General features: G+C 42.5%; 1 protein-coding gene and 1 long non-coding RNA gene across 3 annotated transcripts in view; one reads left to right on the top strand and one right to left on the bottom strand.

Annotated features, from left to right (window-relative positions):
• The window catches only part of LOC145396248 (uncharacterized), an 83,631-nt gene extending 69,431 nt beyond the window's left edge, over positions 1-14,200 (top strand). Inside the window, exons 8-11 of the mRNA XM_080269686.1 lie at positions 2,754-2,901; positions 7,911-8,183; positions 8,826-8,915; positions 11,681-14,200. Of these exons, the coding sequence (XP_080125812.1) occupies positions 2,754-2,901; positions 7,911-8,183; positions 8,826-8,915; positions 11,681-11,851 (682 nt within the window). The 3' untranslated portion in view covers positions 11,852-14,200. The remainder of the gene's footprint in view (positions 1-2,753; positions 2,902-7,910; positions 8,184-8,825; positions 8,916-11,680) is intronic.
• A 30,006-nt stretch (positions 14,201-44,206) lies between these two features.
• On the bottom strand, positions 44,207-70,755 carry LOC145396200 (uncharacterized). Of its 2 annotated transcripts, XR_013896740.1 has the most exons (5): positions 70,726-70,755; positions 66,354-66,493; positions 62,373-62,465; positions 57,180-57,300; positions 44,207-44,662 (listed from the first exon to the last, which is right to left on the bottom strand). It is a non-coding gene; the product is annotated as an uncharacterized LOC145396200 (long non-coding RNA). The 2 variants fall into 2 exon arrangements; XR_013896739.1 differs by lacking the exon at positions 44,207-44,662 and having other exon boundaries at positions 54,945-57,300.
• Positions 70,756-72,089: the final 1,334 nt, after the last annotated feature.

The raw sequence follows: 72,089 nt of genomic DNA, 5'->3' as shown, positions 1-72,089 counted from the left end.
ATTTTCTCATCAGGAAGTGTTATGAGTAAAAATGACCCTGATTATGATTATGACCAGAAAGTGCGCAGCATGGAGAGAGATGGTGGAGGAAGCGAAGGCAGAGGAGGAGGAGAATAGTGAGAGGGTAGAGGCAGAGGAGGAGGAGAACAGTGAGAGGGTAGAGGCAGAGGAGGAGGAGAACAGTGAGAGGGTAGAGGCAGAGGAGGAGGAGAATAGTGAGAGGGTAGAGGCAGAGGAGGAGGAAACACCACGTGATACGATGATGGACATCATTTATTGGACTGATGGTACATATTTGAACCAAATGTGCCAGATTTTGATGAAAATATAGCTTTGTTTACAGATGCCTTTACTCTTGCTGATAATGCTAATGAGTTAGATTATTTCCACCTGTTTTTTAATGATGTTATGGTACAGTTTGTGTGTGATCATTCCCTGGATTATTATGATTTGTCGTAGAATTCACTCATCCTCCTCCTGTGGCAAAGATGTGATGCTAGACCACCCCTGTTGTTAGTGAGATCTATGTCTTCATAGTATCATTGATGCTGATGTCACATGTGAAAAAACATGTACTGCATGAATACTAGGTACTGGACAGCATCACTGCTACTCATCTGTTTGGAAAGTACAGTACATGGCTAGAGATCGTTTGCTTGCTTTGTTACGATCTCTACACTTTGCAAACAATAATAACCATGTAGAAAATGACAGACTGTGGAAAATCCATGAGTTTTTTACTGTGCTGAAAAACAGTTTCCTAAATTACTTCAGTCCATTCCAAAATGTTGTGATAGATGAGTCTCTGGTGTTTTTCCGTGGCTGTATTGTGTTCTGGCAGTACATTCCATCAGAGCGACATCATTCTGGCATCAAATTTTTTGTGTTGTGTGAATGTAAAACTGGATATGTACTTGATATGATTATGTATACAGCTAATGATGTTGGCATCCTGAAAAATTCACCCTCATGATGAAGAATTCATCACCATGCTGTGGTGAAAAAACTCGTGGATCGTTACCTCAGTGCTAATCATGTGTTGTGTACAGACAGTTATTATACTTCTCCAGCACTTTCACTTCATGATACAGGATCATGATGCACGGTGGTTGCAAATAGAAAAAACTGGCTGAAGTTTCAGGCGTGGTGACGTGCATTTGAAAAAACCACAAAACACGGCCATCAATTGGCATGATAAACAGGATATGAATATGCTTACAACAGTGCACAAGGGAGAAATGAGAGACAGTGGCAAGACAGACAGAGCTACTGGACAAGCTATCATGAAGCCTGACTTGGTGGTGGACTACACACACAACGTGCAACTTGTCGACAAGAGTACACGCAGATTGGGTCTGTTGAGTGTGTGCATAGGTGTGTCCGGTGGTACAAGTAGATGTATTTACCCTTGATTGACATCTGTGAACTTAGTGCTTACAGTCTGTACCTGGCAAAGACGCGTAACTGGATGTCACTTGGATTATTCAGCAAGAGAATAATCGAGCAGATTTTCTCTACATGCAGCTGTGTGATGTCAGCTACACCTGGGTGTCATCTTACAGCTGGCATGCCAGATCACCTCCTGGCATATCCTTGAAGATATACTAGGTGTTGGTGCTAGGGCAAAAGGATGAAGAGCATGCTTTGCATGCAAACACGCAACCAAAAAAGCACCCAAATGCAAGGATGTGACCACATGGTGCAAGGAGTGTGGCATTGCATTGTGCATACCATACTTTAGGAACTTCCACAATTTGAAAAACTTCCTGAAGAAGTTACATGGTGTTTACATTGTGTATAAATGTTTAGAAAATAAGTGTGATAGAAGACAAGTGTACATGGAGGCTTAGTGTAAATGCAATACAGTATAAGATACAACGGCAGCAGAGAGTAACTATACATATTTTTTTGTGTATCATTTGTGATTGATTTGTTAAAATATATATATATATATATATATAAAATGGAAAATCCAAATTACAAAAATAAGCCTGGTTGTGGGAAGGGGATAGGGTGTAGGGAGCCCGGCCGCTGGGGGTTAAGTAATGATATAATGCACTGTATACATATTTTTTATTTGGATAATTTAGGCTGAACTTTTACAGCTACCTCACAAATCCAGTGTCCACCCAGATGAAGGTAGTACTTTTTATGAACTTTGACAGCTACCCCACAAATCCAATGTCCACCCTGATGAAGGTAGTCTTTGTTATGATACAGAGATGTGATTCAGGTTATCCAAATTTTTCCCATGCATCTGGGATTGTCAGTTGAGGGAAACTGGCACATCACATTTATAGTAACAGGCAATGTTTCTGTAATTTCTTGAGGTTTGAGTAGCAGTAAAGAATGTCAGGGGTAATGTATGAGGATTGACAACTGTAAAATAAGTAGGTGATAATATTTTTCTCCCTACGTGTCAAGTGGGGTTGGTGGAGGATTAGTGCCCCTCCCTGTAAAACAATTAACTCTAAGCCCTTGGCCACCCCGTATGGGATACATGGCGTCTGGCAATGAATGAATGAATGATAATATTTTCTTTGGTGTTAACAAAAAGTCACTGTGTACTGGTTATCCATACAGAGTTATGTAAGAGCTGGGCATAAGGGAAATTGTTAAAATTTTCTGTGGGGGAACATAATCATATCTTTGTATGAAGGAACATAGTCATTTAATTATTATGTGGAGGGAAGAGCACTGTACAGCAAAGGGTTTGACAATTCCCTCCTGAAAACTAAACGTTAATACAACAGGTCGTGTGAGAAGGCGCCTTTGCCGTCCGACTCTGCCTACTTCACCACCTCTGAGAGTAAGGCAAAGATGCTGACTCGGCTACGCAGCACCAACGACACCATACACAATGATGACCTCACTGACCACACACAACTCTACAAGAAAAAGGTGAGTGTGGGCATACCAGGGATGAGCAGAGTTACATGGTTTATTAGAACAGTTACAGATTATAGATTTATTGTAATAGAATGGAATACTCTTATGATAATTGGTCATTAGAATCAGTGCTTAGCTGGCCACTAAATTTTGTTTTTCATTTCTCTCAGCTAAGATAAATAGAGTTCTTAATATTTAATAGTATGACAATATGTTGATAGAAATGTATTTTTATTACTATGCATTTTCTGCTAGTTCTTGAAGAGGGGGGGGGGGAATGTAAGCCTACTACTGTGCTATGCTACAGGACATGACTTTGACCCAGAGTACAGTATATACATTGTAATCTTAAATGAAAGTTTTATTTTGAAGTCTTGGAAATATTTGGAGTGCATGGCATGAATAATTTCCTGTATGGTATTTTTAGTTAGTGATTAGATTTACAAGCATTTGATAGTTATAGATTTGAACAGCGTGATTCTTGTGTCAGTAAGGTATGTATAAGGAATCAGGAGGAAAGAATACACTGCACAAGCTTCCAATATTTGTTGTAAATGGTGATAAAAGGTGTGGTGGTAAGCGCTGAAACTCCTCTTGTACACCTGGTTCAAAAAACAGTTATTCTTTCATTTTCAAATGGACAACAACACTTCGCCAGTAACTTTTCATGTTTGTGTGTGCCTCGTATTTTTAACTATACAACATAATGAAGGAACTTTTTAGAACATACACTACCATTCAGAAATATTTGCCTTTGGAAAAAAACATGACAAACTTCCCCAACACATCAGATGGCTCTTTGGACCTCCAGGCAGCATGCATGGGACACACTGCCTGTTCCAGTCAAGCTGTAGGAGGTGACAGTGGTAGTTAGTCCATGGACCTATACGGCCATGCCCCTTCACCGGGAAAATGCCATTTCTCACCTACTGATTGGTCATGCACGCCTGATGCATTGGCCTCTCCTGGAGGGAAGACCCACTACTTATTGTGAGGACTTTTTAATCCCATTGTCTGTGCAGCACCTCTTGCTTGAGCTCATCATTGATACCAGTCCAGGTTCAGGCTGGTAGATGGGTCTTACCTTCTCTCCTCAGTCCTTGGGGAGAAGTCATGCATGATGGGGGGAGCTACCTTCTTGTTCCTTGAGGAGGCAGGCTTTCTCAATCAACTTTGGTGTCTGTGCATAGTTTTAACTGTTGTTTTAGTTTAGTTTATGGTGTGTCCTTGACATAGTATATGAATTTTAGTTTTTTTTTTTTCTTAATGTACATATGTGCAGTCAAGTCTTGTTTTACAACTGTTCACTGATAAATTACCACAATGATAATTTTGGAATAATGATAAAATATTGGTCACAATTTTGCTAGAATGATAACTGTGATGGCCGCCTCTTAGAATCTTGTGCAAATGCAGTGATGCATGGAAACCAACAGTCAGCTGTCTGACCCAGCATGGCTGCCCATTGCTTACGTGTGCAGAACCTCCATCTTGGGTCTGTGTAGGTGGTGGCCTTCACGCTGGCCCTTTGAAAACTCTGTCGTGCGCACCCACTTTGCGCTGTCCCGCTTGCATAAGACCATCACAACAGTATTGCTGTCAACAAGTACAGTGCAAGTTGCTACGAATAGTTCTGCGTGCGATAGTAAGTCAAGAGAGAACTTGAGTATGTAAAATAAGTCACTCATAACTTGGCAATCATGTCTCATGTTACCCCCAGTGGAAAGTGGGGTGTTGCTGGTGCTGCCCAGGGCAAGGTTAAATGGGCCTTGAAATTAAACATTGTTAGGTGCCATAAGGAGAGGCAGAGACTGAGACTGGGTCTCGATGGTGATGAGGAAATAAAATGCTTTAATTGTGGCATCACATAACATGCCTTCCCTATCTGTTAAATGACTAACCAGATCAAGAGAGCCTGTCCTGGAGGAGATGGAGCATCTCGTAGCTTTGTGGGTTAATGAACTGAACTGAGCAAAGCAGCCTTTTCACTGCACTTTCATCAGCTCTAGAGCTCTCAGTCTGTGGAAGGACCTCAGGGATAAGCAAGGTATGGAGGCCAAGGAGGAGCTCAAGGCCAGGACAGGTTGGTTTGAGAGGTTTAAGGCCAGTGCCGGCCTTAAACATGTGACCATGCAAGGCGAGGCTGCAAGTGAATACCACATGGTGGCTGAGGCCTTCATTGCAAAGCTGAAGGTGATGACAGAGGATGTGAGATACTTTCCAAAACAGGTCATTAGCTTTGATAAGATGGGCCTGTTTTGGAAACAGGCATCCAATAAAACACATCTTCATGAAAAACGGCATTCGCCAGGATTTAAGGCAGCCAAGGATTGCCTCACCCTCCTCCATGGTGTGAATGCAGAGAGGGACCTGAAGTGCAGACTGCTTCTGGGAGAACCCCCAAGCACTGGCAGGGTTCATGAAGGAGACTCTTGGGGTCATTTGGAAGAGTGTAGCCCCAGGGCCTGCCTGACCTTGTCACTGTGCCGACTGAATGTGGCAAGATAGCTGTCTCCCCACATACATGATTTATGCCAGCTGGAACAACCTTGTCATCTGTTTCTACCTGCTGGTTGACAACTCCTTGAGCCATCCTGAGTGCATGGAGGACTGGGTGAATAAGATCAAAGTGGTGCACCTGCCTCTCAACTCAACGTCGTTACTCCAGATGATGGATCAGAGCGTCTTTGTAACCTTCAAGGCCTACTACTTCCATCACCCCATGGAATACATGGCAAGGATCAGTGACTCTGGGATGAGTGACACAGTGCGGTGGTTCTGGAGAAATTACATCCAGCATGCCATTGACAACATAACAAAGGCGGCTTGGAAAGAGGTGCAGCCAAGCATGTTGAATGCCACCTGGCTCAAAGTATGGCTGGAGTGTGAGTACTCCTTCATGGGGTTCCCAGTGGTGAGGAACTCCACCGAGACATCCTCAACCTCTCGCATGAAGTGGGGTTTGAGGAGGTTGATGAGGAAGATGTACAAACAAGAGGTTCTGGGCAGCCACACCAAGCAGCTGTCCACAGAGGAGCTCACAGAACTTTGGGGATGCGTGGTGGAGGTACAGGAATGTGGTGAGGATGGACGCCTCTGTGTTCTCAATATAAAACCTCAAAGGAGTTCCTTATGATAATGGGCAAGGGCATTGCACTTGTCTGAGAAAAGAAATCAAACCTGACAAGGAGTGACATATCAGTGCATGGCATTGAACAACACTTGATGGCATACAGGGAGCCCCTGACAACTAAGAAAAAGGCAGCATGGCCGACCACATCATCTCCCCTGCCAGCAGCACCAAGGAGGAGTCGAGGTCTTCAGCGAGTGGTGTGCAAATGCAACTTCCTGCACCACCTGCCTCCGTCATGTCTGCCTTGTCTTCAATGCCAGCTGGCACACCTGTATACCACACCACCATACCCTCCCTCCCCCTCACTGCTATGCCCTCCATCAGCCCCAGCATATCACGCTGCCTTGGCCCCGCTGTATTGCTATCCCCATCTCTCGTCACCTCCTCCTGAGGATGTGGAGTAATCATCCAGGCCCTCCAGCTGCCCCTCAGCCTTGAGGGGACCCTTGGTGTTGGCAGGGACCAGCCTAGGACATACTTCAAGTGGGTAGTGGAATTTTTTTCGGGGGTGATTTTAGGTTTTGTGGTCAAGGGCATCTTCCCTATCCCCATTGAACTCATATTATATTTACCTCACTATACAGTGAATTGCTGTGCAATGGGTTTTCACTTGAAGCAACCCTGTCATATAGCTAGTTGTGAGTGTATATATTTTCGCCCTCCATGTTCTGCCTTTACTTCTGTTATTTGTTTATGTATGGTGCTTAAATATCATCATTGTCTAGAGAGTGGGTGAAGTGGCCACTGTGTTCTAGCTTTTTTGTGAAACCTGATCTCCACATAGGTAATGAGATCTCTCCATGTTGTGAAGTCCATTTCCACCCGGGAAACTTTACTCCATACAGCATGCCAAAGACGGATATGTGGTGGCACCTGTATAACTGGCTGGCTCCATTGTCATTGTATACAGCATCATTCAGCTCCCTCACTGTCCCCAAAAAGGAGAGCAGTGGATTGCGAGAGAAAGGCACCTGCAGCCTGTAGTCCACCTGTCTAGATGAACCTAAGGCCTCATCCCCAGGATTATGAAGTGCACACCTTCCACAATAATACTAATAATTGATGATTACAACAAGTTTCGCACTTTAGAAAAACTGGGATGGACATGCAGTTTGGGACAAAAGCTCTAATTCTCCCTTAACATTGCTGGCTTGGAGAGGATATTCTATGTGTCTCTGGCCATGTGTGATTCTCAGTGTGCTAGTGCATCAGGGAGGAATGACAGGACATTCCCGACCCTATAAGTCCAAGTAGATGCAGTGTAATACTATACTCATTTTATTTTAACTTGGCCCAGATTTATTTTTTCCTGTTGTAGCTTACATTTCTTTTCCCCCAACAGCCTCCAGCAACTATTAGAAAGTAATTTCTGTAGCTGGTTTTGGCACTTGTGTATCTTAAAAAAAAAAAAAAATGACCAGCTTCAGCAGAGTATGAGAATTCCATAAAAGGAAACATGGCATCATTCAGTTCAGTTTTATTTGTTATGAAAGAAGATCCATACATTTAAAAACAATGCCCTTATGTAAAGCCTGAGGATGATTATACAAATAATACCCGTAAGTTTTCAGGAGTTTGTGGCCCAGCATAGGAAGAGAACCAGAGATATAGTCAGTAATTTACTGCAGTTGTTTCTCCTTAACTTGGCAGAGATTTTTATTTTTTTGCTGGTTAGTTTGCATAGCTGTATTGCAGAATAAGACAATACTATGGCCCTACATTCTTTCCAAAGCTTCATCCCATCCCATATATATGTGTGTGTGTGTGTGTGTGTTAATCTCTTGTAGCTCAGGATTCAAGGTGGATGTGTCACTTTTAGGCCAAGGTGAAATGAAAAGAGCATACCTGTTCACTATGGCTCTACAATTAATACATATAAAATTTTCAGGAGGAGCTTGTGGCCAGCATAGGAAGAAAACTGGAGATCCTACGAGCTGAGCGTGAGGCCATCAAGGAGGAGATGCGTCTGAACCAGGAGCTGGGGGCTGAAGTGACGAGCAAGGTGGAGGCCAGAGCCAGGCTAGCAGAGGCCGAGAAATACAAGCTGCATGTGGAGGAGATTGACAAGATCACCTCCCTGCTCTTGGGGCTCTCTGGGCGGCTGGCCAGGGCGGAGAATGCACTGTTGATGATGGTGGATGATGCGGATCCAGAGGAGAGGGTAGGTGGAATGTCTTATTATGCGTTTTAGTTTATCGTTGCTACTTGCAGGTGATTGTTTTCAGTAGAGGGAAATGTCTTAGTAGTAAAGGAGTAAAAGGTGGCTATATCCAGCCCATAAATAAATTAAAAAAAGAAAAAAGAATAAAATAACCTAGAGGTAACAGTAAATTAAAATGTACTAAGTATGACTAACCTTTATTCTTCCCTCAAAATTTTCCTACATAGGTTGTTGGTGGTAAGTAAACCTAATTCCAGTTTCTCTTAGGTCACTTCAGTAGATGAGCATTCACTTGACAAGCAGATTTCCATAAACGTAACTACTCGTACATAGGAACCTGCCTGTATGATGATGCTAGAAGGATTTAAAGAACACAGACTAAGACAGTAGGGTTTAGCAAGCAAATTAAATTACTTTGGAAGAGTTGTTAGAGACCTTCTGTAACAGAGAAGAATACAGGCCCTAAGCTGAATTGTCAGGAGGATATCAGGATAAAGTAGATATGAAACCATTGTTGTAAAGTAGTTATATTTTGGAAGTGAGAAGTTATGCGAACAAAATAGAGTAAATGTTGCGACATTTTGGTTAAGCAGTAATGTTTTGGAACTGAATATAGTATATTCATTGGAGCTTCTGTTGCAGAGCATCTTAGAAAGAAAACGAGACAAGCTAAGTGAGCAGTTGGAGGAAGCCAAGAGGTTAAAGGAAAACATTGATCGCCGTGCCATACAAGTAAGTGTAATGCTTCTTTTTATCTTTCTCATCTGGTGGTCAAGTTTCATTGCTCACAAATGCCACTTGGTCTTGAAGGATTGGATGATGGCTGGGATGGATTAAGGGCAGTATTTAGTGTTTACTGAAGCACTGCAGTTATGAATTTTGAGTTAAGCAGCAGTGAATTTTGAGTTGTTTTACAGTTATAAATTTTCAGTTGGGATTTTTTTTTGTAACGATACTGTGCATGGTATGTAAATCTGAAACCTGCAGTGTGTGTTATGTGTGTAGGGTTCAAATGCTTTCATCTCACTGGTATAATATGTTTTTAAATTTTTCTCCATATAGAAACACACAGGATACAGTTGGCTGAGGCTGAGAACACCTGTAATACACCTGTAATTTTTAGATGTGATCAGTCTGTATCCTGTATTGCAAATTATAATGAAAGACTGGAGGCCTTGTCACCACCTTGCACATTTTTAGTGTTGGTAGTGCAGGTCAGTCTCACTATATGATTGGATTCATGGAAAACCAATTAGATAATGAATGATTATATATATTGAACATAGAGATCATAGCAATCATGTAAGCAAAATTAGAGATCATTTATAGAAAAAGAGAGCCCCATAGGAGATTGTAGAAGTCATATAAGCAAAAATGGCAGTCATATTGAAAAAAAAAAAAGTGCTAAAATGTGAGAGGTTGATCGTATTTTGAAGACCCTTTTTATTGCTTCGTCGTTGTATTGTAGTGTTTATAAAGGCTCCAACATGCTTTTTTTTATCCTTGTGATTTATTGGTTATAACACCCCAGTTGGAGTGACGGTCATATATGGGCTCAGTCCCAGGAGGTGACTGGGGTTGTTATCATCGTGTAGCCTGCCACTAAGGGGAGGAGGCCTTTTATGTATTGGAATTTGGTAGCCAGGGTCTCTGTACCTTAGAGGGGTAAAACAAGGTTGGCTGTTCTCTCACGGACTAGACATAATTCCTCATGTGGACCCACTTTGAAAGCACTGATAAGAAACAGGGAAGCGAGCATGGAAGTGAAAAAGTTACTACATGACAGTATTGTGATACCAACTCTAACATATGGAAGTGAAGCTTGGACGTTGTTGGAAGGACACAAGTCAAGAGTGAGAGCAGTGGAAATGAGTTATTTAAGAGGAGCCTGTGGAGTCACATGGAGAGACAGGCTGACGAATGAGGATATAAAGAAGCGTTATGGTGTGGATGTGGATGTGATAGGAAGCGCTATGAGGAACACACTGAGGTGGTTTGGCCATGTGGAGAGGATGGAGGGTGAAAGACTGACGAAGAGAGTGTATGTGAGTGAGGTGGAGGGGGGAAGAGGGAAGGGGAGGCCGAGGATGAGATGGAGGGATGGGGTGGAGAGGTATATGAGAGAGGGGGGTGTGAGTTGGGAGCAGGACAGTGAAATGGCGGGGGACAGGGCGATGTGGAGGCGATTTGTTTGTGGCCACCCCAAACGGGATTGAGGCGTCTGGCAATAGATAGATATATAGACAATACCCGTAGATGCGATACCCCAGCTCAACGACGGAGGTTGAAATACCACCATACCCCACCTAACGATGGCCAAACCTAGGTTTATCAATTGGTTTTGATTTTTTTTTTTTTTTATACCGATTATGATTTTAGACTGAAATTGTGTTTGATTAATAAACTGTTTCTAGACTTAAATTAATGTGCTTTAGCCATAGGTGGGATGATCATTGTCATTTTGTGGTAGTTTACTAAGCTTGATTTTTTCCCAGGCATATTTGACTATCTTCAGATATTATTTGTTGGTTTACTGAGTTATTTACAGGTGTCAGGCTTAGATTAGCTTCCTTGACAGCTGGTAGGCCATTAGATTGGCTTTAAACTTGTTTTTGGGCTCATTTGGGTGGGTTTTGTGCTTGGGTTGGGGGGAAACCCAAGGCTGGTAAACAATTCATGATACCCCGCCTAACGATGGGGTTTACCTAACCAGTTACATCATTAGACCGGAGTATGCCTGTAAATCACTCAGGAAGTTATTTGGGATCTTCAACTAATGAGAATACATGGCTAGGCAACCTAGGCCGATGAATGCATGATGGAGCCTTTGTAAACAATACAGTATGAGGCAGCTTAAGTAAATTTCATCATTGTTTTGTAATCTTAGTGTGCTAAATTATATGTACACGACCTCCAAAACACTGCTGTAACTATGTAACAATATCTTTTTTTGTTCAGTAAAGCTAGTGAAGTCCCAGGATAATTAATGTAGTATATTTATATGTTATGAATACAGACTGTCTTTTTTTTCTCTAACTTGGCCCAGATTTTCATCCTTTTGCGGCTTATTTCTGATTGCTCAGTGGTACATCAAGGTAGTTCTAGGCATCTTTATCACCTTCATGACACGCAACATATTCTAGTGTTAATCTGCTGGTACTCAGCAATCAGGGTGGAGAGGGAGAAATTTTAGGCAGAGAGTAAAGAGTATAGGCAGTGTCACAAGCAGGCAATATAGGAATGCATTCTCATGAATGCAGGTTTACTGACGTGGGGTGAAAAGGCTTTATCTGTATCCATCACCTGTGTTGACATTATGTACTTGTGCATTAGCACATTTGTACCAAATGTACATTTACATATGTTAAAACTAAAATGTAGGTAGAATTTAAAAATAAGCATTATTTTGTCCTCTGTCTCCAAGTTCTTGTTAGTTCATGTATAGTAATTCTCTCAGTATATATATTTTTGGCTAATATATATTTTCTCCTCCTCAGGTATCCAAGGTGCTTAATCAGTACTTAACGGAGGACCAGTATGCTGACTATGATCACTTTATCAAGATGAAAGCAAAGTTGATCATGGATGCCCGAGAGATTGACGACAAAATCAAGCTGGGGGAGGAGCAGCAACAGGCACTGAGAGACACCATGTGCAAAAAACCGTGATACATTAGGCATTAATACTGGAGAAAATCAGGGAACGGAAGCAGTACTTAAAATGTGATCATTATATTTCAATAAGCAATGACCGGCAATATGCTTAAAAATTGAATCTTGAAAGGGAAGGAGTCCCCAGGTTTTTAGAAAGTTATAGAGTTTGACCAGATTTTAAAATCTGTCTAGCCACTTTTTCACTGAGTGCAGGCCAATCACTTCTTAATAATATAAGCATTACTCAACTGCCTGTAAAATTAGGGGCTGGCTTTCCCCTTCATAATTTAGGCTTTAAGCATATGGCCACAATTCTTATCTTTGGGACAGATCTGTATGCAATCCATCATATATCGGTGAAAAGCTAACACAGAGGTTCAGATGCAGAGTGGTTAAAGTATGTGATAAATATTCAGAAAATGAAACTGATGCAGCAAAATTTGTTCCGATTACTAATGACACACCAGTACATTGAAACAGATTTGTAGCGAGGCTGTTGAGAGGATGTGTCACATACTCTGGTAAGTGGATTTTCTCGTTTGCTAGTCTTCCTGCTTAACTATTTCAACGCAAGGACATCCATTATTTTATTTTACACAGTACTTGCCATCACTTAACTGTTGTGTACAGTGTGGAGAGACTTCGTGCTCTGAAAGGATTAAAAGATTACCCATCCAGAATGAAAGGAGGGATTACGTAATGTCTTCAGTATGAAAAGTCTCAGGTTAAATACCAATCGGGAAGTAATCAGAACACTAAAACCTGATTAAAAGCATTTAATGGCAGTGTAATATCAAAAGCAGTTGCCAGTGAATAACCACGCATGAGTATGAACACACTATTTTACACTGTCCTTGGGTTGAAAGGGTTAAATCAAATATGGTAACATTTAGCACTCTGTAGATGCCATGTGAAGTTGCCACCCATACCTCTTCTTGCTTTGAAACACCTGGGGAACCATTTCTGCCAAGCCCACTATCTAAACCCCTGCACTATAAGAATGTGGTTTAATCTAGTACCAGACTGTTTTATGTTTGTATTCTCACTGAACCATCACCAAATAATTTTATTTCCTTTTATTCTATTTAACCATCACCAAACAATTTTAAGTGTCAAGTACTTTACACAGTCACCAAAATTTTTACAGTTTGTAGAGGGGATCTTATTACTTTTATTTAATCCCTCCAATAAGGAAATTTCTCCCCTCAATTAAGTAAAATCTTCAGGAGGCAGCAAGAATAAAATAGGGTATCCGAGTCAGCATGTGAGGTTAAGATTGTTGGGGTTTGGTCTTGTGTTAGCTGAAGTAGTATGCCTGAGTTGACCCAACCATTAAAGTTTTAATAATGGGTGATTGGGAAATGTCCATATTGTGAGGCTGTGCATGTTGTTTCTAGTTTTTGATCTGACTGTCGAGTATTTATATGAATGGTGAATAGCAGATTTAGGAAGTCATGCTTGAATTACCAACATACATTGTAGGGGTCTTGTTAAGGTTAAGTTACTGATAAGTCAGTAGTAATTTTAACAAACCCCTATGAAATACTAAATTATTTATCTTATGGGCATAAATTGATATTTATTTTACTATTATTATTACCATTTTTTTTTGTATCTAACAGGATAGCAGTATACTGAAGCTTCAGCTTTTTTCTTTCTTACTACCAGAACACTGCCTGTGTGAAGGAGTAAGGAACTGCATATTAAGCAATTACATGAAATGCAAAGCCAATTTGTTTATATGTACATAGTGATAATCTCATCAAGCACTAAAATCATTTTTAGAGTTTATTATGAGTGTATTTGCTTTGGTATATGTAACAGCAGAGCTCTTTAAATTTATTCTCTGTACTGTATATGAACTGGATGGGTGATTGTATTGCTATGCCTTTTTTCCCCTGTCTATACGCAGTCAAAATGTTAAGGATTCTGTTGTCTGTATTCCTTGATAAATTTATGTTCCTAAGCAGTTGTCTCTGAATTTCCATTAACTCTTGAAGAGTTAGTTATGGTGTGAGGAGTGGAGGTGTGGAGGTCACTATGGCTCTCACATTTTCACATGGCTATTTCTTGGTTGCTGACTATACAGACACCATTCTCAATTAGTATGAACTTATTATAGATGTAAATATCTAGGAAGCATTATCAGTGCCACATTGTACAGTCTGCGGTACTTGAAGATAAATGTATGCCAAAAGACCGTCCTATTCTTTGATACACGTATCAACAACTGTAGTGTAAAGAAGCAATTAGCATTAACCATGTAAGACAAGTTGCAAAGCAACAGATCTTATGTACAGTACTGTAGCTCTTGTTTATATTGTATGCCAAATCCAATGAATCTTCTGCTTAGAAGAAATAAAATTTTGCATCAAGCTTTTTTTCTTTCTCCTTCTACCAGATCACATTTACTGTACATTGTACACAGTAGGTTATGTTGCAGTTTCTTTAACTGTTTATTAATGTATACAAGATCTTAGGGATATTTAATATAATACAGTAATCCCTCGATTACCCGCAAGGTCCATATCTGGCCATGCTCTGTATGTGTTCATTTGGCCTTGGCTTTATTATATCCACATCCGGATTTATTTGTCCAAAATCGGACGTTACGGCTACAGCAAACAGAGTAACACTAAGGATGCTTCCCTGTGGTACTCCATCTTCCAGTGCTCGGGCTTTGGAACGCACTCCTCTCACTGGCACCCGTAAAATTCAGTTAAATAAAAATTGTTGAATAAAAATAGGCAAGTGCCCACGAAGACCAAACTCATGGAGAGAGGGTAAAATGCCATGACGCCAGGCAATGTCATATGCCTTCTCCAGATTGAAGAACATGACCTGGTGTCGGGTAGTGGAGAAAGCCTCACAAACAGAAGATTCCAAGGACAGTAGTGCATCAGTGGTAGATCACATTTTTCGAAAACCATATTGGACAAGGAATAATAAATCACCTCTCTCCCCAAAAACAACACAAGCCTAACACTGACCATCTTTTCCAGAACTTTACATATACAAGACATCAAAGAAATAAGCTGATAATTCGTCGCCTGGTGGTCCTTACCTGGTCTGGGGATGGGGATAACTACTGCAACACCCAAACAAGCCAGAAACTCCCTAGAACACCAGATCTTATTAACCCCTTAACCGCGGGGCGTCACTTTTGTGATTCTGTGTTATTTTGAATTATCCCGGGCTCTCAAGTGGTGGCTTGTATCATCTATCAGTACTGCCAATGTCCAACACTAGTCAGCACTCCAAATCTCATCTATACTCCCATCCATTGTTGACAATTTAGCGATTTTACCCCCTTCGTGACTCCCCTCCCTACTTGCCCTCCATTACCCTGTCCTCTCACCTCCCACGCTGCGCTGCGCTACGCAAATTTCCCCCGGATTTTTCCACAGATTTCATCCATTGAAATAAGCCCTATGCCCTATACTTATACAAAATAATATATACCAAAAAAAAAAAACAGGTAAGTGATAGTGTTATACACCAGAAATTGGCTAATTATCACCTGACAAAACCTGAAGTGCATTCATTCGCTACATTACCACGGTAATTTCCCCTTTGATTTATGCCTTGTAATCGATGTCTGTAATAAAAATATATATCAGAAAGGAAGGGAGAATCCTAATTGACATTTACATTCACCTGGAACTACCTATTTCTTTATGTATTGCCGAGATTTTCTACCTATAAAAAATTAGCCTGTAAGTTAGCAGCAGTCAGCCTAAAGTGTCATTGTCAACCCTTCCCTTCTCAGATAAGCCGCGGCATTTAGTTCCTTGTCCTCCGCTGTAGAGAAACGATGTCGCACTCGCGCCCCGCCATTCCTGCCACTTCTGCGCCCATTGCAAAGGGCCCCGTGACCTCTACTCCTAAGAAAAGTAGTGAGGCAAGCAGGAAAGGCCTTAATTACTCTGCAGTGGCACGTGAACTGGCAGAATTGTCCATGATTATGATGGACAGTGACTATGACGATTCGGGTGAATCGTGTGATGAGCCGGGTGAGGTTATCGTGCCAGAAACAGCAACAACGAGTGCTACAGTGTGTGAATCAGTGTCTAGCTCCAAGGGAAAGGAGCCTTTAGTGCAGCAAGGGCAGGAATTTGGGAAGGGAGTGAAAAGGCGGCGTGTTAGCCCCAGAACAATGCCCCCACGTGACCCAGCCCGCCATGAGTCACGAGTGCATTCACGTCCCCGTTCCCCAAGCCCCACTTCACTCATTTCTTCATCATCGTCGGCTGAGTTATCTCCGGAGTCTTCGTCGTCGGAGTCACCACCAGCATCAACAGTGAAGGCAGGCCGTATAGGCAGAGGTAAATCAAGGAGAGTGAAAAGTAGTGTAGCTAGTAGGGTAAGGGCTGCTAGTGCTGTACGGCAACCTAGGGTCAGTGCGAGTGACCTTGACCGAGATAAACCTCCCTCACAGCCAACCTCCACCACCACCACCACCACCCGCCCTACACCGCCACGACAGGGAATCCTGGACGCCTTCGCGTGGACGGAAGGGTCAGATTTTGTGCCAGAAAATCTAGTTTTTGATGAGAGCTCCTCAGGAGTTCAGCCTGCCTTCACTATGGACGAAAATGCTGAGTGTGTCGACTACCTTTTGGCCTTCCTAGATGACGAAGTCATGCAGCACATATGAGATGAGACCAACAGGTATGAATCACAACGTGCTGCAAGTGGTACAGGTGCAGCCAAGATGCAACAGTGGTCCATGCTGGGAGTGCAGGAGCTGTATGTGTTCTTTGCCCTCATGCTTCTTATGCCACACTCCAAGAAGCATGAGTTGGAAGAATACTGGTCCATGGACCCCTTACTACCCTCACCCACCTTCAATAAGTACATGGGCAGAGATCGCTTCCGGAACATCATGGGAAACCTGCACTTTGCCGACAACGATGTACCTTCCCAAACTGACCCACTCTGGAAGATCCGGGAGATTCTGAGCAGAATGAAGGATAAGTTTATGTCATTCTTCAACCCCTTTCAGAAGGTTGTCATTGATGAATCCTTGGTTTTGTTCAGAGGACGTCTTTGGTTTGTTCAGTACATTCCAAGCAAACGCCATCGCTTTGGAATTAAGTTCTTTGTACTGTGCAACTGTAAGACAGGGTACATCCTTGACTTCGTCATATATTCAGCCAGCACTGTCGATCTGGATAAAACACACCCCCTTGGCTTCTCAGGCTGTGTAGTGAAAGTGCTCCTAGAAAAGTATTTTGGTGGGAATCATGTGCTGTATACAGACAACTGCTATACAGCACCGAAACTTGCCAAATACCTTTCTGAGCACGGCATTGGCTCCTGCGGCACTGTGAAAAGTAATCGTGCCCACTTCCCCAAATTCCCAGAGGCGGGAACCTCGCAGCGAGGAGATGTGCACATGCTCACCACCGTACATAAGGGGGAGATGAGAGACAGTGGGAAGGTCGACCGTAGGACAGGCGAACCTGTGATGAAACCTGATGCTGTGTTGGACTATAATATCAACATGCGGCTGGTGGACAAGTCCGACTTGATGATTGGTGAGATCGACTGCCTCAGGAAAAATACTAGGTGGTACAGGAAAGTTTTTCTGCATCTGATAGATATGACGATGCTGAACGCCTTCATCCTGTACAAGATGAAGGTCAAGCCACCCAAGTCCTTCTCCCTGAGGTTGTTCGCCAGGACTTGTGTCCAGCAGCTGCTGGAAAGATATGGTAGGGTGACAGCAGCAACTCCAAGGCGCCATCCAGTAACACTTCCCGACCGACTTGAGCAGAGGGCGTATATGGATCGGCACAGACTGGAGCTAATGCCTGCCACAGGGAAAAGGAAGGCTGCGATTCGCAGGTGTCAGGTATGTGCGCATACCACCTGCCGCACACCTGAGCATAAACGCACCTCTTGGCAGTGCGCTGAGTGCCAGGTTCCCCTCTGTGTTACCTGCTTCTTCGATTACCACAGCCAGAAGCAGTTCTAACAGTGCAAGTGTGGAAGCAGAATTATTTGGAAATAATGTGTAAATAGCAGGTGAAAGCAATGGATGTTCAGTTCATATGATTGAACAGTGTATTATAGTTTTATCTTACTGAAAGTGACAGTGAATAACATAGTGTAAGTAAAATAGAAGGGTAAATATTGAAAATAGAATAGAAAATGTAAATAGTAATGTAAGTAATTAGTAATATAAGAATATGAGTACAAATAATTTATGTTATGACAGTGAAAGTGAATCCGTGGCTCTCTACGTATTTTACTGAATGGAAAATTGAATGACTTCAGTGACAATAAACTAATACGACTGAAGGAAACTTATGGAGAAAGACTCCAGATATATATAAGTGTGATATAGTAATAGAAGTATAAAGTGTGAGGGGTTTTATGAATAATAAATGACAGAGTACCAAGAGCGAACTAGCGCAAGTGCGACGATCAGACGCGCTCGTAATTTCCATTGCTTTCACAGTGTTTTATTTTTGGAGTATGGATCCCAAACTACTTGAAAATTATAGAATAGTGTTTATAGTGTTTGTATCTGGCTGTGGTAATCATATTACGGGTTGTCGGGAAGTGTAAAGTGGAGACTTCGTTACCCTACTTCAGAGGTCTCCACAAGTCCTACGGTAACCGACGAAGGCTCAACAAACATTCCAGGAGAAAGCTGAAGGTATGTGCCATAAGCGTATGTAATTTTATTACCCTAGGACTAATAACTGATTTTTGGCAAATATTTTTTGAGAGTCTGTCGGAGACCGAATAACCCCGCGTGACGCAAAACATTGGTAAACAAGCCCGCGGTGTAGGGGTTAAAAAGTGAAAGGAAAAACAACAGGGACTCATCAAACAGGTGACATAAAGAGGCACAAGGAATATCATCATAACCAGGAGCGGAATCATGGCACTGCGACAGAGCCGCCTGGAGTTCAGAAATTGAAAATTGAACATTGTAAGGCTCTCCTCCAGCAGAGGCAAAACTGAGACCTCGAGACTCTAGGCGCCGAAGGTGGCAATCTGACGACGTATCTGCATCCTTCTTTGACACACTGACAAAATGATCAGCAAGCAACTCTGCAACAGCAAATGGATCAGCCACAGTTCCACCTGCTACAGATAAACCAGGAAGAGAGGGAACAGTAAATTTTCCTGAAATTTTCCTTACACAGTTCCACACCTGGATGATGGAAGTCCTCAAACTGATGGAGGAAACATAATCCTTCCAGGAGAAGCCTGGCCTCCTTTAAAACCCACCTCATACGAGCTCATGCCCTCTGATACGCCACCAAATAATGAGGATCCCCACGGTGAAGACGAAGTCGAGAGAAGGAGACTCGTTTGGCTCTCACTGCAGAACTGCACTCCGAGTTCCACGAAGGAACCGGACATTTATGAAACTGACCCTTCGTTTTTGGAATAGATAATAGGGCTGCTGAGTGCAACACGGTATTGAAATATGACAGCCTCAGTAAGACAGCCAAACTAGTTGACAGAAAGCGAAATGGAACTTAATTCTCTGAAACGTGGCCAGTCAGCCTTAGAAGCCTGCAAGGAAGACGTGGCTGAGGTCCACCTGCGCTAGCAGTTGAGTAATGGAAAATGGTCGCTGCTATACAGATATGGCAACACATCCCTGTTAAAATCTAAAACAACATCAGCTGAACACAAGGATAAATCAATGGCAGTAAAAGTTCCTGTCTGGCTATGGAAATAAGTCATTATATTGGAGTTTAAAATGCCTAACTCCTCATCTTCCACTACAGAGGCCAGCATAACACCCCGAGGGTTGGCCTCACTGTTTCCCCATAGTGGATGGTGACCATTCATATCTCCCAGTAACAGAAAGGGAGAAGGAAGGCCATGAATAAGGCGTTCCAGATCCGCCCTTTCAACAGTAGCACTAGGTGACAGATGATGAATGCAAACTGTGTACTACCGATGTAAAAGCATCTTGACAGCAACAGCCTGCAAGGGAGTAGAGATGTCCAGATGACTTAATGGAATATCCTGGCGAAGGAAGATAGCAGCACCTCCATGACGACCTTGGCCCGGCACAGGATCAGAATAAAAAGCATGGTAGCCAGGACTGGAAGGAACAGCATCACCTACCATGGTCTCGTGGATGCACATGCACAAAGAAGTAAATTGAGAAACAAGATGACACAGTTCCTCATAGTTGGCACGTAAACCCCGACAGTTCCACTGGATGACAGAACCCATAGTGAAGGGATGATGATTAAGTGCAGACCTGTATACCTGACAAGTGAGCGGGTTTGGACTGATGCTTATGAAGGCCCTTGACAGGAGCCTGCCCAGCACCAGAAACCCACACCCTCTGTCTAACATCCGAAGGCAAACGTGAGGATAGGGAAGTAAGTTTTACAACACTCCTTCTTGGAGTGGGCATACCAGTTTGTTTGGAATGCAGTTTGGGGGCCGCCTTTGGAGATGCATTACGGCCAGTGCTCCCACCAGAAGCCCCAGAAGTGGAAGATGAGTCCACAGGACTTCAATCATTTGAGGATGCCATCCTATGCTTCAGATCTGAACCATCAACGAGCTGTCCAACAACATCCCCAGGTGGGGACGGGACCAGAGGTGAACCATTAGGTTCAGAGGTCACCTGGCTAGATCCCTCAACCTGCTGGACAGAGGGAACAGAAGAGGTGTCAACAGAAGGGTCAACAACAGAGACCTTAGGTGGCCGGTCTCTCAGGGCTACCTGTTAATGGTCATGCATCAGCATTATCCATCTTAGTGGTTGGCCTGTACTCGAGTGAACAGCTGTGGGCAGTTAGAATAACTGCTCATCTCGGTAGTAATCCTGCTTTTGGACACAAAATAACTACAAGTAGCTAATGATCAGCTATCATACCCTGAAATTCTGTCAAAAACATGAAATTTCTTTATGCCACATACATAAGCCAGTCATTTTTTTTCGATTTGTGAATAATTCACTTCAGCTTTGTTCAAAGATCTAAAAGCACATGCAATGGGCCTCTCTGCACCATCCGGCATAAGGTTAGCGAGAGCGGCACCAGCACCTACTTGATGGGCATCACTTAAAAGCATTAACAGGCAATTTTTCTTGAAAATGCACAAGGAAATTAGGTGAGGTTTTCTCCCTTTTTATCACAAATTCATCCTGACATCTGACCAGCGTTCCATCTTGCTTCTTTGTTAAGTGGCTGATAAAGGGGGTGTGCAATGGTGGCTATGTCTTATATGAACCTACCATCAAATGTTACCAGTCCTAACAAAAGACTGGAGCTCTGACATCATCTGGTACCACTGCTTCCAGAACTGCTCTTGTCACTCTTGTGTAGGCTATTCCTTTGCCGTCGATTACAAATCCCAAATATTCCACTGGACAATTGAAACTAACACTTATCCTTGTGTATTTTCATGCAATTTTCTTTCTACAGACATAAGCATTAACTGATGGTCATTGTGGTCTTTATCTGCAACAATGTCACTAATGAAACAAAACACTGCTGGCAGCCTAGTGAATACCTTATCCACTGTCTGTTGCCAAACCGCGCCGCTGCCAGCTACACCAGAGGAAAACTCTAGGGACTGAAAAGTCCTAAATGAGTATTTATTGTACAGAGTCCTCGTGATTTTTCATCCATGGGTAAGTATTTGAAGGTATGTTTCAAGTGTATCTTAGAGAATACTGCACAGCCGCTCAAAGCTGCCGGCATGTCTGTAGGTTTAGGTTAAAGATGCTGAGCTACTTGCAGCTGGGAATTATTTTATACTGCATTCTCCACAATGTCCTAACACCAACTTTTTCAATAGACACCAAAATTTACCCCAATTTGAGTACGTTATCCTTTTCCATGTATTACCTTCTTATTTCTTGTTCTACTAATACCTTGAATGCAAAAGGAATTGGTCTTGGAGAAAACATTTTTTTGGTGTGGCATCTGGTTTGAGAACTAATGCGACCTGAACAGTTTTTAACTACCTAAATCTTCAAATATTTTTTTGGAATTGTGACATAACATTTTCCAGACATTTCATCTCCCTGCTTTGTTACTCTGAAAAGACTGGCACTGGGCCAATCCAAACTTATGCATCTTAACCAGTTTAGACCCAATAGTGTCTGGCCACAACCCTTTACAGCGGTGATAAGCAAATCCATGATAAAGTATGTTTCCCATACTTAACATCTACTTTAGAAGAATTCAAAATTTCAGTCATATGATTATTGTAATCCTTTAATACCTTATCACATGGCTTTACTTACATTCCGGTATTTTGGTATAGTTTTAGCTACTTCCTCTGACATGACAGACACCTGCTGCAGTGTCTAGTTGCATATTAACTGGTTTCTCATTCCGCCTGACTTATTATTCTCCTTTCTTTTTGGCTTGGCCTAACTGATTTTATCTAAAAGGCAAAATCATGCTCAGCACCAGAGTTACTTATCTTACCCTGACTGGACTCTTATTGACTGTCAAGGTGTTATGCCTGACTCCCAGTCTGAATTAATCTGTTTTGATGTCTCAGTCTAATATTCATGACAAATGACCTAAGCGACCAAAACTATTACTTTTGTCACTTGGACCCCTCATCCTGTCACCTGGTAAATGGCCATCCTTGCCACATGTACAACACTATCCTGGCCTAGACCCCTTCAACTTAATGAACTGTGGCACCTGCAAGCCTTCAGAACCATTTCCATGAACTTGTTTTTCCTTTGCCATATTTTTTGGTGCTTGCTGCCCGCGGAAATTTTGTTAACATGTTCCCCAGCATTAACAGTAAGCCTTCCTTTTAATAGTTTTCGCTTCCAGTGGCTGCCTCTAAAACCCTTGCAATTTCCTGTACTTTATCTAAGGTTTAGAATTTTCTCCTGCAACAATGTAACGTGTGAATCATATTTCTCGGTTAACTGATCAATGATTTCATTCTCTAAATCATGAAATTCACAAGTGGATGCTAACTTGCGCAACTGTGTAACAAAGGCATCAACCTTTTGTTATGGCTCTTGTGTACACTGCCTAATCAAAAATTTTTCATACCTGCCTGGCATTGACTTTGGGTACAAAATACCTGCTTAAGGCGTCACTTCCTGGTGTCAGTGCGGCGATGTCCCGGACCTTGACCCTGCTACAAGAATGATGGCAAAGGGGTCACTTGTCATTCACTGGTGACGCCGGTGGCAAGAAGCAGCATACTCAAACCCAGCAATCCTCCACTTAAACCTTCGTGCTATTCTGGAAGAGTCTTGATACTAAATATTTTTTCGGGGGGCTGGAAATGTCCAAAATCATGCTGCCTGATGCTTGTACTCGGGGGAGCTTGCAAATGTGCTTCATGCCTGCCTCACGCCTTCCCTGGAGTCGATTATCTAGGATTAATGGAAACAATTGTTCTCACGCCTACATCCACGCTAGAAACTCGAGGAGGTAGAGGTACTTATAGATGGTGTGTTTACATATTCTGTACGTATTGTCATCGCATCAAATACTTTACTAGAAACAAATGAGAATCGGTTAACAGCCTCCGAACAAATGCATGTAGGGTTGGATCCTCCTCTACTGTTCTCATTTATTATGCTATTACAGAAAATTTTACATTCTAAATAATTGATTGATTGAAAATAATTAAAAACTGGCGGCGCAATTGCCAGGGTCATGTGCCGCCGGACACCAAAGTAAAAGGTGCAGCTAAATAAAAAAAAATGCATATTCAAAATAAAGTTAAAATTTGTTAGTAGAAATAAAACACTGAAAATAATAAAAGCATAATTTATAAAATATCAATTACTTATAAAAGTGACATTCTAAATGATATTTTGACTACATAATACATACCCTGAGGCTAAAATGTCGAAATTGTGCACCGTCAAAGGAAATCACAGTTGTTTGCGGAGTACCTCAGGCATCAGTCTTGTAACCTCTTCACTTGACGATCGTGACACACTTATTTGACAACCATATAGTACTACACCCTTTTAACTGCCGATGACCTACAAAAATGTCAGCTCTTTGGACGATGTAGGAAAAAAATCAAGACTACCTTGATGCTATGTATAACTAGGCAAAAGAAAGCATACTCTCAAATGACGAGAAACTGTGGTTAATTTGGACTTCATGGTGGACAAAGGTGTCTCCACAGCTCTGCAGAGACAATAAATCAAAGAAGGCTGCACAGACGTTGAATGTCCGGGGATCAATTTTTGTGTGAATAACAATGAAAAAGACAGTGGCAGAGTGGTTGCTTAAGGTTTCTGCACAACAGCAATGAATTGTGACTGGTGAGCCTTAGTCCAACCCATCCTGGATTTCTGTTGTCAGCTCTCGTCACCCCTACCTAGTTGCAGATACTCAGAACCTAGCTGTCCAATGCTCCTTTACACAGCACATTAGAGGGATAAAAAATGTTGGCTACTGGCAAAGGCTACCTTCCCGGGTCATATGCCACCGGACTGCAGACTAAAACAAGGTCAAATAAAAAAATAAAATAGGTAAAAAAAAAAGCTAAATCTTACAATGAAGCTCGGCTGCTGCTTGTACAAAGGAGAGGGTCTCCCCTCCAATAGAACAGGCATCCCTACCAAGCACCGAGTAAAGAAAAAGATCTAACACCCGTCTCGCGCCCGGCGAGGTATCAACAGCGCAAATCCTCAAGATCGGGACACATCACACAACCAGCACATGCTGAACAGTCAAGGGGACTAAGCAATCCTCACAGAAAGGAGGGGGAGCCCTCTCCATTAAAAAGCCATGAGAAAACTGGGTGTGACCAATATGCAGACGGCACAAGGCTGTCTCCCAACGGCGAGACAAACCCTGGTAACTGAAGGAGCCCACCCTAGGACAAGCGCTACGTAACTTGTTGGCTCCCACTGCATTTCAACGTTCCTGCCAAAAATGCCAAACCCACTGATTAACTACAGGGAGGAAATCTGTAGCAGGAAGCCGTTGCTAAGGTGGAAAGGATCTCAAGGCAGGAGGAGGACAGAAAGAAGGAAAGATGACTCCAAAGCCCATTCCAGCATGTCTTCCATCCATCTGTATGGACAGTTTGTGCTTTGTGCTTTGTGTTACTGCAGCTTTATGTGCTTGTATGTTTCGTGTGACTAAAGGTGAACTGCTTAGGAGCAGTACCTTTTATAGTTACGATTGCCTCTTCCTCAGTACAGCATATGTTTTTAGTTTATTTAGCTCTCTCTGGACGATTGTATAAGAGCTTCGTGGAAAATACTGGAACTAGAAAGATGGCAGTAGATACAGCCTTGTGTACCAGATATCCTGCCCAAGTTTCATTAGCAGATATCTTGCCCAAGTTGAATAAAGTCGTCGGAAGTAAGAATAAGCTTGAAGAGACGTTGCTGTACTGAAAGTCGTTGGATATGGCTTGTTTTATGTCTTTTCGTATGTGGCTCCGAGATAACAGACTCAAGTTCAGTCTTTTATGGCTAGCGTTAATAGATATCTCAGTGCTTTGCTTAATATGAAGGTTAATATGTCACTGGAATGTTTCTAAAGCTTTCCCCCTCTCTCAAGTAAGGAGGTTTACTGTCTATTACACTCTTCCTATTGGTAACATTACTGGTATATGTTTACAGCTCCTCACCTCTCAGGTATGGGTGTTTACTCGTGTCTGTTACATGGGTTTCTATTACACTCGTCATATTGGTAATCTGTCGATGGTATGTTTTTCAAGCCTCCTACCTCCCTCTCGTGCAAGGGTGTTTATTATCTATTACACTCCTCCTCTTCGTAATTTGTCAAGAGCATGTTTTTAGCTTCCGACCTCCATCGTGCAAGGCTTTTTACTGCTGATTACACACACCATAAAGAGAGTCGCACACGTCCTGTCTGATTATACAATGACAACTCTCTCAAATCATTCATGGTCTTCTCATAGCCTTCATCAGCCTCTGAACCACGTAGTCTCGTCTGCTTATACTTGCACTCCTCATAGTCCTCATCAGCCTACGAACTACCTATCCAAGCCGTACATAAGGCCAAACAGTCCCACAGAGTCCTGCAGATCCACCTTAGATATAACCATATCTCCATACACACACACACACACACACACACACACACACACACACACACACACACACACACACACACACACACACACACACACACACACAAAATACTCTCTAACGGATCATGCTGGTGAGGAAATGTCTTTATGTAAATGTGGTGGTGTGGGAGGTTGCCATGGTAACACAGTCACCTACAACCAGTCAAGTAAGGATCATCTTGTCGATATATTTTGGATAAAGCTGGTTAATATCCCTTTGAACACACACACACACACACACACACACACACACACACACACACACACCTGCACATAGCTGCACTTCCACATATCCACACCTCACAATGTCTCCAAAATCACATGCAGTAGAATATGGCATAGAAGACCCTGGTTGTGATATGATTACCCCAGTGAATCCTGGATCATACGTCTTTTATTTTATTCTTACTATCTCAAGACGGTTTTATTTAATACGGTAAATCAGTGGCAGTGACGGTTAACTAAGATATTAATCCATGCGCAGGGGTGACGAACGGCCAGTAACAGGAGCAGCCAACAGAGAGCTCTGTGGCATTTCTTCACTGCAGTGTGTCACCATATCCCGCCCCTCACCACCACACATCCCCGCCAGTCCCTCTCTACTCACCAGTCTTCGAAACGACCTAACATCATCTTTCCAGAGCCAAGACATGTAGATGTTGACACAAATAAACGTGAATACAATTATGCCTGAGTTTCTCTCCTCATCTGAGCATGACATGAAATAAATAACTGTTACTTTGTGTAATTACCCTTTTCAATATTAACTAACAGTAAACTCCCAGCCCAAAAGCAGTCAAGATAGAGAGTTCCCAGCTCCTACATCACTTCAAAATCTCTTTACCTAAAATCTCGTGGCCAGTGACATGCAAGATTTTCGCATAATACTCTGTACGTAGAGCGAATAACATGCTAGTTTATGGAATACAGGAGTCTGCCACAACTCTCCATTTGGGGAAAAGAATGGTTAAAGGAAAAAACGTAGACAGAGGCGAGTGGGAGAAGGCTGTGGTATTAGACTAATGGGGGTACTGTTGATATTTTCACTGCCTTTTTTTCTCATATACAGAGTGAAACTAAAGCTTTATTAATCCTCAGATACGCACATCATTGTTAACTGACGTGATCTGGTACGAGTATGGCTGAAAACAAAATATGTAATCAGAAAAGCGACCAGAAAAAAAAAAAATCGTTGCTTCTGCTACTAGTGGATGTTATTACAGTCAACCGAGAAAGCCCGATGAAGCTATGTGTTTGGCCAGGTTTATATATCTGTCTATCAGTCTGTCTGCCTGCCTGACCGCCTGCCTGTCTGCCTTTTCTGCCTGCTTGACTGCCTGCCTGCCCGCCTTTGTCTGCCTGCCTGTCTGTTAGCAAGATTATAGGAAAAAGTCAGCAGATTATCTTATTTATTTATATATATTTTGAATTGTCGCTGGAATCCAAGCAGAAAGAGTCAGCGAACAGTAACTAATTTTTCGCAGTTACCCATCCATTTTACTGCTTTCTCTGAATAGGAAGCCCACCCCGACTTAATCTGTTGCGTCACAAAAGGTGCGCGGGGAAGTCAAGCGAGCAGATCATCTCTGTCATTAGACTTTGAGTTAGGTTAGGATGAAGTATTTTTTTTTTTTTTTTTATAGCATTCAGTAAAAGGTCAGGGGTACAAGACAAAGATAAAGGTTCAGTCAGCCGTCATGTCCGAGCGAGAGGCTCATCACTTTCGAACCACTGTGACGAGCAAGCAATAAACGGTAGGTCAGAGACAGACTCCGTGGAGAGAGTGCATCAGTACATCACGTCTACACGATTATTTTATTTTCTGTTATCATACTTCAGAACCACAGGTGTTTATTGATAAAGTGGACGGGCGTTTCAACCGATTGTGAGGAGCTAGTGTTGTTGGCGTCACTTCATAAGCTGGTGGTTACAGTAGGTTTTGCTGGATATTTCCGCCATTGTCCTCCTGCCTGCGATCTGTCGCCTTGTTCTCGCTGCACCCACCAAAGGTATGCTGTTTGACTTTATTAATTCTGTACCCATTTCACTCTAACTTGGCCTAAAATTATCATCTCTCCAACTTGAATACTGAGTTGTAACAATAGATTAATACTAGAATACGTAAGCCACAAAAAAGTGCCATTGAAGAGGAGCCGTAGCGCTGCCCTTTTCTGCCAATGACCCATGTGAGCCGCAAGAGGACGAAAATCTGGGTCAAGTTACCCAGAAAAAAAGTAGTATAATGCAGGATGCTATGATATTCTAGGAAGTTGTGGACAGTTGAGAGTTGTTTGTGAATTGCAATAAAGGGACAGGCAGACAGACAGACAGATAGAGGACAGACAGATGCAGAGAACGGAGACGCGATAGGGGAGAAGAATCCTGACGTTATTATGAGTGTAGTTGACTTCATAGCATACTACATTATATTTGTGCCCTAACTTTAGTAGCATATTTATGTATAACCAAGGTTCGTTGACAAGTAGTGAACACACACACACACACACACACACACACACACACACACACACACACACACACACACACACACACACACACACACACACACACACACACACACACACACACACACAATACTCTCTAACGGTAGTTGGTGGTGGGGAAATTTGTGTATGTAACTGTGGTGGTGTGGGGAGGTTGCCATGGTAACACACTGGCCCCGCACACACACACACACAGTCACACACACACACACACACACACACACACACACACACACACACACGGCAACCACATCAACCATACACCCCCCATCTCCCCACACCCCCACACATACAACATATCCCCCCCTTACCCCCACACACAATGCAACCACATCAAACCATACACCCCCCACCCACCACCCAACACACACAACACATCCAAACCCACCCACCCACCCACCCACACACACACACACACACACACACACACACACACACACACACACACACACACACACACACACACACTGCAACCACATCAAACGATACACCCCCCACCCACCACACACAACACATTCACACACACACACACACACACACACACACACACACACACACACACACACACACACACACACACACACACACACACATAGAAGAGGAAGAAATTAAAAACAAAATCACTAGAGACAAAAAGGAGATGGCAAATGTAATGAACTTACTGAAAGAAGTATCAGAGGAAATCTGTAGTAAAGACATAGAGGAACACAAAAGGTTAGGGAAATACGAGAAAAGCAAGACAAGACCTATAAAGGTGACTTTCCAGAGTGTAAACACTGTGGAAGAGATACTAAAAAATGCAAAGAATCTTATGGAAAAAGAGGAGTTCAAAAATGTATGGATAAAAAGATGTCTAACACAAGAGGAACTGGAATTACTGAAAGAGAAAAGGGAGGAAGCAAAAACAAAAAATGAGGGAAGATCAGAAGAGGACAAGAAGAAATTTTTTTACAAAGTAATAGGATTGCAGGTACGAAAGTGGTACACAAACAGGATGGAAGAAAAAGGAGGAAGTTAGTAGAACCATGTCATGACAAGTATATAAACAAAATGATAAAGTTGATGTACTCAAATGTGGATGGAATGGTATCTAAATTACTAGAGATGAATGATTATGTCAGAGAAAATGAACCACAAATAATATGCCTAACTGAGACAAAATTAACACCAAGGATATCCAATGACATACTAAACTTAGAGGAATACAATATATGGAGAAGAGACAGAAATTTAAAAAAAGGAGGAGGAATTATAATATTAACTAAGAAAAATCTAAAAGTCAAGGAAATAAACCTAGATATACCATCACAAGTAGAACTGATTGCAGTAGAGATCGACACATCTGAAGGTAAAGTAATTGTAGCCAATTTGTATATGCCACCCAAATCAAACACATGGGAAAGAGACGAATATGAGGACCTAGCAGAGATTACAATTCAGAGTATAAGATCCTTGCTACATAAAATGGAAGAGAAATCGGAAAGAATTATACTAACTGGGGATTTCAATACAAATATAAATTGGAATACTCTAGATATAAATAGCAAAGAAAGCTGCTGGGACCAAAAGCTCCTGGATCTCGTACAAGAGTTTTTCTTAACGCAACATGTGAGGGAAACCACTAGAAAAAGAGGACTTGATGTACCTTCAGTGCTAGATCTAATATTTACTAGGCAAGAAAATGACATTGACAGTTTAATATATCACCCTCCACTCGGCAAAAGCGATCATGCAGTACTAAATTATAACTTCAGGATAGCATATGACATAGTAAACAGCACTGACAGTTACAAAAAAAGACTAAACTATAAAAAGGGAAATTATCAAGACCTAAAGAAGTATTTCTTAGAAGTTGATTGGGAAAATGAGCTTAGAGGACAAGATTTAAATGCTGTATATAAAAAATTTTGTGAATTTTATGAAATAGGAGTCCAGAATTACATCCCACAGCACAAAGAAGCAGATAAGAAAATACAGAAATGGTTCAATACAGAATGTAAAAAATCTAAAGAAAGAAGAGATTTGTTGTGGATTAGATACAGAAGACACAATAGTGAAAGGGCATATAATAATTACAAACAGGCAAGAAACGACTATACAAGAATAAGGAGGGAAGCCCAAAAACAGTTTGAGGAGGATATAATAAATAAAAGTAGTGATCAACCAAAGCTGTTTTACAGCTATATCAGAAGCAAAACCAAAGTAAAAGATATAATACAATCCATCACGGACGAGGGAATCACTTATACACAAGAGAAAGATATTTGTGAAGCACTAAATAAGAATTTCCAATTAGTTTTTACAGAAGAAAAAAATTTTGAGAGAGACTATGTGGAACACGCATGTCCACACATACTACCAGATATACAAATAGCAGAAAAAGTAATACAAGAGGAGTTAAGTAGATTAGACAGAGGAAAAGCAAGTGGTCCTGATGAAATTTCATGTTGGGTGTTACGAGAATGTGCAAATGAGTTAAGTAAACCATTATTTTTAATTTTCAAGAAATCTTTGAGTCAAGGGAAACTACCTGATATTTGGAAAAAAGCAAATATAGTCCCCTTATTCAAGAAAGGAAATAGACAAAATCCTCTCAACTACCGACCAGTATCACTGACTAGTGTTGTAAGCAAGGTATTAGAAAAACTTATAAGAAAAGCTTGGGTAAATCATCTAGAAAAACACAGTATGATAACAGAAAGACAGTTTGGTTTCAGAAAAGGAAAATCATGTGTTACTAATCTGTTGAGCTACTATGACAGAGTAACAAACACAATACAGGAAAGGGAAGGATGGGTGGACAGTATCTATTTAGATTTCAAGAAAGCTTTTGACACAGTACCACACCAAAGACTTTTATGGAAGCTGTACCATCAAGGAGGAATTCGAGGCAAACTGTTTTGTTGGATGCAAGACTTTCTCATAAAAAGAGAAATGAGGACAGTACTAAGAGGAAACTACTCATCATGGAAAGAAGTGACTAGTGGAGTACCACAGGGTTCAGTGCTGGCACCAATCATGTTTTTAGTGTACATAAATGATATAAACAGTAACACTGGAAATGAGAGCTATCTGAATATGTTTGCAGATGATGCAAAAATACAAAGAAGAATTACTAGCACAGACTCTTGTAGGGAGCTACAAGAAGAATTAAATAAACTTCATGAATGGAGTAGTACATGGCAAATGGAATTCAATGTGGACAAGTGTCATGTAATCAAGTTTGGTAAAAGTGGAAAAAGACCTGATTGGGATTATAAGTTAGGAAATAAAACCCTATACACATCAGAAAGAGAGAAAGACCTAGGTGTGATTATCAATAACAGACTATCTCCGGCTGACCACATCAGCGAGAAGGTACGGAACATGTATACACTGCTTGCAAATATGAGAATAGCATTCACATACATAAATGAAGACATGCTAAAAAGGATAATAACATCATTCATTAGACCAACCCTGGAATATGCATCAGTAGTCTGGAGTCCTCATCTCAAAAAGCATATAGACAAGATTGAAAAAGTTCAAAGGGCCGCTACAAGATGGATACCAAGCTTAAGGGACCTAAGCTATGAAGAAAGACTAAATAAACTGAATCTACCAACACTACAGGAGAGAAGGAAAAGAGGTGACATGATAATGCTATATAAGTGCATATCAGGAAAGGAGAAAATAGACATAAATGATTACTTAACATATGGAGAAGCATCAGCAAGAGGACACTGCAAAAAACTGCATAAGAAGAGAGGTGATAAAGACGTAAGGAAATTCAGTTTCCCAAACAGAGCAATTGATCAATGGAATGCACTACCGAATGAAATAGTGTGTGCCAAAACAATTCACAAATTTAAGGATATGTACGATAAATATGGTCTAAGACACGGGACAATACGAGCTTGACTCATTCCTGTAAAGATACAATTAGGTAAGAACACACACACACACACACACACACACACACACACACACACACACACACACACACACACACACACACACACACACACACACACACACACACACGCACGCACGCACGCACACACACACACACACACACTGCTACCACATCAAAATGTACACCCCACCCCCCACTCCCCGCACACGAAACATCCACACACACACACACACACACACACACACACACACACACACACACACAGCAACCACATCAAACCATTCACCCCCACCCTCCACACACAACACATTCACCCACTCACTCACACACACACACACACACACACACACACACACACACACACACACACACACACACACACACAGCATCCACATCAAACCATTCATCCCCAACCCCCACACTCCACACACAACACATCCATCCACCCACCCACATACACACACACACACACACACACACACACACACATATAGTACTCTCTAGTGGAACTTGCTGGTGAGGAAATGTGTGTATGTAACTGTGATGGTATCGGGAGGTTGCCATGGTAACACACAGGCACCTCGCACCACACACACACAACACATACACACACACACACACACACACACACACACACACACACACACACACACACACACACACACACACACACACACACACACACACACACACACACACACACACAGAATTTATTTTTGGGTAGGGCTGGTAAAGAGACCTGTATGATCATGAGAGTTAATAGAGACAGTATTAACACTCTTATGACTCACTCTCAGCTGAATGCTATCGCCCAGCAGTACCTGGAATAAAATACTAGAGTTGCCCCTACCATGAGAGGGCCCGGGTACCATCTAGTGGTTGTAAAAGTAGCTGGACAAGTCTCTCGTCTTGGCAGGCGTCGCTACTTGGCTACTTTTGCTAGTGGCCGTATGACAGTGGAAGGACGAGGGTGTGTGTGTATTGCAGTGCATCATTCCCCTTGAGGTAAGTGTTGGATATTTGCTGTTCTTAGCCATTAAGGTGACTACATTAGGACACAAGGATATCGCACTGACAGCCAGGAAGTATCATGGCCCAAAGAAATAATACCTATGAGGCTACTAGACGTAATTCTGATGAGACAAGGGGGCTGTTGGTGTGAGGGAGATGGAGGCCTTGTACCGCCTCAAGCTTGGTGTCTCAGACCAGTGAAATAGCAGTGTGAGTGTCATCCTGTAGATTCTCGTTCCGATCAGACTGGTGGACTAGGCTTGCCTGCCTCCTTGTCAATGTCCACCCAACAGTACAGTTTGGGACCTGAATGTATACTGATAAGTGCGATTCAGATATAAGAGGGACAATGTGATGGAAAAAATTATTGTATGTAAATTATTTTGTCCTGAAGCGCATGCACACACACACACACACACACACACACACACACACACACACACACACACACACACACAAAGTATATTATGGTGTTGTTCCTTCATTTGCCTAGGCCGAGATCGTCGTTTTTTTGCAGCTGATTTCCCGTAGTGCAGTAGTAAATTTGGACAAATATACAGCTCTGCATCATTTCCACGTCCCTTCTTCGTGACTAGCATCAATCTAGTGTTAACCCCTTGTCACAACACAAAATTTAAGCAAGAGATTGCAATTTTACGCCAAGTTAGATTGAACAGGGGTCCTTATCCTGCAGCGGTGTGTCACAGGCTGATGATGATGATAATAGGGTTGTCGGAGATGATATTGATAATGATGATAGTGATGCTGCTGATGATAGTGATGTTGAAACTCCTGAACCAACTAACTGGACCGAGATTATGGTGATTGTAATGATGATGAAGCAGTTGGGATAATAATGATGATGATGATGACGGTGATGGAACTTATGTAGTAACTCTTTAACAGGGTTGTGATGATTGCTGTGCTTGACGCTGTTGCTCCTGGCGATGATGATGATGATGATGATGATGATGATGACGATGATGATGATGATGATGACGACTACGACAACGATGATGATGGTGATGACGATGATGATGGTGACGGCGACGATCTTCACGTCTATGGCTGAGTCACCTCTTGTTTTTCCGTTTCTCTTCAAATGTAGTTGGTGACTGTGTGTAGGAGAGAGAGAGAGAGAGAGAGAGAATGTGTGTGTGTGTGTGTGTGTGTGTGTGTGTGTGTGTGTGTGTATCCGCGCATGCTTGTGTGTATTTGCGTGCGTGCGTGCGTGTGTACAGCATTTCCCTCACACTCGAACTATTTATATCATAAGAGTGCAAATGAGGTCAGGGATATTGCTCTTCTTGGCCATACAAATACTAAACATTTACACTATATTCTGAAAAAACATATTGGATTCCTAAGGTCACTCAATGGGTTTCAAAAATCATTGTTCACTGTCTCTTTATTTATCGCAAGGAAAGGGATGGATGTGTGTCCGAAATAGTAGCTCAGTTTTGGTCTTTCTCTGGACCGTGAATGATTTAAATGGAATAATTATCCTTATTTATATTGGTTTAGTTGTGAGGATGCAACACACGTTTTGTTTACGTTTTATCAGGGCACATCAAAGAGCGGCCATGTCCATCTGCTTCTCACTAATGATTTTCGAACGAGGTTCTACATTCCTCTAGATTTTAGGGACAGTGAAGCCGCACAGCACCACAACACGCCATACCATACCATACCATACCATACCATACCATACCACAAAACCCCACACCACAAAACCCCACACCACAAAACCCCACACCACAAAACCCCACACCACACAACCCCAAACCACACCACCCAACACCACACCACACCACACCACACCACCCCAAACTTTACCACACCAACCACCCTTCCACACCACACCACACCAAGGGGATTAACCAAAGGGTCCTGAAGCTCCCGCATCTAGTAATTCTGAGCTTGTTTCCAGGTAACTCCACACACACACCTCAGGTCACGTCTTTCACAGAAGAGATAACAGAAGGAGAGCGAGAGTAACTGAATGGCAAGCCAGAGATGGAGTGAGAAGAAGAGGTGCACAGAGAACAAGATGGAGAGATCATATGATGCAGATCTACCGAGCAAGGACGGAACAGGCTAACAATCAATGGATCGGAGTGGAGAAAGGTGAGAGGGTCCTTATCATGCAGTGGTGTGTCACAGGCTGATGGTGATGATATTGATGGTGATAATGATGTAGATGCTGATGGTGGTGATGCTTTAACATCTCAACGTATGAGGTTACAGAATGCACAGTGAGGCTGCATAGCCAGGAAATGGAAGAATATGAGTGCATTTAAGTATTTATGTAATATGATGAATATGGATGGATGATTAGAGGATGAAGTGACAGAAATGATACATCAGGGAAGGAGGGTTGCTTGTTCTCTAAAAAGTAGTGATTAGGAAGAGGGAACTGAGGATGAAAGTGTTAAAAAAAAAGGGGCACTGCATGCTGTGATCCCACTTTAAAGTATGGAAGTGAAGCTTGGATCTTATTGAAAGGACGCAAGTCAAGAGTGAGAGCGGTGGAAATGAGCTACTTGAGAGGAGCATGTGGAGTTTCATAGAGAGACAGACAGACAAATGGGCAGATGAAGGAGCATTGTGATGCTGATGTGGATGAGACAGAAAGCGTTAAGAGAAACACTTCGAGATGGTTTGGCCATGTGGAGAGGATGGCGAATAAGAAAATGACCAGAAGAGTGCACTTGGAAGGGTAGAGTTGGAAGGGTAGAGGGGGAGGGGGAGACCGACGATGAGATGGAGGGAAAGAGTAGAAACATATGACTGGGATACTTGAGCTAAATGGTAGAGGACAGTACATCATGAAGGCGATTTGCTTGTGGTCACCCCTTACGGGATTAAGGCGTCTGGCTATAGATAAACAGATATAGATAGAAAGGTAGGTGATGATGATGATATGATGATGATGATGATGATGATGATGATGATGAGGAGGAGGAGGAGAATGGTAATGATAATGAGAATGACGGTGTAAATAATGATGATGATGATGATGATGGTGGTAATGAGGACGACAACTACGATGATGATGATTATGATGATGATTATGATGATGATGATATTGATGATGATTTTTGTCGGCAGGTGGAAGGACGAAACAGCAGGAACTCTACCATCGGTCCAAGCATCCACGATTCCACATCCACCCATCCGTCCATCCATCCATCCATCCATCTCGCTTGATGTTAAAAGCTAAGTCTATTTAACTTTAGTATCAATTGCTTCTTCATAAGCTTTCCAGCTGTCTGAAGAGATCAGCAGTAGTTTTAAAAACTAAAATAACTCGGTTCTGGTGCTCAGTTTGGTACGTTTATTTTCCTTTTATCAGAACTGGCGCGGCAAATTTTGAGAAAAGTCCCTCAAGTAACTCCTATTATTTTTTTTTACTAGGTTTCTAATGATGTCCATAGATCTGTTGTGGCTTTAATAGTTTTCTAGACAACGCAGTCTTGGCGCATTTCTCTGCCACCCTATTATACCATGTCATATAGTGTTCTTGCTTGCTTGCTCTCTACGCTCGCTCGCTTGAACAATAAATAACTGAAGAAAAGGTGGTATAAAGCCCCCTAAGCCGCCGTAGTATTACACCCGTGGTATGCAGTTCGTTCCCTGTGGCCTTGTAACTTTGTGTACCCGAAGCGCTTACAAAATAACTTGAAATAATTTTCCTTTAGTAACTAGACTCGTTTCACTTTAACTTGGCCTGAGTTGTTGTTGTTGTTCTTGTTACATCTTAGGCTCCTCTGGATGTGAACCCAGTGCTATGTTGAAGGACTGTCTGTGTTGTGGTGGTGTGGTGCAGGATGTGAGTGGGTGTGCTGTGGTGTGGGGGTGCCACTTTGCAGTATGATCACAGGGGATTGTATGTGTGTTATATTTTGTGTTAGTATTGTAGCAGGGAAGGTTGGTGTACTCGTGTCTCTGGGTTCGGTAGTGTCTGAAGGGTGTATGTCTGGTGGTGGCACATGAAGGATGCTGTTTGGTAGAAAGTTTTGGCTGGCTGGGGTGTCTGTGTGTTTATGTATGTGTTTGGTATAGAAAGTTTTGGCTGGCTGGGGTGTCTGTGTGTTTATGTATGTGTTTGGTATAGAAAGTTTTGGCTGGCTGGGGTGTCTGTGTGTTTATGTATGTGTTTGGCAGAAAGTTTTGGCTGGCTGGGGTGTTTGTGAGTTTGTGAATGTGTCTGGGAAGTGTAGAGTCGGGTGGAGGAGGGGATATGTTGCACAAATACTCTGTGTAGTATTGGGCGATTGTTCGATTTTGTTTGTGGAGAGGATGATGCAACATAAGGTTACAAAGATGGGACGGATCTTGAGCTGAAGTGATGAACTGTGTGCCTCTCATATTCACTTGGTCTCTGACTGAAATTAGTTATGTTTCTTGGTGTAGGCTGTCAGTACTTGTGGTCTTAGTGTCTCCTGGTATCAAGGTATTGTTTTCTGTTCTTTAAAGCTCCTTCGTGTTTGTGTTGGATATGATTACGGCTCAGCTTGTGCGGCAGTAATTCACGGTTGTTTTAATGTATTACTTATAAGTGGAGGATGGAGTTGGGATGTATATGAGAGAGGGTGTGAATTAGGGGGAGTGATGCATAATGACGGGGGACAGGGTGGCATAGAGGCGACTTGTTTGTGGCCACCTCTTACGGGATTAAGTCGTCTGGCTATAGATAGATGGATAGACAGATGGCTTATAGTTTCCATACGGTTTGCCGAGTAGTAGCGATAGTTATCGCTAGAATATGATGGTAGTCACGAATGAGTGCCTTGGAAAGGATGTTGGGCTGTAGTATTGGCTGTTTCTGCTACTGATCTGCGTGACATTCTCATATGCTTTAAATGAAACTCTGTGTCAAGTTAAAGTGAAAGGCGTGTATGTTTGTGTAGGGGGAACGAGAGACAAGGAGGTATTCTGTGGCCTGTTTTCTTTGTGCTTCCTACAAGACACAGTAATAGTTATGACGGGGCAATGATGGCAAGTTTGTGGGTCAGCACACACTTACGGCCTCTCATTATACAAGGTGGTCCATATATTACGCCACCCAGTTCTTGTGTGTTGCGGGCACGGCTCAGTGAACATTACCAGTGTCTACCCTGCATCATTATCTACTTCCCACAACCCTCTTCAGGCTTAGCTTTATAATATAGGCTTTAATTTAGGTCCATTGATTGCATGGTGGAGAATTCCCATAACCTTTTTTATGCTTAGCTGTATATCATTGTATTGTATAATCTTTTATGTCCACTGATCACACGGCTGAGCAGTAATTTGGTGAAGCGATCAGAATGTCTTAGCTCATCACAAAAGCCGTCCCCACAACACACAAGACTGCAGAGCGCAATATACTTATCACCTATATTAAGTCAAAGCCATAGTTAAAAAGGTAATGAAACAAGACAGTTTCCATTATTAATACCTCAGTACAAAATACATTAACAGAGACAGCAATATAAAATATGCATTCAAAAGTAGCATTTGTCCACAGAACATCCTGGACTTGCAAGGCAGATCACACCATCACCACCAGGCTTCTCTCGGCAGGTCAGGGCAGATCACCAGCAGCAGCAGCAAGAAATCTCACGGCTGGGGAAGACACGACACCCTGCCGCCGCCGCCGCCGCCACTACCACCACACCACCACCAGGCATCTCAGAGTAGGGGAAGACACCACACCACCGTCAGGCTTCTCACGGCAGGGCAGACCAAACTTCAGCAGGGTATGACCAGTGTGGCAAGGAAGCAGCGTCAAGGCAGCAGACTCCAGCACGACCTGTGGACCAGATGTGTATTAGTTCAAATCAGTGTTAGCTTTAGTTATTTAATCTTCTATCTATCTCTATCTATTGCCAGACGCCTCAATCCCGTTTGGGGTGGCCACAAACAAATCGCCTCCAAGTTGCCCTGTCCCCCGCCATTTCACTGCCCTGCTCCCAACTCACACCCCCCTCTCTCATATACCTCTCCACCCCATCCCTCCATCTCATCCTCGGCCTCCCCCTCTTCCCCCCTCCACCTCACTCACATACATTCTCTTCGTCAGTCTTTCACCCTCCATCCTCTCCACATGGCCAAACCACCTCAGTGTGTTCTCCTAACGCTTCCTATCACATCCACATCCACACCACAACGCTCCTTTATATCCTCATTCGTCAGCCTGTCTCTCCATGTGACTCCACAGGCTCCTCTTAAATAACTCATTTCCACTGCTCTCACTCTTGACTTGTGTCCTTCCAACAACGTCCAAGCTTCACTTGCATACGTTAGAGTTGGTATCACAATACTGTCATGTAGTAACTTTTTCACTTCCATGCTCACTTCCCTGTTTCTTATCACTGCTTTCAAAGAACCAGCAACCTTTCTTCCCTGCTGTACCCTTTCAAGCACTTCACCCTCCAAACCTCCATCCTTACTCATCATACTACCCAAGTACTTAAACGTACTCACATTTTCCAATTCCTCACCATCCAACCTCGCTGTACATTCACTGACTTCACCTCTCTCAAAGACCATCACTTTACTCTTCCCTACATTCACCTTTAGATTCCGTTTCTTACACACTCTCCCAAACTCATCCACCAAGCCTTGCAGCTCTCCTTCGTCTTCACTCAACAACACAGTATCATTTGCAAACAACAGTACAGGGAGTTTCCAAACACTATCCTCTCTCACCAGGGCTACTCCAACATCCACTACCCTACCTTGTACCTCTTTTATTACCCCATCCATGTACAGATTGAACAACCATGGAGACATGACACATCCCTGTTTCAACCCAACCTTCAAAGCGTGGACTCATTAGACTGCTCAGATTCTGTTGGGAATGGCACACAGTTAGGGAATTATATTACCAATATTTTATCAAAATTTCCCATACAGGGTGTTGCATGAAATGTTTGACAAACTTCAGAAAGTTGTTCTTGGGTCAATTTTGAGTTAAGAATTGCTGCATCAACCTGGGCTAATTTCTCGTCTATTATGCTCAGGTTCTGTAGGGAATGGCAGCAGATTAGAGACTGGTATCGCAAAATTTTATCCCCTGCCACCACCACCAGGCCGTTTATTTTTAAATCCCCTTGTAAAACTGTAGAGATATATCGGCAGGACAGTAAATAGTGATCCTACTCTGGTACTCTGTATGGAATTTCAGAGAGAGAGATGATGATGCCACTGATTCATGGGGTTATCTTTAATTTAACAAGAAACACTTTACTTACCTCTCTATTCAGTTTGCACGAAAATTAATGTTTAAAAGACTGATAATATATTCACGAAATTTTCTTCTTAAAACTTAATAAGTAAATGTTTAATTTGAAGTGTGACGTCACTGGTGCATTATGGGAGCAACGTTGAGAGATGCTGGAGGTGAGTGAAGATTTTATTCTTTACGGTGTTAGTCTACTTCTTATTATGGTAATTCTTATGCCCATGTGTTTATCAGTGTTTGCTGTCATTATCGAGAGGTGTAGTCGGCTGATTTAAGTTGTAATTATTAGCTATAAGGATGATATACGGCGGTGTGTATCTCCAGGTGACCAAGATGTCCCTTTAAACTGGAGTAAGCAGTGCTACTTAAATCCCCCGATATTCACACCATCTGTCTAGGTTTTAAGGTCGAATGTGATCCTGTACATGGGCAGGCATAGTAGGTTAATTGGCTGGAAAAAATGAGGGGATGTGTGTAAAAACTAATGGGTAGTTTGTTTACATCGGGGATATAAACTCCGTGAGTCCCTTTAACTCTTGCAATCCCGGTGATGCCCTTTTCAGTTTATTCATAGTGCCAGAAGGCAATTTTATTCAACTTATGCAAAGTCTCTGCTATTGCAGGAGTTCAGTGAGGCTGTGCCTAACCCCTACACTTCCAGAAGTCTATACAAAGCTAAATATAATCATGAGATGGCATGAAAAAAAAAAAAAAATCCCTGCTCTGTGAGTTAAACTAGTGAAGACTGAAGGTATTAACATGTGTAGGAGAGACACTGGATAAAGCCTGATTTTAGATATAGTATATTGAACTGGAAAGACTGCATACCTTACATCCTTCATTAGCCATTGCTGCTACCTTTAAATAAGAATGATCATACTGAAGGTAATTACTAGCAGCCTTCATTAACATATTACTGTACTGTAATTAGGAGAGAGGTTTCATAAGTTGATTGGAAGTCAGGAGACAGCAGGAATATACCATTACTGTTGAGGGGGATGAATTTGTGTGTAGGCTATGATATAGGAAGCATATCTAAGAATATGGATGTACAAGGTTAATCATATCTTGTATAGTACTTACACTTTCAGATTTGATAGCTTTTCCTTTTGTAATCTTTACTGAATGATGCAATCAGTTCATGATTACACATTATATAATCTCAGACTTCATCTGTGTCATTGTAGTTGGCTCACCTTGACAAATTTTAGTCCTTCTGCTGCTTAGTTCCTGTGTCTAAGTGGCAGAATAAGACAGTATTATTGTTTTGCATCTTCCCCATAGATCTTCATTGTGATTTGCATGATAATCTAGTCTTTATCTCTAGAAACAGCTCAGCATTCAAGGTGGAGAGATGCCAGGTTTTTGTCAGTTTAGGGTGGACATGTAGTCTATATGGTTTGTCTTTATTGTTTTATGTATTCATTATTATTATTATTATTATTTTTTACTGTGGATCAAATTTAGCGATTCATCTCTTCCGTTTATAAATCGGTACAACAGATAGGCTTTCATTCTTAGAGTTCTTACAGAAGGAATTACCACTGAGTACTGTACTGTCTTCCTGTGCAGTGTATATTTTGTCATTTGTACTCTCATTATAAGTTTCATTAAAGAATTTGTATCATATGTTTAGTTTCTGTGTCACTTAGTGTGTTAAGTTTATGTAATATATGGTTAATCGTTTAAGTCCTGCTGTTGGATAGCAGACAGTTCCAGTTTTTACTTTCTCCCTTTATATAAGTAGCAACTGCTCTATATTCTTTCCATAGCACTTGTTCATGATTAGCATTAAACTGCAGGCTTAGGTATTCCAAGTAGCTCAGGAAATTTCGCAATATCTCCTCCTAAAGCGACATTAATAGGTACATGACAATTTAGTTTAGTCTGTGCATGATAGTTCAATTTCCCATTTTTTGTAACATGTAAAGAAATAAAATACAGTAGAAGTTTTAGCCGGTAACCTAATGGGGGCGCGGTGGCATGGTCAGTATGGTGCTGGCCTGCTGATCAGGAGGACCCGGGTTCAACTCCCGGTGTGATAGAGGTTTCTTTAAAATGTGGCTGAGGGAAGTTTGCGTAGCAGGCTTTCCTTAAAACCACAAGGCCCCATACTTACACTTCAGCTCACACACACCAAGACACTTACACACACGCTACTACATACATACACACATCAAGACATACACACCAAGACACTTACACACACTGCCACATACATACACACATCAAGACACTTACACACACTGCCACATACATACACACATCAAGACACACACACCAAGACACTTACACACACACTACTACATACATTCACACATCAAGACACACACACACCAAGACACGTACATAGCCACAGCCACCTTCACACAGTAGACACACCAAGACACGTACATAGCCACAGCCACCTTCACACAGTAGACACACCAAGACACGTACATAGCCACAGCCACCTTCACACAGTAGACACACCAAGACACGTACATAGCCACAGCCACCTTCACACAGTAGACACACCACAGGCAGACAGAGAGGGATATATACAAAACACAGGGAGTGAGAGAGGAGGGGGTTTTATTAAAAAGTCCAATTTTGGTATACCTCCTGTGGCAAAATTGATATAGCCCCCCCTTTAATATTTTTTGGATATTTTCATTTAGTGCCCCCCAGGCCCCAGACCCACTCGGCTGAACCAAATTGTCAGACGTCAGCTGGAACATGATATACCAGAGTTATGCCGGTCATGTGGGGGTTAATGGTGACAGTGTAGTAACTGTCAGGCTCCTATGACTCACTCAGCCGAACAAAATCGTCTGTCAGCTGGAATGGAATACTAGAGTTGTCCCAAGCACCAGAGGGTTAAGAATCTTAACCCCCTGAGTGATGCTCGGGACAACTCTAGTACCCCATTTCAGCTGACTCAGACGATTTTATTCGACTAAGTGAGTCATAGAAGCCTGACAGTGTCAATACCGTCACCATTAACCCCCTCACGACCGACATAACTCTAGCATCATGTTCCAGCTGACGCCAGACAATTTGGTTCAGCCGAGAGAGGATCCTAGGATCCTGAGAGACACTATAACATCACAAACAAAATACAAAATGCCTTCCCTCCATCTTGAACGTACTATAATTCATTTACATTAAGTAAGCTCGTATTTTCGTATTTTTGTAGCTTATTTCACGTATCTTAGTTAAAAGAAAAAAATACTACGAGCCGGTGAATAAAACCCACACTTGTAGACGAAGAATATAATTACCAAACAGTTTCGGTGGACACTGCCACCATCTTCAGTGGTCAAGATAGTGAGAGGGAGTGACATACTGACCATACAAGGGTTCCTTTTTATGCGTGTGTGTGTGAAAGGGTGGGGTAAAGGTGAGGTGGGGTGGGGTAGATTGTAAGTGGGGATTAACCCAAGGGGGGTTTTGGGGGGGACATTACCGGACAGGTCAGGTGTAACTCCTATCTGACCTTACCTGTGTCGTAGCAGGAAGGGACACGTCCCTTCCTGCTATGACACAGGTAAGGTCAGATAGGAATTACACCTAACCTGTCCGGTAATGTCCCCCCTAAAATCCCCCTTGGGTTAATCCCCACTCACAATCTACCCCACCCCACCTCACCTTTACCCCACCCTTTCACACACACACGCATAAAAAGGAACTCTTGTATAGTCACTATGTCACTCCCTCTCACTATCTTGACCACTGAAGATGGTGGCAGTGTCCACCGAAACTGTTTGGTAATTATATTCTTCGTCTACAAGTGTGGGTTTTATTCACCGTCTTTGATTATCACGCAAGAGTGATTCATCCAGCCAATACTACGAGCTCTGTATCTTTTCAATGCCCTTCTTCGTGACTAGCATCGTATTCTAGTTATCTATAGTTACAACTGAGCATTCAAGTTGGAGGGATCACAACTTTAAGCAATTACAGTAAACAAACAAACAAACAAACAAAAAGCAAGTGTCGTCCTCTTGACCTCTCGTCTTCACAGGAATGCAGCGGTGGCGCCATCTTGTGCGTGGAATGCGTGAAGTGCAGGCTCTTGAGTGGAAGGAGCATGGAGCCACGGGAGACTTAATAATATTCGCTAGTCAGCCAGTCTAGAAGCCTGGGACATTTGCCTGAAATAATAATAATAATAAAAATAACAATAGAAATAACAACAAAACCAGTCATATACATAATTCAATATCTTAGTCACTCGATCTGTCCATTCCGCCCCTTCAGTACGAGGACGCATTTCTGTAAGCTATTTTTTCTAACATGGGAGGTTCGATACGTTTGATTGAGCCTATCCATAAGACTCCTAAAGCTGAGTAAATGCCTCTGAAAGTTGCAAAATATAAAATATAAAACGTCTATATGATATAAATTTTTTTGTTCACCTCCGGGACTCGATCTGTGGCGCCTAGAACAAGTGCTGACGTCATGTTTACACTTTGCTACCTTTAGACGATTTCCTGGAGCTTAAAGAAACCCTCTCGGGATGATGGGACAGACACAATAACCCCTTCAGACAATGACTTAGTTACTTTGTTCTAGGTAACCGGACGATTTTATTTAGCTTAGGAGATCCCCTCGTAGTGAAGGGGTTGATGGTGACTGTATCTAACCCCTCCAGTACGAAATTTCTCTCCAGAGTTGAAGAAAATCGTCTGGAGGAAGAAAGATGAAAATGGAAAAAAGTGTTAATGTGGACAATGAGTTAGATAAGACTGGTTTGGTTAAGGTAGGGTAGGGATGGGACGGTTGTGGCAGGGTGGGGTAGCGTTGGGTCGGTTATGGCCGGGTGGAGTAAGGTTGGGTTAGTTTTGACAGGGCGGCGTAGGATTGGGCCGGTTTTGGCGGGGTGGGGTAGGACTGGGTCGGTTTTGGCAGGGTGTGGTAGGAATGGTTCGGTTTTGGCAGGGTGGGGTAGCGCTGGGTAGGTTTTGGCCGGGTGGGGTAGGATTGAGTTTTTTTTGGGCAGGGTGGGGTAAGGTTGGGTCGGTTCTGGCAGGGTGGGGTAGGATTGGGTCGGTTTTGGCAGGGTGGGGTAGGAATGGTTCGGTTTTGGCAGGGTGGGGTAGCGTTGGGTCGGTTTTGGCAGGGTGGGGCAGGATTGAGTCTTTTTTGGCAGGGTGGGGTAAGATTGGGTCGGTTTGGCATGGTGGGGTAGGGTTGGGTCGGTTTTGGCAGGGTGGGGTAGGACTGGGTCGGTTTTGTTAGGGTGAGGTAGGATTGTGTCGGTTATGACAGAGTATAGGATAGGTTTTGGTTGGTTTTGGCAGCGTGGGTTAGGATTTGGTCGGTTTTGGCAGAGTGGGGTTTGATTGGGTCGGTTTTGGCAGGGTGGGGTAGGATTGGGTCGGTTTTGGCAGGGTGGGGTAGGATTGGGTCGGTTTTTGCAGGGTGAGGTAGGATTGGGTCGGTTTTGGCAGGGTGGGGTATGATTAGGTCAGTTTTGGCAGAGTGGAGTAGAATTGAGTTGGTTTTGGTAGGGTGGGGTAGGATTTGCTCGGTTTTGGTAGAGTGGGGTAGGATTGGATCGGTTTTGGCAGGGTGGGGTAGGATTGGGTCGGTTTTGGAAGGGTGAGGTAGGATTGGGTCGGTTTGGACAGGGTAGGGTAGGTGTGGGTCGGTTTTGGCAGGGTGGGCAAGGATTGGGTCGCATTTGGCAAGGTGGGGTAGAATTGGGTTGGTTTTGGCAGAGTAGGGTAGGGATGGGTCGATTATGGCAGGGTAGGGTAGGATTGGGTCGGTTTTGGCTGGGTGAAGTAGGATGGGGTCGGTTTTGGCAGGGTGGGGTAAGATTGGGTCGGTTTTTGGCAGGGTGGGAAAGGATTGGTCGGGTTTGGCAGGGTGGAGTAGGACTGGGTTGGTTTTGGCAGGGTGGGGTAGGATTGTGTCGGTCTTGACAGGGTGGGGTAAGGTTGGGTTGGTTTTGGCAGTATGGGGTAGGGATGGGTCGAGTTGCGTTTGGGAGGGTAGGATAGGTTATGGCAGGGTAAGATAGGGCTGGGTGGTGGTGGACTGGGTAGGGTAGGGCTGGGTAGGGTAGTGTAGGGCTGGGTAGGGTAGGGTAGGCTGAATCAGGGTAGTGTAGGGTACAGAAGAGTGGTGGGTATAACTGCCGTTTAGTTCCGTCATATCCAACGCCTATTTCACACAGTTATACTACAGTGTCTCATCAAATTTGGGGCGATCTTCTCTACGATTTTTGTTCTTCTCCGCTTAGTTCAGTCCTTTAGTTCATTCATGACCCTTGGCTTTCCTTTTTTTTTTTTTATGAGGTGGAGCGCAGGTGCACGAGGCTAGACCACCATTAGTCCAGAATATTAAAGGGTAGGCCACCAAGCTACGCCCTGGTAACGTCTACACGTCAAAACATCTGTCCACCTCTGGGACTTGAACCGCGGAGCGCTGGACGCAGAGCTCTCGGTCTGCGGATGTCACTTTTACTCTTTGCTAGCTTCTGACGATATCCTACAGCTTCAGAAAACCCTCTTAGGATGACGGGACAGAATCATTTAATCTTTCAAGCCGAGAACAACTTATTTACATTGTCCTAGCTGACCGCATGATTTTATTCAGCTTAGGAGATCCCCTGATAGAGATGGGGTTGATGATGGCAGTATTTAACCCTTCCAGTTCGAAATTTCTCTCTACTGTAGAGGTGAAGAAAATCATCCGAAGGTAGAGAGAAGAAAACAGGAAAAGTAATGTAGTGGTGAAAGGGCTGTACAGGGGAGGGTAGGTTAAAGTAGGGTAGAGTTGGGTCGGCAATGGAAGGGTAGGGTAGGGTAGGCTGAGGTAGGCTAGTGTAGGGTTGAGAAGAGTAGGGTAGGGTAAATTGAACTGAATAAGTATATACAATAAAATCTGGCGATACAACAACCAGGGTCATATGCCGCCGGACGACAACGAGAATAAAAGCACTCGAAAAGATGAAATACACACACACACACACACACACACACACACACACACACACTCACACACACACACACACACACACACACACACACACACACACACAAACACACTCAAAATACAATTCATAATTAAAACAAGAAAAACACTAAAACACTAAGAACACTAAAACCACTGTATACTAAATTTTACACGGTAGTGCAGCTGCCTACACCAAGCAAAGGTTTCCCCCTCCACCACAACAAGCATCATCTCCAAGTACCAACAGAAGACTACAATCCCTCTCCTGCCCGGTGCTCAGAGAGGTAACGATGGCGCAATTCCCCAACAGTGGACACCATCAGCAAAAGCCGAAGAGTCAGGGGGACGAAGCATTCCACACAGAAAGTAGGGGGAGAGTCCTCCATTAAAAATCAATGAGAGAACCAGGAATGGCCCATTCGGAGCCAGCATAAAGCCGTCTCCCACCTGCATTCAGACCTCGGCAAATGAAGGGGCCCGTTTACCCACAAATATCACACATTTTGTTGGCCCCCACCGCATCCCACCTACTCTGCCAGTGGGAGCAAACAGTGAGTGGTTAGATGAATATCACTGAGCGAGGCAGGGGAGAGGTGAGGATGGGCGAGAGGCAGCAGCCTTTGCCAGAGCGTCAGCATGCTCATTGCCCACAATGGTACAAAACCACAAAGCAGTCCCTAGCAAGCACAGCCATTCTAAAACACTGTAGACAACAAAAGAGGATTGGACGGGAAAACACAAAATGGAGATCGGCAGAGTCGCTAAAAACTGTATAACAAACAGGAGGGAAGCTAAATATCAATTTGACTGCGAGTAAAATAGCAGTAAGTTCTGCGATAAAAGTAGATACGATGGGGGGAAGACTCCTACCACGAATGAAATCGGGAAATATAACACCCAAGCCTGTCCCCTCACGGGATTTCAATCCATCAGTACATACGAGAATCGAGACACTGTGAGAGGAAGCATGTTCTAAAAAAATAGCAAAGAGCCGCCTGTGAGGAAAGAAAGGCCCCTCTCTCAGGAAAGTAAACACACGGTTGCACCCCTGAGAGAAGCCAGGGAGCCATCCTTGGTACACGCACAGGACAAACAAGAAAGGTTGGAACATCCACATCCCCCATGGCAGCCTTCACCCTGTACCCAAACGGATGTGGATAGCGAGGATACGGCGAGGCAGACACTCCCTCCGGAACAGAGCCAACAAAATCTTCCTGAACTTTAGCAAAGACGGTGACACTAAGGACACTAGTTTGAGGCACTCCCTCCTCTTGAGGATATGAGGGAAACAAGGTGGCACCAATACGGAAAAATTCCATAATCAGTAAAGGCAACCTACCACGCAAACCAAGATGGTGACCTGCAATACCTGGCTTGTGAAACGGTAGGACAACAGCCCCCCGCCAAGAAGCAGGAGTGGACGAATCTCTCCAAATTCTATTTATAAGACTCAGGAGGAAGGACACTGCTTCATCATCCAGGTACCTCAGCACTGCATGGGGAATATTATCGACTCCGGAGAAGTGTCATGACAGGGAAAGGGTAGACCAAAGTTTACAACAAGACAAAGGGATGTTGTAAGTCTCTCCGCCCCCAGAACGGATGTCCAACACCTTAATCTCCTCCACCTCCCTAAGCCTGGCAAAAACCGAAGAACGAGTATCCCTACAGGAGACCTCAGCGGTAGGATAGGGTAGGGAACGCTAGGGCAGGGTAGGCTGGGGTAGGGTAGTGTAGGGCAGAGAAAAGTAGGTTAGGATGGGTTGGTTTAGGCTAAAGTAGGACAGAATAGGAGATGGGTAAAATGTGCCTAGTCCAGGAACGAAAAATATATCAGTTATCCATGTAACTAGCGTTTTCTATTTCGGTAGATTATTTTCTTGTCTGCCTAAAGTATCGTGATGTACGAACAATGAGATTAGATATCGAAACTGTAAGATGCGAATTAGTTACAAAGACGGTATTTTGTTTTGGCTAACGTTACATCGATACGTTCAGCTAAGAGCAACTCGGCAGAACTGAACAGTATATGACGTGCTAGATGAACGCTGTGACCGGAAAATAAATATATATGTATATATACTTCAGCATACAGTAAGCGATTTTATGTTAACTGAAGAGAAGCCACCACAGCTAATGGGTTAAGTTTACACACACACACACACACACACACACACACACACACACACACACACGTTGCGAAAAGTTTCACTGACGAAGTGGGTGGTTACTGTCCCCCTTGAGCAAGGGGACTGGTGTGTGCGTGTGTGGTCACAGCCTTGCCCTAGATCGGACTATATGAGCTCTCAGCTCCCTTCCGGGTGGGTAAAAGCTGACGATCACGACCATCAAGTGATCCTGACCGACCCGGTGAATTACACACACACACACACACACACCATCACTTGCAACTGGCTGGCCTATCATACAGCCATATCCTATATTCATGAAGTACAACACATCTTACATTTATGTAGTACGTAAAAAAAAAAAAAAGATGGTTATATAATACAGAACTGGGAAATATGATGATGATGATGATGATGATGATGATGAGAGGGGAGTAAACAGGGTGAGATGAGGAGAATGAGAGAGATGGATGGACATAACAGTGAATGTATTATGTATATTAACCTGACAAATGCCGAAGTAAGCTGGTAAGGGTGAGGTAATATGGAGCCTGACCCTACCGTGACACCATATAATTATTGATTTATCCACCGATAGATCTATCTATCTATCTATAGCCCGACGCCCTAATCCCGCAAAGAGTGGCCGCAGACAAAACGCCTCCAAGTCGCTCTGTCACCCACCATTTGACTACCCTCCCCCCAACTCACCCCCCCTCATATACCTCTCAACTCCATCCCTCCACCTCATCCTCAGTCTACCCCTCCCTCTCCCTCCCTCCACTTCACCTACATACACCCTCTTCATTCTGTCCTTGACCTCCGTGGCAGGCAGACGTGCTTCCCAGAGCGCTTCATCACACAGTAATTTAACAACTGAGTTGAAACTGATCGGATGCACTACAAAACCAACGTCCCCTGAAATGGCTAGTGCCATGGCCATGAACGAGGGAAGGGAGGCCCCCTTGGGTGACAACGAGGAAGAAATAGATATGGATACCGGGTTTACGGAGGTCATCAGTACAATAGAGAGAAGAGAAAGAGGATGATACGCGGCAGCGAGAGGGAAGCGAGTGATGAAGAAGAGGACAGAGACAACAAAAAGGTAAAGAATAAGTCGTGTGGGGTAGATGGAGGTGTTACTATACCATGTGATACGGGGAAGGCAGCTGGAGTGCAGCCGACTACACCACGTGGGTCAGGAGCAATGCCTAGCCAGGACCGTGACGAGGCCACCCCAAGGAATAGAGTGAGGCTTCTCTTCCCCACCAACACTGACCTAAATTATCACCAAAAACTACTCTGGACGGTGAAGCTTGGACTTGCATATCGACGGTTCGAGGTCCTGTTTAAGGAAGGTAGGCAGAGACCTTACGTCACAGTAGGAAGTCAGGAGGCAGTGGAGATGCTGACCACGACTGGTTTTGAGGGTGTGACACTGCAGGTTCCGGAGGAGAGGGAGAGATGCACCAAGGTTATCGTGTTTAGATATCCCATAATACTATTGCGTGAGCAATAGATCATCTAAAGTAATACTGAAACTTTATCTAGCATTAGTAAGGCCACATTTAGACTACGCAGTACAATTTTGGTGTCTTTACTATAGAATGGATATTAATTCGTTAGAATATGTACAGAGAAGAATGACAAAAATGATACATGACGTCCGGAACCTGTCATATGAAGACAGACAAAAGACTAAGTCTGCATTCGCTAGAGAGGCGTAGAGTAAGGGGAGACTTAATTGAAGTGTTTAAGTGGATGAAGGGTATAAATAAGGGAGATATCATCAAGGTACTTAAAGTCAGCATACAGGATAGAACTAGAAATAATGGTTTCAAACTAGAAAAATTCCGTTTCAGTAAGGAAATAGGTAGAAATTGGTTTGGTAATAGAGTAGTAGACGAATGGAATAAGCTACCTAGTAAAGTAGTTGCTGCCTCTTCCATTGAGAGTTTCAAGCATAGGCTAGATAAGCATATGACTAATAAGGGGTGGATATAGAATAAAGAAAATCTTATAACCAATACTAATTCATAATTTTTCCTTTTCAGGTTACACTGTGATAGTCTCTATTCTCCTTTCACACTTTCCTGTAAAATGTCCACGCCAGTTTTTCTATACGGCGTGGTGTTCTTTCTGACTTTTTCCTGCCGGCTTCGGCTGGAGGGTTTGAAAGGCGGGGGAGAGCCTTCTTCTTTGCTATCCTTATCTCATTCTAGTAGTTCAGTTACTCTTCTAGGAGCTGCCTAGCATGGGCTAACCGGCCTACTGCAGTTATCCTCTCTTCTTATGTTCTTATGAATTCTAGACCCAGAATTCCTCCTGAACGACTCTAGGTTTATCTGGGCCAAGTGACACATGAACAAGGGACAGGAGAAGAACCAAGTGATTGCCCTAATGAAAGGGGACATCCCAAGGCAAGTTTTTATTCTGGGTGCTGGATACAGAAGCTTACGGCCCTACATTGAGGAACCAGCATTTTGCCTTCGCTGCAGCAGGTGGGGACACAGGGCCTGGCGCTGCCAAGAGGACACACGCTGCAGATTCTGCGCTAGGAAGCACGAGTCCAGCGAATGCGGAGAAAAAATCAAGATGGGGACACGTGTCGAACCTCAGTGCTGTAACTGTGGTGGAAACCACAATGCAAGGTCTCCTCTGTGTACAAAAAGACCAAATTATCTGGCGCGAGGGTCCGAGGGGCAGGAAGAAAGGACAGCAGAGTAGAGGACAAGGGTAGGGAGAGAATCAACGGATGGAGGTGTTGGCCACGTGAAACAGCCCTGCCAGGTCCAGGTTGCACCAGGGAGGCAGGCGTGGGTGGGAAGGCCACACGTGTATGGGGAAGGTGGTGAGGCAGAGTGGCCGCCCCTGGGAAAAGCCTCGAGGGGTCCCAGGGACGAGCTGTGTGATGGCGACATAGCCCCACCTGCCAGCAGCGCAGGTCACACCTCACCCCCACATCCTAGTCACGTGGTCACCCCATCCCTCACAACAACACAACCTAACACCAACACTCAGCAGGGAAATGGTGAGTTAATCATATACATAAAAGAACTGGGCAGAAAACTAGAAGCACTGGAAAAGAAAGTTAATAAACTTATGAACCCGACAGAAAATGCTGAATACAATAGCGAGAGCACAGACAGCATAGTAAACAGCAACAGTGAGAGTGAACAAGCCAAAAAGTCTCCAGAGCATAAAATTGTAATAAGGGGAAAAGAGAAAACGCTCAAAACTCACAAGGTTCTGACCAGTGGTGTTGCAGGTATAGGAAGGGTTTTGGAAACGTGCCAGGATGATGAAAAAAGTGTAAAGTGTTTAAAGGTTGGCTGGAACTGCATAAACATACGGACAAGTTCTCCAAGGAATTAGAGGAAATATCAAATATGGTATTAGAGACACCTATGGATAATGGGTCCCTGCGAACTTAGGGTAATATCTTGGAACGTGAATGGATTGAAAAATAGAATTACAGACCTTCACTATTATATTTTAAATCACTGTATAGATGTGATACTCCTTCAGGAGACGGGGGATAGGGATGGCAATCTGTTTAAACTCGGTGGATATACAAAGTATCGATTTATGAAGGGAGAAACCTGTACTGTACACAGGAAAAATCATCTGGTAAATCGATTTATGGCGGGTGATGGTATACGAGGTGTAACTACATAGGTAAGAAATTCCATTCCATCGGAGCTGTTAGAGTGTCCCCACAGGAGTGAAGGTGTGGAGTCAGTTTCCGTCAAAATTTATCTGAGTGAGGGTGTGCTGAACGTAATTAACCTGTATGTTTCTAAAAATTGCTTTGCCGTTGGCTCTCTGCCTGATACTGTTTTTAGTGAAGTGACCTTAGTAGCTGGGGACCTTAATGCTCGTCACAAAGATTTGGAGACAGAGGGAAAGACCAACACTAATGGCGTGAGATTTAGACAGTTTATATTATATTACCCTGAATCCAAAATACTAGGGACACAGGAGGCGACACATATCAAGGGAGGGAGATTAGACTACGCTGTGATTCTAAATGGTCAGGGTCTAGAGGGAAAATGTGAAATTGCACCAGACTTGCTAAGTGATCACTTCTCCCTTGTTATCACTATACCACTGGGAAAACGAAAAATCACACATAGCAGAAAACGATTAACACTACCCAAATATAAAGTTGATTTTTTTAGTGATGGTGTGCGGGAATGGTATAGTGGCTATCATCCGAGCAGTGTAGACCAGTTTTACGAAGACCTAGTTAAGGTTATTAACGAATTACTCAATCATAAAAGGCGCGAGAAGAAAAATTGCTCATACCATACAGACAAATACTATAACAATAAAGAATTAAAACAACTGTCGCAAATGATGAGACTGGCTCACAGAAAATGGGTGCAAATGGGTAGGGGTGACGCAAGCAAAGCCGCAATGAAGGAACTGGCCCAGATTTGTAGTCAGGCCAAAAGGGAAGTAAGGGGGTAGTATTGGGAACGCTTCACTAACAGGATAGGCAACAGTAAGAGCATAACCGAAATTTGGAAAGAAGTTAACAAAGTAAGAGGGAGAAAGGTGAAAAATGTAGCACACCCACACCCAGAAAAATTAGTTGAAGACTTAATGAAGTTGTGGGCATCTGCGGCGAGCAGTGAATGCCTGCCACACGACGTGAGGGAGGCATTAGAGGCATGACAGGACAATAGGAGAAGCTTCATTGTTACTGCGTTAAACACCGAAGACATGACAGGCACAGACATAACCAGGGATGAGCTACTGCGTGCAGTTAAAAATGGAAGGTCTACAGCTCCTGGTGAGGATGGAATTAGGTATGAGATAATTAACTGCCTGGCCAGCATGGAGGACGGCCCGCTGTTAGACTTGTATGAGTCTCAGGGAGGGTAGAAAACCGAGAGCATGGAAAAAAGCAATTATCATCCCTATCCCCAAAGCGACTGGAGGTAACAGACCAGTCTCACTATAGTATATTATTTTGGCAGCTTTTGACAGATCTTCATATATGCGGGGTTTGCAACACCTTAAACCTTCTTTAGTTATACTTTTCAAGTAGAGCCCAATTCTCTTGCTGTATGGGGATACTCTTGGATCAGCATTATTAAATTCTTTAGGCAACTTATCTCACTCCAGTTACCTCCATATTCACTTACCGCAGGCCTTTGCCAGTTCCACCTTTATATTTTGTAGTATTTCCAACCTCCCGTCACCCATCAAAGAAATACCAGTACTATATTACAGTAGACCAGTTGGCCCACGCTAGGCAGCTCCTACACAAGTGTGACTAAGTAAAAGAATAAGTCATATCCCCACTGGTTGAGGAGACACCCAAGCACCTTTCCTTACCAGTTTATTTCTGCATATACATATCAGTGTTCCCCTGTTTATGGTCACAAACTGCCACCATTCACACATCAGTAAGAGAAAGAAAAGAGTTGCGTAAGGTCAGCAAAACCCATCACTGGGCCTCAGGTACTAGAATGACTCCTGTGCTAAACACCACTGCCCACTACTAACGAAGGCTCTCTCATTTACCTGATCTATTATCCTTTCCCTGCTTTCTTGTCTACAGGACCATACGGGCAGCAGATCACCATCTTCCTCTCAGGGGATGCTGACCACCAGTCCCCTGAGTTCATGTCTAGCTGAGTGAAGTGAAAACAATACATGAAGCTAAATACTGAAGGATTTAATCAAACACTCAAGTCAAATGATGCCATCCTTTTTCTGAAGGAGTCTCCAAACTGAGGTGAGCCATGGTACTGTACACATGGCTTGTATTCTCATCAATTAAGCAAGCTCCCTAGCCCTTAGCTATTTATTTTTGGATACAGCTGGGTAATAGGATTTTGTACATTTTATAAGAGGAGTATGGTGATATGTGAATTATTTAAATAACATACAAGACGACAGCAAGGGGTAATAAGCATCTGGTAGCACTCATGACTGGCATGTCACTCAGCCATATTGCAGAACTTCGGTCTATCAGAATTCTTTCATTCCCCGAACTGCACCTCTCTGGAACTCACTTCCCCAGAGTTGTTTCCCTCCAAACTTCAACCTACAGCTTTTCAAGTCCAACTGTTACAGATATTTTATGAATGGAGGACACCAGTAACCTTGTGTATTTTTATTCGTTTTTCCTTCCTCTGTTCTGTTATTAAAAAAAAAATAAAACAATAAATTGCTTGGGAAGAGGTGTTAGGGAGCTGCCTTAACTGAATAGAGTACCAGCCATGATTTTAAAAACTGGCTAAGCACTGAGTCAAGAAAAGAACATAACTGAGGATAACTGAAGAAGGTTGGCAGACAAAAGCACATAAACTAGCAGAACACAGCACATAAAGAACATAACAGAAGAAGGAGGCAGAAAAAAGCTCATAAACACAGAATATGACACCGACAGAACACAGCACATAAAGAACATGAAAGTGTAGCTACAAAAACCTGGAAGAACAAAGAACGTTACTATGAACATGCAAGTTTAACTGCAGAAGGCTGTGTGAGCTGGGAGCAGGGCAATGAAATGGCAGAGGGACACGTTGACATGGAGGCGATTTGTTTGTGGCCACCCCTTACAGGATTAAGGTGTCTGGCAATAGACAGATAGACAGACAACAACAAACATGCATATGAAGGGAAAACTTAAAAGGTAGGTTAGTCCATGCTAGGCTGCTCCTGTAAGTAACTAATCTATAAGAGTAAGATGTAAATAGCAAAGAAAACTATCACACAAGTGGATGGTCCAACCTACAAGAGGCCACATTATAAGTTGTATGGCAGGGTACTGTAGCTCCTTTCTGTTAGTGATTTATCTTTCTTTTTGCAACTCAGTATTCTCCTGCATCATTTTCTTCATTATTATTTGCATAAAGGGGAAGAGGGAGGGGGAGACCAAGGATGAGATGGAGGAATGGAGTGGAGAGGTATATGAGAGAGGGGTGTGTGAGCTGGGAGCAGGGCAGTGAAATGGAGGGGGACAGGGCGACATGAAGGCGATTTTTTTGTAGCCACCCCTTGCAGGACTGGGGCATCTGGCAATAGATGGATAGATAGATAAGTAGACAAAGAGACAGACTGACAAATGAGGAAGTAAAGGAGCATTGTGGTGTTGATGTGGTTGAGTGTTAAGAGAAATACTCTGAGATGGTTTGGCTATGTGGAGAGGATGGAGAATGAGAGACTGACTAGAAGAGTTTGTGAGTGAGGTGGAGGGGGAGACCATGAATGAGGAGAGGGATGGAGTGGAGAGGATGCAGAATAAGAGACTGACTAGAAGAGTGCATATGAGTGAGACGGGAGGGGAGACCAAGAATGAGATGGAAGGATGGACTGGAGAGGATGGGGAATGAGAGACTGACAGGAAGAGTACATGTGAATGAGGTGGTGGGGGAGGCCAAGGATAAAATGGAGGGATGGAATGGAGAGAGATAAGAGAGAGGAGGGGTGTGAGTTGAAAGGAGGGCAGGGGACAGGGCAACATGGAGGCAATTTGTTAGTGGCCATCCCTTACAGGAATAAGGTGCCTTGCAACAGAAAGATGGAGACAGATAGATAGAAAAATAGATAAACTGACCAGATTTAGATAAATCTGACAAAATACACAGTAGACTGAGTGTGGAGATACCAGGCCATTCTCCAAAAGTGTTTTCAGGAGCTGCAAGCCATGACTGCTGCAGTGCTTGTTGCCCACCACACTGTAAAATAGAAAGACATGATAATAATAATAATAATAATAATCAATTGGATATTTCTGTGTGAAGCTGCAGAATGTGGTGAATGTTTTTGGCATAATCGGTAGAGCCAGGATTCCGGAGGCTTGAATGATGAGTGAATGGAAGCGCGCCCTATTTGGATTGGGCAAGTTTGTGCTGTCTGGACATTGCAACTTCTCACCCTGCCCTAGGGTGGGAAGGGAGGTCCGGATGATGATGATGATGATGGTGATGAATAATCCATCCATCATCCAATCCTAAGTTGCCCCATGAGGAGCGTAGAAGCCTAGGGTTAGGCAAGTTGGTGCTGACATTTAAGATAAGTGTGACCTGCCTCAATAATAATAATAGTAATAATCTATCTTCTTCTGTCTTTTTTTCCTTCATTCTTTTCTCTTCCTTCTGCCTATGGGTGACTTTACTCTCCCCCTTCTGTCTTTCATTCCTTCATTCTTTCCTTGTCCTTCTGCCTGTGGGTGACTCTACACTGAGTGACAAGCCAAATGGTTTCCTGTACACCAGGAAACCATTTACTATGCTGGGTGGTAACCATATAACCAAATTTTGGCACCTGGTGGTTTAGTGGGTAATTATTGTGCTCCAGTCGGACTGAACCGGTGAAGGTTTATATCCAAGGGGTGATTGGGGTTTATTGCTCATGTAATGCCACTCGGGGATGAGTGAGGCTGGTCACTCTCATCTTAAATGTCAGGACCAACTGCCTAGCCCCGGGCTTCTACGCTTCTCATGGGGTAGTATTGGACTGGATGATGGATGGATGGATAATAATAATACAGGATATACATCAAGATACATCCTAAGAATCCAACAAATGTTGGACCTCAAAGTTGTGATCACTGGCCACACTGGTTTTCTATCTAATGAACCCTATGCACATCCACCCACACCAAAAGTGAGAAAAAAGTGAATTATGTATTATTCTGACTTTGGGATGGTCCCCACAAAGTGTGCAAACAAATGTCAAGTGGCGGTATTTGGCCATCATCATCATCATCGGGACCTCCTTTCCCACCCTAGGGCAGGATGAGGAGTAGCAATGTCCAGACAGCCCTAATTTGCCCAATCCAATGGACCACGCTTCCATTCACTCATCATTCAAGCCCCTAGCATCCTGGCTCTATCGGATATGCCAAAAACATTCACCACGTTCTGTAGCTTCACATAAACATATCCAATAGAGTGGTATTTGGTAAATATTAAATTCCAAACAACTAAGGCAATGACAGGCTTCAATACAGCACTACTCTTTCACAGAAATATGATACTAATGTAGATATGGAAGCCAATTCCACTGAACTCATTAGTGAATTGATTGTGTGTAAGCGATTGTGGGATAGAAGACCAATTTATGCCAATGCAAACAGCCTGTCAAAAATATTTTTTCATGTGTATGATATTTTTTATTAATGAGCATTTCAGTGATGAGTGGTCTCTGCTCTTGGCAAATCTCATAAGTTAACCAAGACGTATAGAACAGCCACGATGGTTACATTACAATTTTGGGTCCATGACTGAGTTAGCCTCACCAACTAGGTAGCAGACGACACTCTGAATGTCCCCCATTAGTGTAACAGCAAGAAAATGGTTAACCAAATTAAGCTTTTAATTGTGTATTAGTTATTTAACAAATACATGCTACTGCCATTAAATAGACATAAATAAAAAAAGAAGTGCATATTAGAATATAATATCTATCAATCACTGTAAAGGGCAGTTCGCCATACTTCCCATTCTGTTAAACAGAACATGCTGTCTGACTTAAGGTTTTACAATGCAAAATTTTCATCTATCTATCTATCTATCTATTGCCAGACGCCATAATCCTGTAAGGGGTGGCCATTTGACTTTGAGTTAGTTGTTTTACAGAGAGGGGCACTAACCCTCCACCAACCCACTTGTTGACACGTAGGGAGCACGTATGGTTTGGTTATATGGTTACCACCCAGCGTTGTAAATGATTTCCTGGCTTACAGGAAACCATTTGGCTTGTCACTCAATGTAAAGCCACCTGTAAAGGAAAGAAAAGCAATAAGAAGTGACAGGAAAGATGGGAGAAATAGGAAGAGAGGAGGACAGGCACAGAAAAAGAATGATAAAGACTAAGGAAGGAGTAGGCAGCACTACATCAAGTGAGTGGATGATGGTCGCCACCACCTACCACAAATTTTCATGAAATACATAAAACATCTCTCTTCAGCTGCTGAGTCTGGCCTTCAAGCAAACAGTATATTTAGGTGAAGTAAATATGGAGGCTAAGGGACTGACAGGAGATCGAGCTGGCTGGCTGAATTTTGTGCAGAGAAGCACATGACCAGGGATTTGGTACCCGTTTTTTAAGTGGCAGCATTCAGATAGCTCTATCAGATAGGTATACGTGAAGCAACAGAATGTGGTGATATTTTTTGGCCTATCAGATGGCGCCAGGATTCTGTGGGCTTGAATGATGAATGAATGGAAGTGTCCCACTGAACTGGGCAAACTTTGGCTGTCTGGACACTGCTACCCCTCAACCCACCCTAGGGTGGGATAGGAGATCTGGATGATGATGATAATGATGATGATGATGATGATGATGATGATGATGATGAAGAAATATGGAAGAATATCCATCCAACCATCAACCAATCCTATGATGCCCCCTGAGGAGCATAAGAGCCCAGGGCTAGGCAAGTTTGTCCTGACATTTAAGATGAGTGATTTAATAAAGTAGGTCATAACTTATTCCATTATTTAGCAAGTGAAAGTAAAGTATTAAAATAATAAATCATAAAATGTATATAATAAAACAGGTACTGATGCTGAAGAATTAAAATGTAATGAACAGAAATAAATGCTGCATCAAAATGGGCATGACCTCAGTTGTAGATTTTATACAACTCATGAAACAAGACTTCAAATTTCAGAGTACTGAATGGTGGATAAATAAATGTGAAGGCCAATAACCCACACACCTGACTGATTTTTATTCCTCCTTGACCATTTCCTTACTTAATTTCACTATGCTACTCACATGTCTGTGATGGAGAATAGGGATGGGATGACGATAATATGTAAGGTGAATTTCCCCATACACAAAACTTCCTTTGGAGGATTTGTGGACTGTACAAAGCAGTTTGCCACATTTAAGTAAACAAAATCTATAGGAATTTGAGTGTAAAGTGGAGGGACTGTAAGAAAATGTTCTGGAGAGAGGTGAAAAGAGTAAGACAGGGTGGAAGTGAAGTTAGCAGGGGAGTGAAAGATAAAAATGGTAGATTACTAGTGGAGAAGGGAGAAAAAGTGAGCAGATGGAGAGAACACTTTAAGGAATTGTTGAACGTGGAGGATGGAAGTAATGCGAGTATAAGTGGCTGGGGAATGGCTGGGAGAAGGAGGGAGGTGAGAAGACAGGAAGAAATCAGTAGGATAGAAGTTGTGGAAGCAATGAAGAAAGTTAAATCAGGGAAAGCCCCAGGAATTGATGGAGTGTGTGGTGAAATGCTGAAGCATGGGGAGAGATAGTAGTAGAATGGATGTGGAAGATGTGCAGATTGGCCTGGGAGGAAGGTAGAGTCCCGGAGGATTGGAAGTCAGGTATAATTATTCCCTTGTACAAAGGAAAAGGGGAAAAAGAAGTGTGTGGTAATCATAGGGGCATTTGTCTTCTTAGTATAATAGGAAAAGTGTATGGTAGGATACTTATTGACAGAGTTAGAGAAAGAACAGAGGAATTAGTTGGAGAAGAACAGGGAGGCTTTAGGAAGGGAAAAGGTTGTGTGGATCAGATATTCATTCTCAGATCTTTAGTGGAAAAGTTTCTAGAGAAGGGAAAGAAGTTGTATGCGGCTTTCATGGATTTGGAGAAAGCATATGACAGGGTGGATAGACTAGGATTGTGGAAAGTGTTAAGAATATATGGAGTAGATGGGAAGTTGTTGAATGCTGTGAAGAGTATGTACGATGGTGCGAAGGCTGCAGTGCGTGTGGATGGTGAACTAAGTGAATTTTTCTCTTTGAAAGTTGGGTTGAAACAGGGATGTGTCATGTCTCCATGGTTGTTCAATCTGTACATGGATGGGGTAATAAAAGAGGTACAAGGTAGGGTTGTGGATGTTGGAGTGGCCCTGGTGAGAGAGGATAATGTTTGGAAACTCCCTGTGCTGTTGTTTGCAGATGATACTGTGTTGTTGAGTGAAGACGAAGGGGAGCTGCAAGGCTTGGTGGATGAGTTTGGGAGAGTGTGTAAGAAACGGAATCTAAAGGTGAATGTAGGGAAGAGTAAAGTGATGGTCTTTGAGAGAGGTGAAGTCAGTGAATGTACAGCGAGGTTGGATGGTGAGGAATTGGAAAATGTGAGTACGTTTAAGTACTTGGGTAGTGTGATGAGTAAGGATGGAGGTTTGGAGGGTGAAGTGCTTGAAAGGGTACAGCAGGGAAGAAAGGTTGCTGGTTCTTTGAAAGCAGTGATAAGAAACAGGGAAGTGAGCATGGAAGTGAAAAAGTTACTACATGACAGTATTGTGATACCAACTCTAACGTACGGAAGTGAAGCTTGGACGTTGTTGGAAGGACACAAGTCAAGAGTGAGAGCAGTGGAAATGAGTTATTTAAGAGGAGCCTGTGGAGTCACATGGAGAGACAGGCTGACGAATGAGGATATAAAGGAGCGTTGTGGTGTTGATGTGGATGTGATAGGAAGCATTATGAGGAACATACTGAGGTGGTTTGGCCATGTGGAGAGGATGGAGGGTGAAAGACTGACGAAGAGAGTGTATGTGAGTGAGGTGGAGGGGGAAAGAGGGAGGGGCAGGCCGAGGATGAGATGGAGGGATGGGGTGGAGAGGTATATGAGAGAGGGGGGTGTGAGTTGGGAGCAGGGGAGTGAAATGGCGGGGGACAGGGCGACTTGGAGGCGATTTGTTTGTGGCCACCCCAAACGGGACTGAGGCGTCTGGCAATAGATAGATAGATAGATAGATAGATAGCATCTGTTAACCTAGTGCCATAAGACTGTGCAAAGAAGACAATGAAAAACTACATCTTACAACTCTTACTTTCTCCAGTCATATTTTATGATGAGTCTCGTCGATGGCCATTAGGTCTGTCTGATGGATAATTCTGCTATGTATTCTCAGGTGCTGTTACCCCTGAAGTGGAGAAAGTTAAGGCATAATGAGATTCGTTATCTATCATATCGTTTATAGAGGTTCCAGCATGCTTACAGGAATCAGCCTTGGTCACCTAATGGCAGTTCTCCATGTTGCTCAATCTCTGGCAGCCATCCTGTTCAGTCCCTTATCCCTGAAGTCACACTATGACCTTGTCCCACGTCTTTTTCAGCCAGCCTCTCGCAACCCTACCCTCGACATTCACATTTCTAACTTTTCACACAAAACTGTCATTCTCCATCCCCTCCACATATCCTTGCCATTTCAGTCTATCCCTCCTCATCACAACACCAGTACACTCTAGTCCCATCCTTCCACTCAATTCTTTAGTTGTAAACCTAGCCCCCTCATGCCTTGCATTCAAGGATACATTACACAACTATCTAATCAATGTCAATTCTATATTTTGTGCCAACAAATACAGCATCCTCTTCCTTTACTGCCCCGGTCTCACTACCATACAGCATTACACTCCTAACACATGCTGCATACAAAGATCCCTTAGCATGGAAGAACAGCCCTCTCAATGTCAGGAGAGGCAACAGCTCCTTACACCTGTGAGACTTCACCTTGAATGATGAGTGAATTGAAGCATGGCCCATTGGATTGGGCAAATATGGGCTGTCTGGACATTGCTACTCATCCTGCCCTAGGGTGGGTATGGATGATGATGATAATGATGATGATGACACCAGTGAGACTTAGTTACTCTCACTACCAATGGAGGAGACTGGCACATATATAACAAGACCTTTTTCACCTTAACTTGGCCCAGATCTTCATTCCTCTGTGCAGTATTTCACAGCTAAATAACAGAGTACGACTATGTTACTGCCCTACATTGTTTCTTTAGAAGTTTCTGTGACTAGCATCATTACAACTAAGCATTCAAGATGTCAATTTAAGGCCATGTAAGAGTAAAAACATCATCCACTCACTTGATGTAGTGCTGCCTACTTCTTCCTTAGCCTTTATCATTCTTTTTCTGTGCCTCCCCTCCTCTCTTCCTATTTCTCCCATCTTTCCTGTCACTTCTTATTGCTTTTCTTTCCTTTACAGGTGGCTTTACATTGAGTGACAAGCCAAATGGTTTCCTGTAAGCCAAGAAACCATTTACAACGCTGGGTGGTAACCATATAACCAAACCATACATGCTCCCTACGTGTGAACAAGTGGGTTGGTGGAGGGTTAGTGCCCCTCCCCTTAAAACAAATAACTCAAAGTCAAATGGCCACCCCTTAAGGGATTATGGCGTCTGGCAATAGATAGATAGATAGAAGAGTAAAAACGAGTACAATACAACAGACAGCCTTCTTCACTGACATACCTGCGCTGAATTTTCTTCGACTGAAAATCCCCAACTCCTTTCAGCATAAATGATGACCAAGTGTAATAACAGAAAAATTTAGATACTCCACCAATATGATGCTGAGAACTAGTCACCAGTGTAATGATCAGAAAATAGATACCATCTGTGTAATGCCAGAAAAATTTAGTCACCAGTGTAATGTTGACAATGTCACCAATAAATGACACCAGTGTAATGAAGGGAATAATAGAAACCATCTCTAATGCTGACAGTTTTAGAGATTATGGAAAATGGGGTAGCGTGCTCTTATTTTGAGAATTTTAGAGATTAACAGAAATAGGGTAGTGTCATCTTATTTGAGAGGGCGTGAGTAGTTAGATATCAGCACACCTTGTGGGCCACTCAATCTCGTCTGAACCACTCCTTGGAGGATAGCAAAAATTCAAAACTCGATACGACTTAACCTAAGATTTACTATGCATTAAGAACTGAGATACAATACTCTTCAAACTGCGAATGATACCAAAATATAATGAGGATCTCTACTACCGGAAATGAGAATCTTCACAAAATTAAATTAATATCCAATAATCAGGATTTACAGTATAACTCCAGAAATATGTATCTTTACACACTAGATTTATATTCCAAGAATACTGATACGCATGGATATAGTCCTGTGGTCTCTGACAGGCTCGTAGGAAAGGAACCTAAAGGTTATCACCAAAGCATATTCTCTAAGACTGAATACACAATAACTGAAGAATCTTATATAAATTAGACACAATAATCAATAGGACCAGTACTGTACTCACATGGACCGTAATCAAATGGACAAATGGACCTGCCGATATTCACTTTGATTCCATGAACTAAAAGGGGGGAGGGGTGATTTCGTGTGTTCGAGGTTAGACCATGGCTACAATGCTCGAATCCTTGGAATGCGAGCCACGGCCCTCCATAACTCTCGTCTGTAATGATGAAAAGGAGCAACGGTCTCATTATTCAGCACAAGAAGGATCAGAGGAAAATATCACTAATTTTAACTCACGAATGAATATGACGAATTAATACACGAGGGAGAAAGGGAGGGGGGGGTGAAAGCTTGGGCACTAACCTGTAATGATGAAAAGGAGCAACGGTCTCATTGTTGAGGCTCGGCTTCCCCTTCTTTATACTAAACCAGACAGTGTTTGGGAAATAGCTAAAACTTTAACTGACTACTTTGTAATATATTGTTTCTACTAGATCTCCAAGGAATACGAGAGATGCGTTTGCACTCAACATACGTAGAAAAATGACTTATGATGTTTAAAATTTTTTGTAATAAGCATACAGGGACTTTAATCATAATGAAGCCAAATTAATTAGGGATTCAAACAGTTTTATTACCCATGTCGGTTACATATGCCTAACTGACTGTACCCCCGACCCAATAACATGAATTTCGCGCTTCACAAATGACAATCTTCAATATGCTTACTTCAGTCAACTCTCAATCACCAATGCATAGTTCAAAAGGGGAACACTACTAACAATGACATATAAATCTCTATATCAGATTACGAAGAAAGACATTCGCAATTATTAATCCCTACTAAAATTTCCGCAGTTATATGTCTTTGTTGGAAACGGCTGGTTCATTATGTATATATACTAGTCATATTCACATCAAAACTCGACTTAGCACTATCAACAGCAGAATCATGTGTCAGATTATGAATATCAACCAAGACTAGACTTAAAGCCTATGCCCAGAGTCAGACACATAAAAAAATATATATATATATATATATATATATATATATATATATATATATATAGAACTTAACAGTTAAATCATGAGCTATACTTACAATACTTAAGCTTAAGATTACACTTACAATACTAGCTTACACTAACTTACACTAATAATTAAAATTACGGCACTACACAAGTGTGGGCAGATTAGAGGGCCAATTTGACCATAGTAGGTTTATTTTCACCTTACAGATGTGGGTCATTCTTATAACCTGAATAATAACTGAGGTTGCATGAATTGTGTTAGGTGAAGAAGGGGCAGTCTGATGGCAGAAGACATGGTGACAAGGAGGCAACCTATTAAGAGCCATCCCCTTCATGATAAGTTATCTGATTACAGACAGTTAAACGGGGGTAGGTGGTGGTAACCATCATCCACTCACTTGATGTAGTGCTGCCTACTTCTTCCTTAGCCTTTATCATTCTTTTTCTGTGCCTGCCCTCCTCTCTTCCTATTTCTCCCATCTCTCCTGTCACTTCTTACTGCTTTTCTTTCCTTTACAGATGGCTTTACATTAAGTGACCAGCCAAATGGTTTCCTGTAAGCCAACAAACCATTTACAATGCTGGGTGGCAACCATATAACCAAAACATACGTGGTCCCTATGTGTCAGCAAGTTGGGTGGTGGAGGGTTAGTGCCCCTCCCCGTAAAACAAAGAACTCAAGTCAGATGGCCACCCCTTATGGGATTATGGCATCTGGCAATACATAGATAGATAGATAAATGGAGGTAAACAGACAGATAGGCATAACAAACCTGGTCAAGAAGATATGGTGTTCCTGGTGGTGTCATGAAGCCAGTGAGGGCAGTGGTGTTGGTGTTGAAGTCTATCATACCCAGGGCAAGGGTGGCACCTGGGGCTGTTACCATACCTCACTGGTGACATTCTCACCCTCCTGAAAAGTAATTCATACAGTAAAGGTAATGCCAGTCATACACAATATAATGTCAGTCATGCACAAGTTAATGTCAGTCATACACATGTTAATGTCAGTCATGCACAAGTTAATGTTGGTCATGCACAAGCTATGTCAGTCATACACAATATAATGTCAGTCATACACAATATAATGTCAGTCATGCACAAGTTAATGTCAGTCATAGTCATACACAATTCAATGTCAGTCATGCACAAGCTATGTCAGTCATACACAAGTTAATGTCAGTCATACACAAGCTATGTCAGTCATACACAAGTTAATGTCAGTCATACACAAGTTAATGTCAGTCGTTCACATGTTGATGTCAGTATGCACAAGTTAATGTTGGTCATGCACAAGTTAATGTCAGTCACACACGTTAATGTCAGTCATACACAATTCATACAGTCAAGTTAATGTCAGTCATGCACAAGTTAATGTCAGTCACATACAATTCATACAGTAATGTCAATCATACACTTCATACAGTCAAGTTAACGTCAGTCACATACAATTCATACAGTAATGTATGTCATACACAAGTTAATCTTGCACAAATATGAATAACACTACAGCTATTACTGTCCAATCTGTTTTATATACTACAGATATATCAGCCATTGTTGTTCATCTCTTGGTACTGTAAAGAAACAGGCCCTTTTCATCCATCATGTAATCCTGTACTGCTCCTAAAATCAACAGCATGGACCACTCCCCAGCCCTTGTAAAAGGAAAGAAAATCACTCCTACACGAGAGAGAGAGAGAGAGAGAGAGAGAGAGAGACAGTTGATAATGATAGGGTAGATGATGGAGATGCTTGATTCTTCTTCCAATTCCTTGCCTTGAGCCAGTGTGGATTAAAAAGGAACAATGGTATCAGTGGCCAGAACTCCCTCTAGCTTTTGCTGACACTAACAGAATATACCTGAGGCTGCGTGTGACAGTGACTTTGAGCACAGTGAGCAATGTGAAATAAAGGCAGTTTGGATTAGGCCTACTGGGTACACACACACACACACACACATACAAGACACTTAACAGTGCTAATACATACCAGTACATACATGATACATAATACATTGTTAACACACAAGTACATGATACATAACACACTGTGTTAGCACATACATTACATAATACATAACACATTGCTAACACGCACATACCGGTACATAACAGAACACGTTGCATACATACATAATACAGAGATAGTCCAATTATCCAAGCTACATGGTGTGAAGCGGTGCCTGAACAGTCCAATATCATGATTAATCTGGCGGAAACAAAACACAAGTACAGTACTGTTAGACAAATTCATTTACTGGTAAATGTACAATTTAAGCAGCAGAAAGACCTTACCAATTCAACTCATATTCCTCCAGCTTGTTTCTGTATTTTTCTGACTACTTTCAGTTGGGTAAATTACTTTTTCTTGCTAAAAAATTTCCTCCCCGTTATTATCATCACATTCCTTAAGCCGTACCCACGATCGTTTCCAGCGCAATTAAGAAACTCAACGTGCTCAATGGTGGATTTTGTTTCCCAATTTCCCAACTGGAGGTTAGGTTGGGTTAAATTATTAGGTACAGTCATGCTAGGTTAGGCCAGGTTTAAGTAAACACTTACCTTAGAACAGTCCCTTCCACCAATACATTAACGAATCAAACATGAGTTGCCACAGCAGAACAACTAAAAGCAACGGGGAAACTGAATTACCAAGAAACGTTTATTTACCAACCCAGAAATAATAAGAAAAATATAAGATTATCAGGAAGAACTTATTTGGTAAGGTGCTTTTACAGCTTAAAGTAAAGCGTGTGTTTAGCCCCCTCGATGGCCGTGAGTTCAGAAATTTGCATGCTCCCGTGGCCGGCCTCGGGACCATTTTTTTCAAAGTTCTGTATTCAATTTCTTTTTCTAATATATGTGAAAAGACTCATCTGGTGCACCAGGCTTTTTTTCCCCTAAATCCATCCTGTGATTTGCTATGATTTGTGACAGAATTAATAAAATTAGGGCGCATGAAACATTAGCACGTAAACAATGGTGAAAAAATCTGGGATGAAGTGACCACCTGACTGCTTGGGATGGTAGAGTAGGGTTGTGCAAACATACCAATGACCTTCATTCCCTTCCCATAATTGTTTGCAGTTTTTTACAGCTCGTCTTAACTCACTGTCACTGACACTGGTACAGTAAAGCATTGTTCAAGCTGGCAGCTATGAGGGGGTTAATAGAATACATTATTGTTTGTATCAATACTCTCTCTTTCACACATACATACTGTATGAGAATGAACAAATGAGTGAGCAGTAAATGTACACTTAACTTCAAGCAGCCGAAATAACTGTGTGCTTAGTCAGTCTGAAATGTGTTGGGAAGCGCGATTTCAAACAAAGAATGTGAAACTGAATGCTAATTATGAAAACATGTGGGATGAAAGAGTAATTTTTTCTGATTTGCAAACATTTGTATTCCACTTTGTCCCCTCACACTGAGAAACCTATAAATTTTTGTCTAAGCATACAGCCTAAAGACCTTACCAATTCAATTCATATTCCTCTAGTTTGTTTTCCATATTTTTCTATTTTGAGGGTGGTAAATTACCTTCTCTTGCTGAAAGATTTCCTTCCTTATCATCATCACATTCCTTAAGCTGTACCTACGATTGTTTCCGACATAATGGAAGAAACTTATTCAATGTACTCAAAGATGGATTTTGTTTCCCAATTCGAGCCCAGGTTAGGTTAGGTTAAATCATTAGGTAATTAATATGCAGCCATTTGCATACAAGGACACAACACACTGCAAGATGTGGCATTCCATGAGTTGCCTCTGGCTGCAGCTGCTCTTTATCCTCCTACATATTAACTTCTTTCTGTTTCCCCCCCCCCCCTTTTTTTTCCCCTGTTAATTCAGGTTCTTACTGAGTTGCATTTTGCTCTGATGGGTTTTGGATCTTCCGTGTAGTATTTTGTGGCAATCCCAATTTTGGGGGGAGTTAGGTTTAGTTTGGATGGGTTAAGCTAGGCTAGGTTAGGTTAGGATAAAGTCTGGGGTTAGCTTTGACCAAGTTAGATTAGGTTATGTTAGGTATGGTTAAATCACTAAGTTTTCCATAGCTTTGACACTTATAAGTGTTTTCTTTTGTGCATATTTGAGTGTCTTTGCTACACTGATGCCTCCAGTCAGAGCAATGGCTGGTAAACAGCACAGGCAGTCAGGGAGATTGTTGATAAACACATGACATGGGCAACCTGACCGCTTCCTTAAATACCACAAAATTGGTAAATTTTGTCTATTCCCAATCACTTGATGCAGTTAACTGTGTTGCATCTGTACCAAAATTGCTTACTCTGATATAGTGAGTTTATTATAATATAGGTTGAATCGGCATGCCTGTTTTGTAAATGATTAACCCTTATTCTATTCCTTTCCTAAAATATTTCCTTTTTTTTTTTTTTTTTTTTTTTTTTTTAATGCTGTGTGGTGTTCCTTCTCCATTTTTTCCTGACAGTTTCAGATGAAGGATTTAGTGGGTGGGAGACAGCCTTATTTGCTATCCTCATTTTATTCTAGAAAATAAGTCTTACCCTTACAGGAGTAGCCTAGCATAAAACAATTAGCCAAATCTGTCTTCCTCTTATTTTTATGAATAAACATCATTAGTAAATAAAATGCTGGATTACTTATCCAATTTACTACAGTATTTATAATGTTTGCTCATATTTAACCTCACCTTCAGGCCTTCTAAGAACTAAGAATAGCATATATTTTTGACGATTTAAAACCAAGATCAGTTACATGGCTGATTCCTGATCTTTAATACTCACAAACTCACAGATGTCTTCTGGTTGGAGGCTTAATAAAACATTTCACGAGTCAAAATGCCCAAAATTACCCAACATCACCTAATTCCCCAGCAATATTGATCTCTAGTCTTCCTCCATATTCTGCATCATATTCAAATCTTCCATCAAATTAGGATAGAGGATATGAGACTTAAAATGACACCTGTCTGGTTTAAGAGTGACATCTTGATCACCTGGGTGGCAGGGATTATACACTATCCTGATGGCCACTAATTATACGCTATATCAACCAACACTACGCCTCTATAATGGCACCAGGCACTAAAAACTATATGTGCATGAAAGTTACCATGACACTAATGAGCATAACGTAATAATGGAATAAAATCACTCACCTTCCCAACCTCCTCCGTCCCCATAACAACCCTGAGGCCGTGACGTCACAATACATTAAACAAGCCTAACATATTTACTTTTGAGTGCCAAATTTTAGATAAATAATTTTTTAATATATCATCAGTTTTTCAGTCATTAAATTATCATCAAATTATAGAAGGAGGTAGTTATGGTATTTCTTATTATTTTAAATTTCATAGCATTTCATAATCTTGTATAAGGTATATAGAGTAATTATACAACATCCATTTATTTCACGCTTCAGGCACTAGTATATCGATATGAAAGTATATGAATGGTATTAACAGCATTTAAACCATGCAAAATTTGTTATTGCAGTTTTTTCCCCTTAACTTGGCAACTTACTTCACGTAGCTCAGTTGCAAAAAAAAACATTGGAAGACAGAGGAAAATAAGAAAAGAAGAGGGAAAGACAAGGAGAAAAAGAAAAGGAAGGGGGAACAGAGGACAGGAAGAGGGAATGAATATGGGACAAAAAAGAGGGAAAGACAACGAGGAAATGAAAGGGAGAGGGAAGAGACGAAGAGAAATATTAAGGAGATAGGACAGAAGAAGGAGAAGCAAGTCGGAAGAGGAAGAAAGAGGAAGAAGGAGAGGGAACAGGGAGGAAGCAGGGGTGAGACAGGACATGGCCAGCACAAGTAGTTTATGGCACAGTGAGGAGGGAAGAAGGGGGTGTAAGTGGAGAAGAAGTGGATGAAAAGTGAAGGGAGACAGAGAGTGGGACAAGGATGATGAAAGATAAAGTAAGAGAGACAGAGAAAGAGAGGAGGACGAAGGATGAAGGAAGAGTTGGGGAGATTAAGAGGATGGAAGATGAAGGAAGAGTTGATGAGAAAGGAAGGGGAGGGGGAGGGAAGGCAGTGATACATTGCCTCTCTCTCTCTCTCTCTCTCTCTCTCTCTCTCACACACACACACACACACACACACGTTACCACTGCACCGCTCGCTGGTGCAGTGGTAACGTTCTCGCTTGCCAGCTGGTGGACGGGAGTTCGCGCCTCGCTAAGGTTGCGAAAAGTTTCACTGACGAAGTGGGTGGTTACTGTCCCCCTTGAGCAAGGGGACGGGTGTGTGCGTGTGTGAAGGTCACAGCCTTGCCCCTAGATCGGACAATATGAGCTCTCAGCTCCCTTCCGGGAGGGTAAAAGCTGACGATCATGACCATCAAGTGATCCTGACCGACCCGGTGAATTACACACACACACACACACAATTTATATACTATTCTCCGCATAAAAGTTGCATATGCTCTCCAATATTTAATTAGTATTTCACATGCACCCACCCACTCACTCACTCACCGAACCACACCCACACATTCACTCACTCACTCACCG

Source organism: Coenobita brevimanus, chromosome 35 (genome assembly GCF_032717465.1).
Source record: "Coenobita brevimanus isolate Jiangsu-jjx chromosome 35, ASM3271746v2, whole genome shotgun sequence".
NCBI lineage: Eukaryota > Metazoa > Arthropoda > Malacostraca > Decapoda > Coenobitidae > Coenobita > Coenobita brevimanus.
The sequence above is the reverse complement of the archived record's forward strand: the minus strand, read 5'-3'. Positions and strand labels throughout refer to the sequence as shown.